The sequence below is a fragment of the Pleurodeles waltl genome, chromosome 9 (genome assembly GCF_031143425.1).
Source record: "Pleurodeles waltl isolate 20211129_DDA chromosome 9, aPleWal1.hap1.20221129, whole genome shotgun sequence".
NCBI lineage: Eukaryota > Metazoa > Chordata > Amphibia > Caudata > Salamandridae > Pleurodeles > Pleurodeles waltl.
Window position 1 is genome coordinate 36,616,520 of NC_090448.1, and position 71,786 is coordinate 36,688,305.

Below are 71,786 nucleotides of genomic sequence, written 5' to 3' on the forward strand. Positions count from 1 at the left end.
TCCCCTTAGGGTGATTCATGTCAACCGCCTAAAACCCTACTATGACAGGGCTGATCTCACCCTGCTCATGGCAACAGATGAGGGACAGGAAGAAGAGAGTGACCCTCTCCCTGATCTCTTCTCCACCACTGAAGCAGATGCCTTAGTGGAGGGAGTAGTGTTAGCAGATTGTCTGACTGCAGAACAGAAAGACAACTGCATCAATCTCCTAAACCAATTCTCAGACATCTTTTCACTTGTACCAGGTACAACATCCTGGTGTGAACACACAATTGACACTGGAGATAGCCTGCCTGTCAAAAGTAAAATTTATAGGCAGCCTGACCATGTCAGAGACTGCATCAAACAAGAGGTGCAGAAAATGTTGGATATAGGGGTGATTGAACCTTCTGAAAGCCCCTGGGCTAGCCCAGTTGTGCTTGTACCAAAACCTCACACCAAAGATGGAAAGAGGGAGATGAGGTTCTATGTAGATTACAGAGGGCTCAATCAGGTAACCAAAACTGATGCTCACCCTATATCCAGGGCAGATGAGCTCATTGATACACTGGCTTCTGCCACGAATCTTAGCACTTTTGATCTAACTGCAGGGTATTGGCAGAATATATTGGCAGAAGATGCTAAACCCAAGATTGCATTTTCTACCATAGGAGAGCACTACCAATTCACAGTAATGCCCTTTGGTTTGAAAAATGCACCTGCCACTTTTCAGAGGTTGGTGAAAACAGTCCTGCAAGGGTTGGAGGCTTTCAGTGCAGCATTGATGTCTTTAGCTCAACCTGGGATAATCACCTGGTCCACCTGTGGAAAGCATTGGAGGCCCTGCAAAAGGCAGACCTCACTATCAAGGCCTCAAAGTGCCAGATAGGGCAGGGGAAAGTGGTTTATCTGGGCCACCTGGTTGGTGGAGAACAGATGGCACCACTACAGGGGAAAATCCAGACTATCGTGGATTGGGTTCCCCCTACAACTCAGACCCAGGTGAGAGCCTTTTTAGGCCTCACAGGGTACTACAGGAGATTCATAAAAAATTATGGCTCCTTAGCAGCCCCTCTCAATGATCTCACTAGCAAGAAAATGCCTAAGAAGGTATTATGGACAGCTAGCTGTCAGAAAGCTTTTGAGGAGCTCAAACAGGCCATGTGCTCTGCACCTGTCCTAAAAAGCCCATGTTACTCCAAGAAATTCATTGTTCAAACTGATGCATCTGAATTAGGGGTATGGGCAGTACTATCACAACTGAATTCTGAGGGCCAGGATCAACCAGTTGCTTTTATCAGCAGAAGGTTGACCCCTAGAGAAAAGGCTTGGTCTGCCATAGAGAGGGAGGCCTTTGCTGTGGTCTGGGTACTGAAAAAGTTGAGACCATACCTGTTTGGTACTCACTTTATTGTTCAGACAGACCACAAACCTCTACTTTGGCTAAAGCAAATGAAAGGTGAAAACCCTAAATTGTTGAGGTGGTCCATATCTCTACAGGGAATGGACTATACAATGGAACATAGACCTGGGAGTACCCCCTCCAATGCAGATGGACTCTTCAGATATTTTCTTTTACACAATAGACTCATCTGGACAAGGCTAGTCTTATTGTCCTTCGTTTGGGGGGGGAGGGGGTTGTGTAGGAAAGTACCATCTTGCCTGGCACGTTACTCCAATTTTTCACTGTATTTATGTTGTTTTAGCCCTTGTGTCACTGGGAGCCTCATAGTATGTGCCCTGTATGTGTTCCCTGTGTGGTGCCTAACTGTATCACTGAGGCTCTGTTAACCAGAACCTCAGTGTTTATGATCTCTCTGCTTTCGAAATTTGTCACTGCAGGCTAGTGACTAAATTTACCAATTCTCATTGGCACACTGGTACACCCATATAATTCCCTTGTATATGCTACTTAGGTACCCAGGGTATTGGGGTTCCAGGAGATCCCTATGGGCTGCAGCATTTCTTTTGCCACGCATAGGGAGCTCAGGCAATTCTTACACAGGCCTGCCACTGCAGCCTGAGTGCAATAACGTCCACGTTATTTCACAGCCATTTTTCACTGCACATAAGAAACTTATAAGTCACCTATATGTCTAACCTTCACTTGGTGAAGGTTGGGTGCCAGGTTACTTAGTGTGTGGGCACCCTGGCACTAGCCAAGGTGCCCCCACATCGTTCAGGGCAAATTCCCCAAACTTTGTGAGTGCGGGGACACCACTACACGCGTGCACTATACATAGGTCACTACCTATGTATAGCGTCACAATGGTAACTCCGAACATGGCCATGTAACATGTCTAAGATCATGGAATTGTCACCCAATACCATGATACCCCGGGTCTCTAGCACAGAACCCGGGTACTGCCAAACTGCCTTTCGGGGGTTTCCACTGCAGCTGCTGCTGCTGCCAACCCCTCAGACAGGATTCTGCCCTCCTGGGGTCTGGGCAGCCCCAGCCCAGGAAGGCAGAACAAAGGATTTCCTCTAGGAGAGGGTGTTACACCCTCTCCCTTTGGAAATAGGGGTGAAGGGCAGGGAAGGAGTAGCCTCCCCCAGACTCTGGAAATGATTTGATGGGCACAGATGGTGCCCATCTCTCCATAAGCCAGTCTACACTGGTTCAGGGATCCCCCAGCCTTGCTCTGGTGTGAAACTGGACAAAGGAAAAAGGGGAGTGACCACTCCCCTGACCAGTACCTCCCAGGGAAGGTGCCCAGAGCTCCTCCAGTGTGTCCCAGACCTCTGCCATCTTGGAAACAGAGGTGTTGGGGGCACACTGGACTGCTCTGAGTGGCCAGTGCCAGCTGGTGATGTCAGAGACCCCCTCTGATAGGCTCTTATGTTTCTTGGTAGCCAATCCTCCTTTCTTGGTAGCCAAACCTCCTTTTCTGCTATTTAGGGTCTCTTCTCCGGGGTATTCGGCAGATAACGAATGCAAGAGCTCACCAGAGTTCCTTTGCACTTCCCTCTTTGATTTCTGCCAAGGATTGACCGCTGACTGCTCCAGGACGCCTGCAAAACCGCAACAAAGTAGCAAGACGACTACGAGCAACATTGTAGCATCTCATCCTGCCAGCTTTCTCGACTGTTTCCTGGTGGTGCATGCTCTGAGGGCTGTCTGCCTTCACCCTGCACTGGAAGCCAAGAAGAAATCTCCTGTGGGTCGACTGAATCTTCCCCCTGCTAACGCAGGCACCAAAAGACTGCATCACCGGTCCTCTGGGTCCCCTCTCATCCTGACGAGCCTGGTCCCTGGAACACAGGAGCTGGATCCAAGTGACCCCCACAGTCCAGTGATCCTTCAGTCCAAGTTTGGTGGAGGTAAGTCCTCGCCTCCCCACACCAGACAGCAAACCTGTGTACTGCGTGATTTGCAGCTGCTCCGGCTTCTGTGCACTTCTCCAAGGATTCCTTTGTGCACAGCCTAGCCTGGGTCCCCAGCACTCCGTCTTGCAGTGCTCAACCCTCTGAGTTGGACTCCGACATTGTGGGACCCTCCTTTTGTGACTCCGGTTTCACAAATCTTCTAAGGGCCTGCTCCGGTACTTCTGGTGGTGCTGCCTGCTTCTGCGGGGGCTCTCTGAGTTGCTGAGCGCCCCCTCTGTCTTCTCCTCCAAGTGGCGACATCCTAGTCTTTCCTGGTCCTCAGCAGCACCCAAAAACCTCTACTGCGACCCTTGCAGCTAGCAAGGCTTGTTTGCGGTATTTCTGTGTAGAAACACGTCTGCAACATCCAGCACGCAGTGGGACATCTTCCATCCAAAGGAGAAGTTCCTAGCCCTTTTCGTTGTTGCAGAATCTTCGGCTTCTTCCACCCGGAGGCAGCCCTTTTGCACCTTCATCCGGGGTTTCCTGGGCTCCTGCCCCCCTGGAAACTATTGCGACTCTTGGACTTGGTCCCCTTGCCTTGCAGTTCCTCACGTTCAGGAGTCCATCTTCAGTGTGTTGCTGGTGCTTGTGGTTCTTGCAGAATCCCCCTATCACGACTCTTGTGTCTTTCTGGGGTAATAGGGTAACTTTACTCCTACTTTTCAGGGTCTTGGGTATCTTGGACACCCTGACTGTTTTCTTACATCCCAGCGACCCTCTACAAGCTCCCATAGGTCTGGGGTCCATTCATGATTCGCATTCTACTTTTGGAGTATGTGGTTTGTGTTGCCCCTACACCTATGTTCACCTATTGCATTCTATTGTGATTCTACATTGTTTGCACTTGTACTTTTCTTACTGTTACTTACCCGTTTTGGGTTTGTGCACATATAACTTGTGTATATTACATACCTTCTTACTGAGGGTACTCACTGAGATACTTGTGGCATATTGTCATAAAAATAAAGTACCTTTATTTTAGTAACTGAGTATTGCGTTTTCTTATGATATTGTGCTATATGATACAAGTGGTATAGTAGGAGCTTTGCATGTCTCCTAGCTCAGCCTAAGCTGCTTTGCCATAGCTACCTTCTATCAGCCTAAGCTGCTAGAAACACCTCTATTCTACTAATAAAGGATACCTGGACCTGGCACAGGGAGTAAGTACCACAAGGTACCCACTATAAGCCAGGCCAGCCTCCTACACCTATGCCACAGGCAGTGTGAGGTTGGCATGGCACTCTGAGGGGAGTGCCATGTTGACTTAGTCTTTTTCTCCCCACCAGCGCACACAAGCTGTGAGGCAGTGTGCACGTGCTGAGTGAGGGGTCCCCAGGGTGGCATAAGACATGCTGCAGCCCTTAGAGACGTTACCTGGCATCAGGGCCCTTTGTACCAGGTGTACCAGGTACAAGGGACTTATCTGAGTGCCAGAGCTGTGCCAGTTGTGGAAGCAAAGGTACAGTTTAGGGAAAGAACACTGGTGCTGGGGCCTGGTTAGTAGGGTCTCAATACACTTTCAATCAAAACTTAGCATCAGCAAAGGTAAAAAGGTAGGAGGTAACCATGCCAAGGAGGTATTTCCTTACATCAACCCTCCAGTATTTCAACAATTGAATCTTCAGTGGGACCTTTGTTCGACGGATCTATTTGCCTCGAGACTCAATGCCCAACTGAATCGCTTCTGCAGTTGGAGGCCGGATCCTCTGGCATTGGGAACGGATGCATTTCTGCAGTCATGGGAGAAGGAGATTCTTTATGCGTTTCCTCCTTTTTCCATGATTCAGAGAGCACTATCTCAGGCGAAGAGACAGAAGTCAGACTTAATTTTGGTGACGCCAATTTGGAAAGCCCATCCATGGTTTCCAGTTGCAATTTCAATGTCCTGTGCACAACCTATAGCGATCCCCAAGGACCCGAGTCTGTTGCTGGACACAGTGGGATCTCAGCACCCTCTGATGATACTGAGGCACCTTGGGGACAAATATTGGTGTGATTGTTAATTTTCTTTCTGACCTAGCCTCACAAGGTCTAGCCTACAGGACTATTAACAATTTTAGTTTCGCTATTTCAGCGGGTCATCCTCATTTGGAAGGGAAACCTATAGGCGAACATCCATTAGTATGTAAATTGATGCGTGGTATTAGAATGGTGAAGCCTCCTCAGCCCAAATATTCGTCTCTATGGGATGTAGATGTGGTGTTACGATTCTCGAGAGCTTGGCCATGTAATGAAGATCTTTCGCTGAAACAGCTGCCAGCAAAATTAACTACCTTACTCTGCCTTCTGTCATGTCGACGAGTATCAGATATTCGTGCTTTGGATTTAGCAGGTAGAGTATTTACTCCTTCGGGAGTTTCGTTCACTATCTCCATCCGTACGAAGACAGCTTCTAGATGTGTATCTTATCCAACTTTTCCTCACCATCAGAATTTATGTATTGTCAAATGTTTGAAGGCTTATGAAGAGTGTACTCGTGCACTTCGTAGGGATATACATGAGCAATTGCTCATTTCTTTACAAAATCCCTTTGGTCCAGTCTCTGTGGCAGCTCTGGCTAGGTGGGTTCGATGGACTACAGGGGAGGCTGGAATAGATGTTTCTATGTTTGAAGCACATTCAGTTCGTGGAGCTTATGCCTCTAAGGCATTTTCTGTTGGTTCTCGCTTAGAGGACATCATGAGAGCGGCCGATTGGTCTTCAGATTCCACATTTAATTTTTTTTTTCACAGACCTATCGTTGATGTTGTTTACGCAGTGGTGGATCTGCATTGAACTAGCATACTCCGAAGCCTCCGGTCCTGACATAGAATAAAACAATTTCTAGCTTACACGCCATGAATTTTCAATTCTATTAAGGACACGGAGGCGAGGATTATCCCACCCTGCAGATAATGGTGTTCTTTATCTTGTTGAATTGTTTGACGATGCTCTGCATTCTATGTGATTTATTGTATGCCCACCCATTATATTATATTATATTATAAAGAGAGATTGGATGTTATTTGCGTGTCTCTTTTATTCTTCTTCAGGTGTGGAAAACAAAAATACCTGATCATTCATATAGTGACAGAGGAGGAAGAAAGTTTGGTTTTCTTCAGACAGAAGGACAGTCGGCGGTGACGGCGGCAGAGTTCCAGTTTTTCAGAGAGATTCCAGTTCCTAGGAGTCAAGTATTTGTTTGAATTTGATTGCAAAGAAAGAGGAAGGACTGTGTTGGCAGAGATAAATATACAGGGAGCAGACTTGTGATTGGTGGACATTATGGACTACGGGGGTTCATGGGAAATGTCGTTTTTTGTGGTTAAGGGTTTTAATGTCTGCTGTTTAATTGCAGTAAAGAGAGAGAGAAGCATAATCCTCGCCTCTGTGTCCTTAATAGAATTGAAAATTCTTGACGTGTAAGCTAGAATTTTTTTAATCTTTATCTAAACTGAACGGTGTTTATGCAAAATCTCATCAGGCTGCAAGCAGCATTTGAACCTGCGGGGGGAAACCCCAGTGGATTTTGAGTCCAACACCTTAACCACTTGACCATCGTAGCTCTGTGAATGTTAGGTCACTGCTATTGTATACAAGCACAGAGACACGCGGGTAGGACACACTGAATTTGTCCGTTCTCGCTGGACAATACACATGGGGACCCCAGCAGCTCAGGTGTACATGTACTGTACTATACTGTACACTATAAGGCGAATAGTCCTTAAATATACACTATGCACAACAGCCCTAGATGTTAACATATACAAACTGCACACAGTTGTAACCAGCAGCCCACTTGTGCACACTGAAACCAGTAACTCTGTTAATTCATCTGTACATAAACTGCACACCACACAACATTCTGTAACCATAACAGCTCCTACGTATATATCGAACTCGGTAACTCTGGCACTGCCTGTCCATGCATGCACACTGTAACCCTAACAGACTTTACACATCCTGTGCAGCGTATCCTCAGCAGCCCACATGTACAGAATTACTCACTGTAGCCCTCACAGCGCCTAGACATGCACTCAACGCAATAACGCAACGCTCGCGTGACTTGGCAACCACTGCAATTTTAAAAGCCACCACATACACTTAACAACCACCAGTACATACGTTGCACACCGTAAGCGATCAGCAATTATGTATGCACTATGCACAGCAACTCGAAAGTTTCCGTATGCACAATGTAGCGCCAAGAGCTCCTGTGTATAGACACTTCAAATATAACAGGAGCTGCTGCCACCATGCACATTGGAACAAGTATTTATGTGGCATGGCAACCCCAGCAGCTTCTACATACAGTGTACAGGGTACCCGCACCCCGACAGCTCCTGTGTGCTTCCGAATGAGATTTTTTAATGTGTGCGCTTCTTGCACAACATAGATGTCATTTTAAACTAATTAAAAACAGTCCATGATACGTCCGCAATCCCTACCCAACAAAAACAAGACAACAAAGCAAAGCGGGCTTGAACAACAACGTCACTCGACCAGTGCTTAATTTGTAAATAAAAAGGTGCCGGTGCCCATAGCTCTCCTCTGAAACATGCGGCTGCTGCAATTAAATGTGCGAATACGGAATACTGAGGCAGCGCAATCCTGAAGCCATCTAGGGCCTCTTCAATCCATTTACAGCCACTCCCTGCCCCTTCAGCTCACTCTTGCAGCTTTCTGCTTTCTCTCATTGTGACGCTTTCTCGTTTTTCTCTTCCTCCGTCTTTCCCATATGTGTCTTTTGCTCGCAGCAAATGCTTGAGACAGAAGAATAAGCCTCGGCCCTCAAAAATAAGTGCTGGTGCTCTGCACCGGAAACAACAAGCACAAATTAAGCACTGCACTCGACTCTTCTTGTGAGTATTTTCTACTGCTGCAGTGAAGACGGGAGGAAAGAGCGTTTTGTCTTGTTGGGGAGTGGGAGGAGGGGGGATTGTCGATTCAGTGCTTGTGTCTAAATAAAAAAAGTACCTTCACAGTGGAGTAACCAGTGCAGGGAGACTGGCCACTAGCGAATGGCAATGACTGGAAGGAGTACTTGGTCCATAATCCACTTGACGGCAGGACGACAAAGCAGCAGGGAGCAGGAAGTGAAAGCAGATGACCTGCTGGACAATCAAAAACATGTCAATTAGAGCGATGTTGGACTAACCCACTGGTAAGTTCAGGAAAGAAAGCGTAGTTTCTATGCCCCTTTTAAGACTTTTTTTTTATTATCCACAAAAGATTTTGCAAGTGCGCATGTGCAGGCAAATCCTAAAAAGGAGGAGAAATGTAAACATTTCTCCTTGTTACGCCTGCTTTCGGGAGGCGTACGTTTTTGGCACTACCCCAGATTTATGCTATGTTGTAAATATGGGGCAGTGTCAAAATCCATGGGTGTTGAATGGGAACACCCACAGAAACACACATGGCACGCCACCCCGAGGCAGTGTGAAGCAGTGTAAAGCCACGCATGGTAGATATGGGTCTGCACTGTGTGCCACTGGAGCGTCAAACAAAGTGTTGCTACGGAGGCGCAGGGGGCTTGTAAATAAGCCCTTAGGAACATTAGACGTTTACATTTCATCCCCACTTAATTGCACATTATCCCTCTTTCTTCCACCATGCCACACTTCCTGTCCCTTTGTCTCACGCTTTCATACATTCCAACATTTTGGAAGATGTGAGAGATTTAAAAAAAATAATCGAGAGAATGTATTTCCTCATTGACTTCTACTGAAGTAGAGACAATTTCAGGCAGGAGTAGGCTTGCCACCTGACCTGTTTTCTACCACCACCACTGGTAATTAATGTCTGGGCTGGTACAAAAGTAAGACAAGCATTGGCAAAGTCAAAAGGTCTCCTCTGTACAAGAGCTATTGGCTTGGCAATGTGTTTTTGCCATGGTGTACACCAAAGTGTCTGCTGTTCAGCATGGCTAAACGTTAGTGTTGTGCATCGTCGTGGAGTGGGGGAGTAGTGTTGTAGAGTGGATTTGTTGGAGTACAGTGTTGTGAAGCAGGGGAGGTAGAGTGTAGTAAAGTTGAGTAGAGGGGAGTAGAGTTTAGTGGCAGAGAGTGTTGTAGAGTGCAGTGTTGTACAGTAGAGGGGTATAAAGTGATGTGAGTTGGAATAGAGTGGACTGGGTTGGAGTAGATTGGGTTAGTGGGCTGCATTGGATTGGGGCAGAGTGGGGTGGATTGGATTGGAGTAAGGTGAGGTGGATTGAGTGATGAGTGAACTGGGGTGAATTGGAGTGGGGTGAATTAGATTAGATTGGGGTGGTGGATTGAATTGGAGTGATAGGACTTGGGTGGGGTGGACTGGATTGGGTGGGGCGAGGTGGATTGGAGTGAGGTGTGGTGGAGTGGGGTGCATTGGACTGGAGTGGGGTGAAGTGGAATAGATTGGAGTGGATTGGGTTGCATTGGGATGGATTGGTTTTGGGTAGATTGGATTTGGGCAGGGTGGATTGGAGTGGGGTGGATTGGAGTGAGGTGGAATGGATTGGAGTGGCGTGATGTGGATTGAGTGGTGTGGGTTACATGGGGTGGATTGGATTGAAGTGGGGTGGACTGGAGTGGGTGAATTAGAGTGGGGAAGGGTTGGATCGGAGTGTGGTGAGCCAGAGTGTGGTAGACTGGACTGGAGGGGGTGGACTGGATTTGAGTGGGATGAATTGTGATGAATTGGACGGGAGTGGAGTGGGGTGGATTACAATGGGGTGAATTGGATTGGAGTGGGATGGACGTTTTGGAGTGGGGTGGATTGGATTGCTGTGCAGTGGATTGGACTGGAATGGGTTGGATTAAGGTAGTTTGGCATGGGGTGGATAGGATTGGAGTGGTGGAGATTAAGGTGGACTGGATTGAACTGGTGTGGGGTGGAATAAGGTAAATTGAATTGAAGTGGGATCAATTGGAGTGGGTGGATTGGGTTGCAGTGGATTGCATTTGAGTGGGGTGGATTGGGGTGGGGTAGATTGGACTGGAGTGGAGTGGATTGGGGTGGATTTGATTGGATTGGATTGAGGTGGGTTGGATTGGATTTGGATATATTGAATTGGAGTTGGGTGGGGTGGACTGGATTGAATTGGGATGGATTGGATGAGAGTAGATTGGATTGGTGCAGGGTGGATTGAACTGGAGTGGGGTAGTTTGTTTTGAAAAATGTGGATTAGATGGGGTGGATTAGCGTGGGATGGACTGGAGCGGGTGGACTGTAGTGGGGTGGGGTGGGGTGGATCAGAGTGTGGTGGACTAGAGTGCGGTGGATTGGACTGGAGTAGAGTGGACTGGATTTGAGTTGGGCGGATTGTGGTGGATTGGACTGGAGTGGGGTGGATTCTAGTGGGGTGAATTTGGTTGGTGTGGGGTGGATTGGAGTGGGTTGGACTTTTTGAAGTGAGGTGGATTGGAGTGGGGTGAATTGGATTGGTGTGTGGAGGACTGCAGTCGGTTGGATTAAGGCAATTTGGCATGTGGTGGATTGGAGTGGGGTGGATTAAGGTGGACTGGATTGGACTGGAGTAGGGTGGAGTAAGGTCAATTGGATTGGAGTGGGATGGATTGGAGTGCGTGGAATGGGTTGTAGTGGATTGGATTTGAGTGGGGAGAAATAGGATAGGGTGGGGTGGACTGAAGTGGGGTGGATTGGATTGGGGTTGGTTGGATTGGGATGGATTGGATTCAGGTAGATAGGATTGGGGTGGGGAGGATTGGAGTGGGGTGGTTTGGATTGAGTGATGTGGATTAGATGGGGTGGATTGGATTGGAGTAGGGTGGACTAAAGTGGGTGGATTGGGGTTGGGTGAATTGGAGTGGGATGGATTGGAGTGGAGTGGAGTGGGTTGGTTTGGACTGAGTGATGTGGATTAGATGGGTGGATTGTATTGGAGTAGGGTGGACTGTAGTGGGGTGGATCGGAGTGTGGTGGACTGGAGTGTGTGGATTGGACTGGACTGCAGTGGACTGGATTTGAGGGGGTGGATTGTTGTGGATTGGACTGGAGTGGAGAGGGGTTGATTACAGCGGATGAATTTGAAAGATGTGGGATGGATTGGAGTGGGGTGGACTTTTTGGAGTGAGGTGGATTGGAGTGGGGTGGATTAAGGTGGACTGGATTGGACTGGAGTCGGGTGGAGTAAGGTGGACTGGAGTGGGATGGATTGGAGTGGGTGAATTGGGTTGCGGTGGATCGGATTTGAGTGGAGTGGACTTTGGTAAGGTGATGTGAACTGAAGTGGGGTGGATTGGTTTGGAGTGGGGTGGGGTGGATTGAATTGGGATGGGTTGGATTGAATTTGGTTAGAATGGATTGGGCGGGTGGATTGGAGTGGCGTGGATTGGAATGGAGTGCGGTGGTTTGGATTCAGTAGAGTAGATTAGATTGGGTGGATAAGATTGGAGTAGGATGGAATGTAGTGGGTGGATTAGAGTGGGTGGATCGGAGTGTGGTGGACTGGAGTAGGGTGAATTGGACTGGGGTGGGGTGGACTGGATGTGAGTGGGGGACTGTGGTGGATTGGACTGGAGTGGGGTGGATTAAAGTGGGGTGAATTTGATTGGTGTGGGTGGATTGGAGTGGGGTGGACTTTTTGGAGAGGGTGGATTGGAGTGGGGTGAATTGGATTGGTGTGGGGTGGATTGGACTGGAGTGGGTTGTATTAAAGTAGTTTGGCATGGGGGTCGATTGAATTAGAGTGGGAGGACTAAGGTAGACTGGATTTGACTAGAGTGGGGTGGATTGGAGTGGGTGGATTGTGTTGTGGTGGATTGGATTTGAGTGGGGTGGATTGGAGTGGTGTGGGGTGGACTTAAGTGGGGTGGATTGATTGAAGTGGGATGGGTGGATTGGATGGGGGTTTGGGATGGATTGGATTTGGTAGATTGGATTGGGGCGGGGTGGATTGGAGTGGGGTGGTTTGGATTGAGTGCTGTGGATTAGATAGGGTAGATTGAGTGGGGCGGACTGGAGTGGGTGGATTGGAGTGGGGTGGGGTGGATCAGAGTGTGATGGACTGGAGTATGGCGGTTTTGACTGGACTGGAGTGTGGTGGATTGCAGTGGGGTGATTGGAGCAGGTATATTGGGTGGTGGATTGGATTGGAGTGAGGTGGATCAGATTGGATTGGAATAGGATGGAATGGATTTGAGTCGGTGAGTTGCACTGGACTTGGGTGGGTGGATTGGATTGTGTGGGGTGTGTTGGACTGGAGTGGGGTGAATTGGATTGGAGTGGGGTGGATTGTGGTGGATTGGATTGGGGTGGGGTGAGTGTATTGAACTGTTGTGAGGTGAATTGGAGGAGGGTAAATTGGATTGGGCTGGTCTGTTGTGGATTGGATTGGTGTGGGGTGTACTGGATCGGAGTAGGGTGGATTGTGATTGATTGGAGGGGGTAAATTGGGATATACGGAGGTGGATTAGATTTGGGTGAGGTGGATTGGATTGGAGTGGGGCATATTGATATGGATTTGAGTGGGGCAGATTAGAGTGGGTTTGATTGTTTTAGATTGGAGTGGAGATGGCTGTTTTGGATTGGTGTGGGACAGATTGGAGTGTGGCAAATTGTTTTGGATTGGAGTGTGGCAGATTGTCTTGGATTGGCATGAGGCATATTGGAGTGGGACAGATTGTTTTGGATTGGAGTGGGGCAGATTGTGTTGGATTGGAGTGGGGCCGATTGATCTGGTTTCGAGTGGGGCAGATTGGAGTGAGGCAGATTGTGGTGGATGGGAGTGGGACAGATTGTTATGGATTGGAGTGGGGCAGATTATTTTGGATTGGAGGGGGGCAGATTTTGTTGGTTTGGAGTGGGGAAGATTGTTTTAGATTGGAATGGGGGATTGTTTGAGATTGGAGTGGGGCAGATTGTTTTAGATTGACATAGAGCAGATTGTTTTGGATTGGAGTGAAACAGATTGTTTTGGGTTAGAGGGGTGCAGATTTTTTTAATGGAGTGGGGCAGATTATTTTGGATTGGAGTGGGGCCGATGTTTTTGGATTGGAGTGTGACAGATTGTTTTGGATTGGAGTGGTGCAGATTGTTTTTATTGGAGTGGGGCAGATTGTTTTGAATTGGCGTGGGGCCGATTGTTTTTGATTGGAGTGAGACAGATTGTTTTGGATTAGAGTGGTGCAGATTTTGTATTGGAGTGGGGCAGGTTATTCTTGATTGGAGTGAAGCAGGCTGTTTTGAATTGGAGTGGGACAGATTGTTTTGGATTGGCAAGAGGCAAATTGGAGTGTGGCATATTGTTTTGGTTTGGAGTAGGGTAGATTGGAGTGCGGCAGATTGTGTTGGATTGGAGTGAGGCAGATTGATTTGGACTGGAGTGGGGCAGATTGAGTTGGGGCAGATTGACGGGGTAGACTGTGTTAGAATGGAGTGGGGCAGATTGTTTTAGATTAGAGCGGGCAGATTTATTTGGATTGGCATGGGGCAGATTGGTGTGGGGTAGATTGTCTTGTATTGAGTGAGGCAGGTTGTTTTTGATTGGAGTGGTGCAGATTTTTTTTATTGGACTAGGGCAGATTATTTTGGATTGGAGTGAGGCAGATTGTTTTTGACTGGAGTATGACAGAATGTTTTGGATTACAATGGGGCAGATTGGAGTGGGGCAGATTGAAGTGTGTCAGGTTATTTTGGATTTGAGTGGGGCAGATTGGAGTGAAGCAGATTGTTTTGGATTGGAGTGGGGCAGGATGTTTGGATTGGAGTGGGGCAGATTGTTTTTATCGGAGTGGGGCAGATTGTGTTGGATTGGCGTGGGGCCGATTGTTTTTGATTGGAGTGAGACAGATTGTTTTGTATTAGAGTGGTGCAGATATTTTCTTGGAGTGGGGCAGGTTGTTTTTGATTGGAGTAGGGCAGGTTGTTTTGAGTTGGAGTGGGGCAGATTGTTTTGGATTGGCGAGAGGCAAATTAGAGTGTGGTATATTGTTTTGCTTTGGAGTAGGGCAGATTGGAGTGCGGCAGATTGTGTTGGATTGGAGTGAGGCAGATTGATTTGGATTGGAGTGGGGCAGATTGAGTTGGGGCAGATTGATGGGGTAGGCTGTGTTAGAATGGAGTGGGGCAGATTGTTTTAGATTAGAGTGTGGCAGATTTATTTGGATTGGCATGGGGCAGATTGGTGTGGGGTAGATTGTCTTGTATTGAGTGAGGCAGGTTGTTTTTGATTGGAGTGGTGCAGATTTATTTTATTGGACTAGGGCAGATTATTTTGGATTGGAGTGAGGCAGATTGTTTTTGACTGGAGTATGACAGAATGTTTTGGATTACAATGGGGCAGATTGGAGTGGGGCAGATTGAAGTGTGTCAGGTTATTTTGGATTTGAGTGGGGCAGATTGGAATGAAGCAGATTGTTTTGGATTGGAGTGGGGCAGGATGTTTGGATTGGAGTGGGGCAGATTGTTTTTATCGGAGTGGGGCAGATTGTTTTGGATTGGCGTGGGGCCGATTGTTTTTGATTGGAGTGAGACAGATTGTTTTGTATTAGAGTGGTGCAGATATTTTATTGGAGTGGGGCAGGTTGTTTTTGATTGGAGTGGGGCAGGTTGTTTTGAGTTGGAGTGGGGCAGATTGTTTTGGATTGGCGAGAGGCAAATTAGAGTGTGGTATATTGTTTTGCTTTGGAGTAGGGCAGATTGGAGTGGGGCAGATTGTGTTGGATTGGAGTGGGGCAGGTTGATTTGGATTGGAGTGGGGCAGATTGAAGTGGAGCAGATTGACGGGGTAGTCTGTTTTAGAATGGAGAGGGGCAAATTGTTTTAGATTAGAGTGGGGCAGATTGTTTTGGATTACAATGGGGAAGAATGGAGTGGGGCAGATTGTTTTAGATTGGAGTGGGGCAGATTGAAGTGGGGCAGTTTATTTTGGATTGGAGTGGGGCAGATTGAAGTGAAGCAGATTGTTTTGGATTGGAGTGGGGCAGGATGTTTGGATTGGAGTGAGCCAGATTGTTTTGGATTGGCGAGAGGCCGATTGTTTTTGATTGGAGTGAGACAGATTGTTTTGGATTAGAGTGGTGCAGATTTTTATTGGAGTGGGGCAGGTTGTTTTTGATTGGAGTGGGGCAGGTTGTTTTGAATTGGAGTGAGGCAGATTGTTTTGGATTGGCGAGAGGCAAATTGGAGTGGGGCAGATTGATTTGGATTGGAGTGGGGCAGATTAAAGTGGAGCAGATTGACGGGGTAGACTGTTTTAGAATGGAGTGGGGCAGATTGTTTTAGATTAGAGTGGGCAGATTGTTTTAGATTGGCGTGGGGCAGATTGGCGTGGGTTAGATTGTCATGGATTGAGTGAGGCAGGTTGTTTTTGATTGGAGTGTTGCAGATTTATTTTATTGGACTAGGGCAGATTGTTTTGGATTGGAGTGTGGCAGATTGTTTTCTGGAGCATGGCAGAATGTTTTGGATTACAATGGGGCAGATTGGAGTGGGACAGATTGTGTTAGATTGGAGTGGGGCAGATTGAAGTGGGGCAGGTTATTTTGTTTTAGAGTGGGGCATATTGATTTGGATTGGCATGGGGCAGATTGGTGTGGGGTAGATTGTCATGGATTGAGTGAGGCAGGTTGTTTTTGATTGGAGTGGTGCAGAACTTTTTATTGGACTAGGGCAGATTGTTTTGGATTGGTGTGGGGCAGATTGTTTTCTGGAGCATGGCAGAATGTTTTGGATTACAATGGGGCAGATTGGAGTGGGGCAGATTGTGTTATATTGGAGTGGGGCAGATTGAAGTGGGGCAGGATGTTTGGATTTGAGTGGGGCAGATGGGGCAGAATTGAGAGGGATGGGTTGGGCGGATTGGAGTGTGATGGATTGGGGTGAGTGGTTTGGATTGGAGTGGCGTGGATTGACTTAGTCTAGAGTGGATTGGATTTAGTGGGGTGGATTGGTGTGGGTGAGGTGGGGTGGATTGGAGGAGTGTGGATTGGGGTATACTGCATGATTATGTGTTAAAGGATAATTTCGGAAATTACACATAAGAAAGAAAAAATGTTGCTTTGCAAAATTTAGAACACAGTAGGCGTCATCTTTTGAGGACAGTGGCTACATGCAAAACAAAACATGAGTGCAAAGTGAGAAAAGAAGACTTGGCAAAATAAAAGAAAAGCGTTAACTATAGAAAATAAAACTTAGCAATTTTGTTTGTCCTTCTGGGCATGTGTTTTGCCAGTGACACGCCTTCTGTTTGCATGGCCATAGAAGTTAAAAAGAAGTACCACAAATACGTCTAGAGCAGTGGACGGGCACTGATTAAGTTGAATCAATCAGTGCTTGGTCCCTGCTCCAGAGAGAGTAACTAATTTGATGACCTGCCTGCAGTGGCCAATTACGAGGCTGTAAAGACTAGTGCCCCACAAGTCAACGAAGGGTAAGCAATGGGCGGGCTCTAAGCCCACTCTAAGATTACAATAGTCTTGAAGAGACAACACATGCACTGTCTAGCCGAGACCTAAAAAAACACCCAAAGCCCTTATCTGTACATACTTCAAGCAGCAGAAATAAATAGCAAGCACTTTTAAATGTATTCTGGAGCTGCATTAATGACCCCTGGCTCATAATTTAAGTAAAGTAAGGCAGAAAAGTCACTTTACAAATTAATAATTCGATTTTGTTTCAAGCCCTATTTAATATTATGACCAGGCCTCTGCAGACTCCTAAGACAAATGGCTGGTATTTTTCTCTTGGAAAAGTGGCAACCCTAGGTGAGAGGCAGCCAAAATAAAGCCATTTTGGCTTAAAAAATCATAAGACTACTATCTGAATGTAGTTTTTTGGCATGTATGCTCTTTCAGGTTTGTTTTCACCCCTGATTTGTTGCAGTTTTCTTATCTCTTTATCTGATTCGTACTCGTTCCTTTTTAGGTTGACCCTAAGCGTACATACGGCCTCTTGTATACTTTAGTATACTAATACTTGAGCTTAAACCGATTTTATTTGATTGTTTCAGTGTCATTTAGAAATTCTTCCTTGATAGTGGTCAATCATGCCTGTTAGTCCCTCATTTTTCTCTTTGGGAGCAGGGACCAACTACTGTACAATTATGCTTTGTCTCGTTTATCTGGTCTTTAGGGACTATTTTATTCTTTGTTTCCTGCGTGTGTTCAGGGAAGCTGTGAGTCAAACCCAGGTCCTCGGTTCCAAAGTCAGCAGTTCTAGTCATTGCACCACACCTCCCTGTTGTACCAGAGTTTTGGGGAGTGCATAAGGCATCCCAGTTCCTCTAATTATTGCAAGGTGGTACAATGAGTTATATGTTTACATATGGCAGCTGCGCCTTTCTTTTGTTCGGCACGGCTTGCCACCTCCATTTTTTATTTATTTAATTACTTGTTTCTATTTCGTGGTGTGTTCTATCGGCTGCTGGTGTCCTTTCACAAGCTCTTGCATGAGAGATGAAAGGCCATCCCTGTGGCCTCACTCCAGTCTGCTCCACCTCGTCTGAAGAGGCAAGCAAGCACACACATCCACCCTACCCCCCTCACATGGCTTTGTTTGCAAACAGTACAGAGCAGCTTCTGCCCACCAACGATGTGCACAACGACGGCGCTAACCGACAATCTCTCGGCCGATGAACCGCCCCCCTCCCAGCTTAGGCGATGCCCTTAAAATTATTGAACGAATAGTCGCCCCGTGCTGTACTGCGGATGTTCCGTACATTCTACATCCCTTTCCTCCAGACAATGGGACACCGGAATGTACATCCTACGGGTGAGGCAGCCAGTGGGGTGTTCTTTATGGCAGGCTGGAAGCGAAAAGGATGTAGTAGGAGCACTGGGTCTTTGGGATTTCTTAGTCTGTGAATTAGAAGCGTGAGTGTTGGTGGTACGAGTCGCTATCGTAGCCAGCATCCATACACTCCTGCTCCGGTTCAGCTAGTCATTTGGCATTGTGAATCCTCCTGAATGCCTTGCTCTGCTCGCAGTTTGCTGTAGTTACAAAAAATTGGCATTTTTGTCTACCCATCGGTTGGTGAGTGGAAGACGGTATTGTTACTGTGCATCCGCTTGCAGCAGTAGATGCGATGGAAGAGAAGAACAAGAGAAGAAAACTGCACTGATAGAAAAGAGGAGTTTGTTACATAGTGTCTATGTTTTGAAGAAATTTGGGCCTGATTTAAGGAAAATGGCACTGCACCCAGTGCAGCACCACTTTCCTTGCCCCCCTTAGCGCCCCCCTAAGGCTACAATGTGTGAGCCCCATCTAAGACACGGTCCACCATGGCGATAGTTAGGGAATTAGAATCACATTTTTTTACACTAGTTCTAAGCTTTGCAGGATTAGCAACAAAAATGTTGACGCTAATCCTGCAAAGCCCATTGAGACCCATTGCAAACAATGGTGTTCCTCCTTTTAGCGCCTGCTTTGAGCAGCGGTTAAAAGTGCCGAAAAATGACACAAAGAAATCTCCTAGATTTCTCAGTGTCATTTTTTTGGTCCCTCTAATGGGGAGCGCCCCCTTTGCACACATTATGCCTGGCGCAAAGGGTTACAAAGTGGCGCAATTAATGTATTGTTCCACTTTGTAAATTTGGCGTTGTGATTTTACCCTTGTTGGGCCACATGAGCGTAAAAAAAATATGATGCTCATGTGATGAAAGGAGGCACTAGGGGCTCGTAAATCTTCCCTTAAATGTTCTCCACAGTCTTTCCTTGCCTTGTGTTTCATACTCATGTTTGTTTTGGTCTGTTTTCTTTCGTGTTACGGTGGATCTGTTCATCTCATTATAAACTTGCATGGCTTATCCCTGATGGCATCACCTAGGGGTCCATTTATGATCCGGCATCTTCATATCTGCCACTAGAAGCCTTGTCATTTATGGGATCTTCATCCAGCCCTGCATTGTTAGCACATAGCAAACAGTGCTCTGTAAATATCAGCTTCAATTTTAAGGTTGAAACCGTACAAAGTGTTGTTGGAATAAGCGCCAGAACTAGTTGTAGGTGTCATGCATTGCATAAAGCCACTCGGCATACATGTGAGTATTTTTAGGGGGATATTTTTTCTAAAATTATTGCATTCGGCTGACGAGACAGCTAAAGCTGCCAGTAGGGTAAGTTTCTTTTAATGCAAAGATATGTTCATAGCATGGCTTAGCGTGAGCCCTCCTATCCTTTGGTATTTTCGGCTGCCTCCCACCAGATACAGCGTGGGACAGTAGGTCACCCTCTTCAGGCATTGGCCCTCTTTTACTGTTAGTGGCGGCATTTTCATGACCACATGATCACACCCGTCTAAAAAGAGGTGCCAGCGGTTGTGCAATACGACATCCATGCACACATCTACCTACTTCACGTTTCCATAGGACTCGTCCTCTGCTGACATCATCTGTCACTTTCAGAACCCTCTGCTTAGGATGACCAGATGCTCAATGTCACAGGGACACAGCTTTTCCAGTTCATGTTTTGATTTAAAGTAGTGCATTCTGGGAGTTGTAGTCATGGTTAGACAAATTGGAACAAGATACCTGATAACTGATATGTACTGGCAAAGTCCAGAAAGGGTGCCTCTGTGACTGGTCACTTTACCTCTGACGACACCTGACACGAGATGTCCTGCACCAAAACCTTTCACAACTGTCCCAGTGGCCTAATGGATAGGGCAACAGCCTCCAGAGCTGGGGATTGTGGGTTCAATTCCCACCTGGGTCACGTGAGGAGCTGTATTTTATATCCCTTGAAAATAGGACCAGATGCAAGCTTGTGATATTTATAGAAAATTACGTTCATCAAATTATCTTCAGAGGGTCCGTCTTTGTTATACGAACGCCACCATTTTATGAGTTCTATGTAAGGAGCTGCCTTCCGGCACCTACCACCAGCTGGATGGATTCAAATTTGTCTGATGCCCGTTGACCTACCTAAAGGGGCTTTACCAGAAGGCAAGTTGTCCCAGCAGCAGCCCAAGCCACCATAGGGGACATGGTTCTTAGCACCACGAGTTGCGAGCACGACTGCTGTGCCCGCAGAACCCCCTGCACAGACCCTGTAGTGCTAATGTTACAGTTAATCACCCCCCACCTGCCTGTGGGCGCCACCCACTCTTTTCTAGATCTTTACGTTTGTGCATCTGAAATATGAAAGGTTTTCTTATCTCTTTATCTGATTCGTGCTCGTTCATTTTTACGTTGAGCGTAAGTGTACGGCCTCTTGTATACTTTAGTATACTTATATGTGGGCTTAAAGAGATTTCATTTTCTGGTTTCAGTGTCATTTAAACATAGCTCCTTTGATAGTGGTCAATCATGCCTATTAGTCCCTCCTTTTTCTCTTTGGGTGCAGGCATCAACTACTGTATAATTATGCTTTGTCCTGTGTATCTTGTCTTTAGGGGACTGCTTTTTTATGTTGTTTCCTGTTTGTGTTCAGGGAAGCTTCTCAAAGCATTCTTGATCTTAGTTTAGCTGTAAACAAGGCTATAAATCAGGCTGTTATCTTGGTCACCTTTGGTTTTGTGGGCTCTCTGCGCCCTCTCTAAGCTGCCTAGTTAATTTTCTCTAGTCTATTGAGTGTGGCTGCTGAGCAAGAACAGAGGTTCACTTGTTGATTTTAGTTAAGTACTTGTTTTAACTCTGGGAAGGTATTGGAGACCTTTAATGAGTAATAGCTACATCACAGAAGGGCATTTTCATTTTTTGGTGGCACAGGGAGATTAAGTGATGTTGAGCTGACGCTGTGGCTCAAAACCCGGTCCTTGATTCTAAAGTCGGCAGTTCTCGACTTTGCACCACACCTTCTCCCTGTTGTACCAGGTTTTTGGAGAGTGCGTAAGGCATTCCAGTTCCTTTAATTATTGCAAGGTGGCAGATGGGTTTTATGTTTACATATGGCAGCCGCGCCTTTCTTACGTTCGGCACGGCTCGGCCACCTCCATTTATTATTTATTTAACTACTTGTTTTTATTTCGCAAGGGTGTTCTATGGGCCACTGGTGTCCTTTCACATGCTCCTGCTTGAGAGATGAAAGGCCATGCCTGTGGCCTCACTCCAGTCTGCTCCACCTCGTCTGAAGAGGCAAGCAAGCACACACATCCACCCTACCCCCCTCACATGGCTTTGTTTGCAAACAGTACAGAGCAGCTTCTGCCCACCATCGATGTGCACAACTACGGCACTAACCGACAATCTCTCGGCCGATGAACCGCCCTCTTGCCAGCTTAGGCGATGCCCTTAAAATTATTGAACGAATAGTCGCCCCGTGCTGTACTGCGAATGTTCCGTCCATTCTACATCCCTTTCCTCCAGACAATGGGACACCGAAATGTACATCCTACGGGTGAGGCAGCCAGTGGGGTGTTCTTTATGGCGGGCTGGAAGCGAAAAGGATGTAGTAGGAGCACTGGGTCTTTGGGATTTCTTAGTCTGTGAATTAGAAGCGTGAGTGTTGGTGGTACGAGTAGCTATCGTAGCCAGCATCCATACACTCCTGCTCCGGTTCAGCTAGTCATTTGGCATTGTGAATTCTCCTGAATGCCTTGCTCTGCTCGCAGTTTGCTGTAGTTACAAAACATTTGTCATTTTTGGCTACCCATCGGTTGGTGAGTGGAAGACGGTATTGTTACTGTGCATCCGCTTGCAGCAGTAGATGCGATGGAAGAGAAGAACAAGAGAAGAAAACTGCACTGATAGAAAAGAGGAGTTTGTTACATAGTGTCTATGTTTTGAAGAACTTTGGGCCTGATTTAAGGAAAATGGCACTGCACCCAGTGCAGCACCATTTTCCTTGCCCCCCTTAGCGCCCCCCTAACGCTACAATGTATGAGCCCCATCTAAGACACGGTCCACCATGGCGATAGTTAAGGAATTAGAATCACATTTTTTTACACTAGTTCTAAGCTTTGCAGGATTAGCAACAAAAATGTTGACGCTAATCCTGCAAAGCCCATTGAGACCCATTGCAAACAATGGTGTTCCTCCTTCTAGCGCCTGCTTTGAGCAGGGGTTAAAAGTGCCGAAAAATGACGCAAAGAAATCTCCTAGATTTCTTGGTGTGATTTTTTTGGTCCCTCTAATGGGGAGCGCCCCCTTTGCACACATTATGCCTGGCGCAAAGGGTTACAAAGTGGCGCAATGCATGTATTGTTCCACTTTGTAAATTTGGCGCTGTGATTTTGTCCTTGTTGGGCCACATGAGTGTAATAAAAAATATGATGCTCATGTGGTGAAAGGAGGCACTAGGGGCTCGTAAATCTTCCCTTAAATGTTCTCCACAGTCTTTCCTTGCCTTGTGTTTCATACTCATGTTTGTTTTGGTCAGTTTTCTTTCTGGTTATGGTGGATCTGTTCATCTCATTATAAACTTGCATGGCTTATCCCTGATGGCAACACCTAGGGGTCCATTTATGAACCGGCATCTTCATATCTGCACTAGAAGCCTTGTCATTTATGGGATCTTCATCCAGCCCTGCATTGTTAGCACATAGCAAACAGTGCTCTGTAAATATCAGCTTCAATTTTAAGGTTGAAACCGTACAAGGTGTTGTTGGAATAAGCGCCAGAACTAGTTGTAGGTGTCATGCATGGCATAAAGCCACTCGGCATACATGTGAGTATTTTTAGGGGGATTTTTTTTTCTACAATTATTGCATTCGGCTGACGAGACAGCTAAAGCTGCCAGTAGGGTGGGTTTCTTTTAATGCAAAGATATGTTCATAGCATGGCTGTGCGTGAGCCCTCCTATCCTTTGGTATTTTCGGCTGCCACCCACCAGATACAGCATGGGACAGTAGGTCACCCTCTTCAGGCACTGGCCCTCTTTTACTGTTGGTGGGGGCATTTTCATGACCACATGACCAAACCGTCTAAAAAGAGGTGCCAGCGGTTGTGCAATACGACATCCATGCACACATCTACCTACTTCAGGTTTCCATAGGACTCGTCCTCTGCTGACATCATCTGTCACTTTCAGAAGCCTCTGCTTAGGATGACCAGATGCTCAATGTCACAGGGACACGGCTTTTCCAGTTCATGATTTGATTTAAAGTAGTGCATTCTGGGAGTTGTAGTCATGGTTAGACAAATTGGAACAAGATACCTGATAAATTATATGTACTGACAAAGTCCAGAAAGGGTGCCTCTGTGATTGGTCACTTTATCTCTGACGACCCCTGACACGAGATGTCCTGCACCAAATCCTTTCACAACTGGCTCAGTGGCCTAATGGATAAGGCATCAGCCTCTGGAGCTGGGGATTGTGGGTTCAAGTCCCACCTGGGTCACGTGAGGAGCTGTATTTTATATCCCTTGAAAATAGGACCAGATGCAAGCTTGTGATATTTATAGAAAATTACGTTCATCAAATTATCTTCAGATGGTCCGTCTTTGTTATATGAACGCCAGCATTTTATGAGTTCTATGTAAGGAGCTGCCTTCCGGCACCTACCACCAGCTTGATGGATGAAAGTTTGTCTGATGCCCGTTGACCTACCTAAAGGGGCTTTACCAGCAGGCAAGTTGTCCCAGCAGCAGCCCAAGCACCATAGGGGACATGGTTCTTAGCACCACGAGCTGCGAGCACGACTGCTGTGCCCACAGAACCCCCTGCACAGACCCTGTATTGCCAATGTTACAGTTAATCACCCCCCACCTGCCTGTGGGCGCCACCCACTCTTTTCTAGATCTTTACGTTTGTGCATCTGAAATATAAAAGGTTTTCTTATCTCTTTATCTGATTCGTGCTAGTTCATTTTTAGGTTGAGCATAAGTGTACGGCCTCTTGTATACTTTAGTATACTTATATGTGGGCTTAAAGAGATTTCATTTTCTGGTTTCAGTGTCATTTAAAAATAGTTCCTTTGATAGTGGTCAATCATGCCTATTAGTCCCTCCTTTTTCTCTTTGGAAGCAGGCACCAACTTCTGTATAATTATGCTTTGTCCTGAGTATCTTGTCTTTAGGGGACTGCTTTTTTATGTTGTTTCCTGTTTGTGTTCAGGGAAGCTTCTCAAAGCATTCTTGATCTTAGTTTAGCTGTAAACAAGGCTATAAATCAGGCTGTTATCTTGGTCACCTTTGGTTTTGTGGGCTCTCTGCGTCCTCTCTAAGCTGCCTAGTTAATTTTCTCTAGTCTATTGAGTGTGGCTGCTGAGCAAGAACAGAGGTTCACTTGTTGATTTTAGTTAAGTACTTGTTTTTACTCTGGGAAGGTATTGGAGACCTTTAATGAGTAACAGCTACATTACAGAAGGGCATATTCATTTTTTGGTGGCACGGGGAGATTAAGTGATGTTGAGCTGACGCTGTGACTCAAACCCCGGTCCTTGATTCTAAAGTCGGCAGTTCTAGACTTTGCACCACACCTTCTCCCTGTTGTACCAGGTTTTTGGAGAGTGTGTTAAGCATTCCTGTTCCTTTAATTATTGCAAGGTGGCAGATGGGTTTTATGTTTACATTTTGCAGCCGCCCCTTTCTTACGTTCGGCACGGCTCGGCCACCTCCATTTATTATTTATTTAACTACTTGTTTTTATTTCGCAAGGGTGTTCTATGGGCCACTGGTGTCCTTTCACATGCTCCTGCTTGAGAGATGAAAGGCCATCCCTGTGGCCTCACTCCAGTCTGCTCCACCTCGTCTGAAGAGGCAAGCAAGCACACACATCCACACTACCCCCCTCACATGGCTTTGTTTGCAAACAGTACAGAGCAGCTTTTGCCCACCAACGATGTGCACAACCACGGCGCTAACCGACAATCTCTCGGCCGATGAACCGCCCCCCTCCCAGCTTAGGCGATGCCTTAAAAATTATTGAACAAATAGTCGCCCCGTGCTGTACTGCGGATGTTCCGTCTATTCTACATCCCTTTCCTCCAGACAATGGGACACCGGAATGTACATCCTACGGGTGAGGCAGCCAGTGGGGTGTTCTTTATGGCAGGCTGGAAGCAAAAAGGATGTAGTAGGAGCACTGGGTGTTTGGGATTTCTTAGTCTGTGAATTAGAAGTGTGAGTGTTGGTGGTACGAGTCGCTATCGTAGCCAGCATCCAAACACTCCTGCTCCGGTTCAGCTAGTCATTTGGCATTGTGAATCCTCCTGAATGCCTTGCTCTGCTGACAGTTTGCTGTAGTTACAGAAAATAGTCATTTTTGGCTACCCATCGGTTGGTGAGTGGAAGACGGTATTATTACTCTGCATCCGCTTGCAGCAGTAAATGTGATGAAATAGAAGAACAAGAGAAGAAAACTGCACTGATAGAAAAGAGGAGTTTGTTACATAGTGTCTATGTTTTGAAGAAATTTGGGCCTGATTTAAGGAAAATGGCACTGCACCCAGTGCAGCACCACTTTCCTTGCCCCCCTTAGCGCCCCCCTAACGCTACAATGTGTGAGCCCCATCTAAGACACGGTCCACCATGGCGATAGTTAGGGAATTAGAATCACATTTTTTTACACTCGTTCTAAGCTTTGCAGGATTAGCAACAAATATGTTGACGCTAATCCTGCAAAGCCCATTGAGACCCATTGCAAACAATGGTGTTCCTCCTTTTAGCGCCTGCTTTGAGCAGCGGTTAAAAGTGCCGAAAAATGACGCAAATTTATCTCCTAGATTTCTTGGTGTCATTTCTTTGGTCCCTCTAATGGGGAGCTCCCCCTTTGCACACATTATGCCTGGCGCAAAGGGTTGCAAAGTGGCGCAATGCATGTAATTGTTCCACTTTGTAAATTTGGCGCTGTGATTTTGTCCTTGTTGGGCCACATGAGCGTTAAAAAAAATATGACGCTCATGTGGTGAAAGGAGGCACTAGGGGCTCGTAAATCTTCCCTTAAATGTTCTCCACAGTCTTTCCTTGCCTTGTGTTTCATACTCATGTTTGTTTTGGTCTGTTTTCTTTCTGGTTACGGTGGATCTGTTCATCTCATTATAAACTTGCATGGCTTATCCCTGATGGCATCATCTAGGGGTCCATTTATGATCCGGCATCTTCATATCTGCCACTAGAAGCCTTGTCATTTATGGGATCTTCATCCAGCCCTGCATTGTTAGCACATAGCAAACAGTGCTCTGTAAATATCAGCATCAATTTTAAGGTTGAAACCGTACAAAGTGTTGTTGGAATAAGCGCCAGAACTAGTTGTAGGTGTCATGCATTGCATAAAGCCACTCGGCATACATGTGAGCATTTTTAGGGGGATTTTTTTTTCTAAAATTATTGCATTCGGCTGACGAGACAGCTAAAGTTGCCAGTAGGGCAGGTTTCTTTTAATGCAAAGATATGTTCATAGCATGGCTGTGCGTGAGCCCTCCTATCCTTTGGTATTTTCCGCTGCCTCCCCCAGATGCAGCATGGGACAGTAGGTCACCCTCTTCAGGCATTGGCCCTCTTTTACTGTTAGTGGGGGCATTTTCATGACCACATGATCACACCCGTCTAAAAAGAGGTGCCAGCGGTTGTGCAATACGACATCCATGCTCACATCTACCTACTTCAGGTTTCCATAGGACTCGTCCTCTGCTGACATCATCTGTCGCTTTCAGAAGCCTCTGCTTAGGATGACCAGATGCTCAATGTCACAGGGAGACAGCTTTCCCAGTTCATGTTTTGATTTAAAGTAGTGCATTCTGGGAGTTGTAGTCATGGTTAGACAAATTGGAACACGATACCTGATAACTCATATGTACTGACAAAGTCCAGAAAGGGTGCCTCTGTGACTGGTCACTTTACCTCTGACGACCCCTGACACGAGATGTCCTGCACCAAAATCTTTTACAACTGGCCCAGTGGCCTAATGGATAAGGCATCAGCCACCGCAGATGGGGATTGTGGGTTCAATTCCCACCTGTGTCGCGTGAGGAGCTGTATTTAATATCCCTGGAAAATAGGACCAGATGCAAGCTTGTGATATTTATAGAAAATTACGTTCATTAAATTATCTTCAGAGGGTCCGTCTTTGTTATACGAACGCCACTATTTTATGAGTTCTATGTAAGGAGGTGCCTTCCGGCACCTACCACCAGCTGGATGGATGCAAGTTTGTCTGATGCCCGTTGACCTACCTAAAGGGGCTTTACCAGCAGGCAAGTTGTCCCAGCAGCAGCCCAAGCCACGATAGGGGACATGGTTGTTAGCACCACGAGCTGCGAGCACGACTGCTGTGCCCACAGAACCCCCTGCACAGACCCTGTAGTGCCAATGTTACAGCTAATCACTCCCCACCTGCCTGTGGGCGCCACCCACTCTTTTCTAGATCTTTACGTTTGTGCATCTGAAATATGAAAGTTTTTCTCATCTCTTTATCTGATTCGTGCTCGTTCATTTTTAGGTTTAGCGTAAGTGTACGGCCTCTTGTATACTTTAGTATACTTATATGTGGGCTTAAAGAGATTTCATTTTCTGGTTTCAGTGTCATTTAAAAATAGTTCCTTTGATAGTGGTCAATCATGCCTATTAGTCCCTCCTTTTTCTCTTTGGGAGCAGGCACCAGCTACTGTATAATTATGCTTTGTCCTCTGTATCTTGTCTTTAGTGGACTGCTTTTTTATGTTGTTTCCTGTTTGTGTTCAGGGAAGCTTCTCAAAGCATTCTTGATCTTAGTTTAGCTGTAAACAAGGCTATAAATCAGGCTGTTATCTTGGTCACCTTTTGTTTTGTGGGCTCTCTGTACCCTCTCTAAGCTGCCTAGTTAATTTTCTATAGTCTATTGAGTGTGGCTGCTGAGCAAGAACAGAGGTTCACTTGTTGATTTTAGTTAAGGACTTGTTTTAACTCTGGGAAGGTATTGGAGACCTTTAATGAGCAACAGCTACATTCCAGAAGGGCATATTCATTTTTTGGTGGCACGGGGAGATTAAGTGATGTTGAGCTGACGCTGTGACTCAAACCCCGGTCCTTGATTCTAAAGTCGGCAGTTCGAGACTTTGCACCACACCTTCTCCCTGTTGTACCAGGTTTTTGGAGAGTGCATAAGGCATTCCAGTTCATTTAATTATTGCAAGGTGGCAGATGGGTTTTATGTTTACATATGGCAGCCGCGCCTTTCTTACGTTCGGCACGGCTCGGCCATCTCCATTTATTATTTATTTAACTACTTATTTTTATTTTGCAAGGGTGTTCTATGGGCCACTGGTGTCCTTTCACATGCTCCTGCTTGAGAGATGAAAGGCCAGGCCTGTGGCCTCACTCCAGTCTGCTCCACCTCGTCTGAAGAGGCAAGCAAGCACACACATCCACCCTACCCCCCTCACATGGCTTTGTTTGCAAACAGTACAGAGCAGCCTCTGCCCACCAACGATGTGCACAACTACGGCGCTAACCGACAGTCTCTCGGCCAATGAACCGCCCCCCTCCCAGCTTAGGCGATGCCTTAAAAATTATTGAACGAATAGTCGCCCCGTGCTGTACTGCGGATGTTCCGTCTATTCTACATCCCTTTCCTCCAGACAATGGGACACCGGAATGTACATCCTACGGGTGAGGCAGCCAGTGGGGTGTTCTTTATGGCAGGCTGGAAGCGAAAAGGATGTAGTAGGAGCACTGGGTGTTTGGGATTTCTTAGTCTGTGAATTAGAAGTGTGAGTGTTGGTGGTACTAGTCGCTATCGTAGCCAGCATCCAAACACTCCTGCTCCGGTTCAGCTAGTCATTTGGCATTGTGAATCCGCCTGAATGCCTTGCTCTGCTGACAGTTTGCTGTAGTTACAGAAAATAGTCATTTTTGGCTACCCATCGGTTGGTGAGTGGAAGACGGTATTATTACTCTGCATCCGCTTGCAGCAGTAGATGTGATGAAATAGAAGAACAAGAGAAGAAAACTGCACTGATAGAAAAGAGGAGTTTGTTACATAGTGTCTATGTTTTGAAGAAATTTGGGCCTGATTTAAGGAAAATGGCCCTGCACCCAGTGCAGCACCACTTTCCTTGCCCCCCTCAGCGCCCCCCTAACGCTACAATGTGTGAGCCCCATCTAAGACACGGTCCACCATGGCGATAGTTAGGGAATTAGAATCACATTTTTTTACACTAGTTCTAAGCTTTGCAGGATTAGCAACAAATATGTTGACGCTAATCCTGCAAAGTCCATTGAGACCCATTGCAAACAATGGTGTTCCTCCTTTTAGCGCCTGCTTTGAGCAGGGGTTAAAAGTGCCGAAAAATTACGCAAAGATATCTCCTAGATTTCTTGGTGTCATTTCTTTGGTCCCTCTAATGGGGAGCACCCCCTTTGCACACATTATGCCTGGCGCAAAGGGTTGCAAAGTGGCGCAATGCATGTAATTGTTCCACTTTGTAAATTTGGCGCTGTGATTTTGTCCTTGTTGGGCCACATGAGCGTAAAAAAAAATATGATGCTCATGTAGTGAAAGGAGGCACTAGGGGCTCGTAAATCTTCCCTTAAATGTTCTCCACAGTCTTTCCTTGCCTTGTGTTTCATACTCATGTTTGTTTTGGTCTGTTTTCTTTCTGGTTACGGTGGATCTGTTCATCTCATTATAAACTTGCATGGCTTATCCCTGATGGCATCATCTAGGGGTCCATTTATGATCCGGCATCTTCATATCTGCCACTAGAAGCCTTGTCATATATGGGATCTTCATCCAGCCCTGCATTGTTAGCACATAGCAAACAGTGCTCTGTAAATATCAGCTTCAATTTTAAGGTTGAAACCGTACAAAGTGTTCTTGGAATAAGCGCCAGAACTAGTTGTAGGTGTCATGCATTGCATAAAGCCACTCGGCATACATGTGAGCATTTTTAGGGGGATTTTTTTTTCTAAAATTATTGCATTCGGCTGACGAGACAGCTAAAGTTGCCAGTAGGGCAGGTTTCTTTTAATGCAAAGATATGTTCATAGCATGGCTGTGCGTGAGCCCTCCTATCCTTTGGTATTTTCCGCTGCCTCCCCCAGATGCAGCATGGGACAGTAGGTCACCCTCTTCAGGCATTGGCCCTCTTTTACTGTTAGTGGGGGCATTTTCATGACCACATGATCACACCCGTCTAAAAAGAGGTGCCAGCGGTTGTGCAATACGACATCCATGCTCACATCTACCTACTTCAGGTTTCCATAGGACTCGTCCTCTGCTGACATCATCTGTCACTTTCAGAAGCCTCTGCTTAGGATGACCAGATGCTCAATGTCACAGGGAGACAGCTTTCCCAGTTCATGTTTTGATTTAAAGTAGTGCATTCTGGGAGTTGTAGTCATGGTTAGACAAATTGGAACACGATACCTGATAACTCATATGTACTGACAAAGTCCAGAAAGGGTGCCTCTGTGACTGGTCACTTTACCTCTGACGACCCCTGACACGAGATGTCCTGCACCAAAATCTTTTACAACTGGCCCAGTGGCCTAATGGATAAGGCATCAGCCACCGCAGATGGGGATTGTGGGTTCAATTCCCACCTGTGTCGCGTGAGGAGCTGTATTTAATATCCCTGGAAAATAGGACCAGATGCAAGCTTGTGATATTTATAGAAAATTACGTTCATTAAATTATCTTCAGAGGGTCCGTCTTTGTTATACGAACGCCACTATTTTATGAGTTCTATGTAAGGAGGTGCCTTCCGGCACCTACCACCAGCTGGATGGATGCAAGTTTGTCTGATGCCCGTTGACCTACCTAAAGGGGCTTTACCAGCAGGCAAGTTGTCCCAGCAGCAGCCCAAGCCACCATAGGGGACATGGTTCTTAGCACCACGAGCTGCGAGCACGACTGCTGTGCCCACAGAACCCCCTGCACAGACCCTGTAGTGCCAATGTTACAGCTAATCACTCCCCACCTGCCTGTGGGCGCCACCCACTCTTTTCTAGATCTTTACGTTTGTGCATCTGAAATATGAAAGTTTTTCTCATCTCTTTATCTGATTCGTGCTCGTTCATTTTTAGGTTTAGCGTAAGTGTACGGCCTCTTGTATACTTTAGTATACTTATATGTGGGCTTAAAGAGATTTCATTTTCTGGTTTCAGTGTCATTTAAAAATAGTTCCTTTGATAGTGGTCAATCATGCCTATTAGTCCCTCCTTTTTCTCTTTGGGAGCAGGCACCAGCTACTGTATAATTATGCTTTGTCCTGTGTATCTTGTCTTTAGTGGACTGCTTTTTTATGTTGTTTCCTGTTTGTGTTCAGGGAAGCTTCTCAAAGCATTCTTGATCTTAGTTTAGCTGTAAACAAGGCTATAAATCAGGCTGTTATCTTGGTCACCTTTGGTTTTATGGGCTCTCTGTACCCTCTCTAAGCTGCCTAGTTAATTTTCTATAGTCTATTGAGTGTGGCTGCTGAGCAAGAACAGAGGTTCACTTGTTGATTTTAGTTAAGGGCTTGTTTTAACTCTGGGAAGGTATTGGAGACCTTTAATGAGCAACAGCTACATTCCAGAAGGGCATATTCATTTTTTGGTGGCACGGGGAGATTAAGTGATGTTGAGCTGACGCTGTGACTCAAACCCCGGTCCTTGATTCTAAAGTCGGCAGTTCGAGACTTTGCACCACACCTTCTCCCTGTTGTACCAGGTTTTTGGAGAGTGCATAAGGCATTCCAGTTCATTTAATTATTGCAAGGTGGCAGATGGGTTTTATGTTTACATATGGCAGCCGCGCCTTTCTTACGTTCGGCACGGCTCGGCCATCTCCATTTATTATTTATTTAACTACTTATTTTTATTTTGCAAGGGTGTTCTATGGGCCACTGGTGTCCTTTCACATGCTCCTGCTTGAGAGATGAAAGGCCAGGCCTGTGGCCTCACTCCAGTCTGCTCCACCTCGTCTGAAGAGGCAAGCAAGCACACACATCCACCCTACCCCCCTCACATGGCTTTGTTTGCAAACAGTACAGAGCAGCCTCTGCCCACCAACGATGTGCACAACTACTGCGCTAACCGACAGTCTCTCGGCCAATGAACCGCCCCCCTCCCAGCTTAGGCGATGCCTTAAAAATTATTGAACGAATAGTCGCCCCGTGCTGTACTGCGGATGTTCCGTCTATTCTACATCCCTTTCCTCCAGACAATGGGACACCGGAATGTACATCCTACGGGTGAGGCAGCCAGTGGGGTGTTCTTTATGGCAGGCTGGAAGCGAAAAGGATGTAGTAGGAGCACTGGGTGTTTGGGATTTCTTAGTCTGTGAATTAGAAGTGTGAGTGTTGGTGGTACGAGTCGCTATCGTAGCCAGCATCCAAACACTCCTGCTCCGGTTCAGCTAGTCATTTGGCATTGTGAATCCTCCTGAATGCCTTGCTCTGCTGACAGTTTGCTGTAGTTACAGAAAATAGTCATTTTTGGCTACCCATCGGTTGGTGAGTGGAAGACGGTATTATTACTCTGCATCCGCTTGCAGCAGTAGATGTGATGAAATAGAAGAACAAGAGAAGAAAACTGCACTGATAGAAAAGAGGAGTTTGTTACATAGTGTCTATGTTTTGAAGAAATTTGGGCCTGATTTAAGGAAAATGGCCCTGCACCCAGTGCAGCACCACTTTCCTTGCCCCCCTCAGCGCCCCCGTAACGCTACAATGTGTGAGCCCCATCTAAGACACGGTCCACCATGGCGATAGTTAGGGAATTAGAATCACATTTTTTTACACTAGTTCTAAGCTTTGCAGGATTAGCAACAAATATGTTGACGCTAATCCTGCAAAGTCCATTGAGACCCATTGCAAACAATGGTGTTCCTCCTTTTAGCGCCTGCTTTGAGCAGGGGTTAAAAGTGCCGAAAAATTACGCAAAGATATCTCCTAGATTTCTTGGTGTCATTTCTTTGGTCCCTCTAATGGGGAGCACCCCCTTTGCACACATTATGCCTGGCGCAAAGGGTTGCAAAGTGGCGCAATGCATGTAATTGTTCCACTTTGTAAATTTGGCGCTGTGATTTTGTCCTTGTTGGGCCACATGAGGGTAAAAAAAAATATGATGCTCATGTAGTGAAAGGAGGCACTAGGGGCTCGTAAATCTTCCCTTAAATGTTCTCCACAGTCTTTCCTTGCCTTGTGTTTCATACTCATGTTTGTTTTGGTCTGTTTTCTTTCTGGTTACGGTGGATCTGTTCATCTCATTATAAACTTGCATGGCTTATCCCTGATGGCATCATCTAGGGGTCCATTTATGATCCGGCATCTTCATATCTGCCACTAGAAGCCTTGTCATTTATGGGATCTTCATCCAGCCCTGCATTGTTAGCACATAGCAAACAGTGCTCTGTAAATATCAGCTTCAATTTTAAGGTTGAAACCGTACAAAGTGTTCTTGGAATAAGCGCCAGAACTAGTTGTAGGTGTCATGCATTGCATAAAGAAACTCGGCATACATGTGAGTATTTTTAGGGGGATTTTTTTTTCTAAAATTATTGCATTCGGCTGACGAGACAGCTAAAGCTGCCAGTAAGGCAGGTTTCTTTTAATGCAAAGATATGTTCATAGCATGGCTGTGCGTGAGCCCTCCTATCCTTTGGTATTTTCCGCTGCCTCCCCCAGATGCAGCATGGGACAGTAGGTCACCCTCTTCAGGCATTGGCCCTCTTTTACTGTTAGTGGGGGCATTTTCATGACCACATGATCACACCCGTCTAAAAAGAGGTGCCAGCGGTTGTGCAATACGACATCCATGCTCACATCTACCTACTTCAGGTTTCCATAGGACTCGTCCTCTGCTGACATCATCTGTCACTTTCAGAAGCCTCTGCTTAGGATGACCAGATGCTCAATGTCACAGGGAGACAGCTTTCCCAGTTCATGTTTTGATTTAAAGTAGTGCATTCTGGGAGTTGTAGTCATGGTTAGACAAATTGGAACACGATACCTGATAACTCATATGTACTGACAAAGTCCAGAAAGGGTGCCTCTGTGACTGGTCACTTTACCTCTGACGACACCTGACACGAGATGTCCTGCACCAAAACCTTTCACAACTGGCCCAGTGGCCTAATGGAAAAGGCATCAGCCTCCGGAGCTGGGGATTGTGAGTTCAAGTCCCACCTGGGTTGCGTGAGGAGCTGTGTTTTATATCACTGGAAAATAGGACCAGATGCAAGCTTGTGATATTTATAGAAAATTACGTTCATCAAATTATCTTCAGAGGGTCCGTCTTTGTTATACGAACGCCACCATTTTATGAGTTCTATGTAAGGAGCTGCCTTCTGGCACCTACCACCAGCTGGATGGATACAAATTTGTCTGATGCCCGTTGACCTACCTAAAGGGGCTTTACCAGCAGGCAAGTTGTCCCAGCAGCAGCCCAAGCCACCATAGGGGACATGGTTCCTAGCACCACGAGCTACGAGCACGACTGCTGTGCCCACAGAACCCCCTGCACAGACTCTGTAGTGCCAATGTTACAGTTAATCACCCACCACCTGCCTGTGGGCGCCACCCACTCTTTTCTAGATCTTTACGTTTGTGCATCTGAAATATGAAAGGTTTTCTTATCTCTTTATCTGATTCGTGCTCGTTCATTTTTAGGTTGAGCGTAAGTGGACGGCCTCTTGTATACTTTAGTATACTTATATGTGGGCTTAAAGAGATTTCATTTTCTGGTTTCAGTGTCATTTAAAAATAGTTCCTTTGATAGTGGTCAATCATGCCTATTAGTCCCTCATTTTTCTCTTTGGGAGCAGGCACCAACTACTGTATAATTATGCTTTGTCCTGTGTATCTTGTCTTTAGGGCACTGCTTTTTTATGTTGTTTCCTGTTTGTGTTCAGGGAAGCTTCTCAAAGCATTCTTGATCTTAGTTTAGCTGTAAACAAGGCTATAAATCAGGCTGTTATCTTGGTCACCTTTGGTTTTGTGGGCTCTCTGCGCTCTCTCTAAGCTGCCTAGTTAATTTTCTCTAGTCTATTGAGTGTGGCTGCTGAGCAAGAACAGAGGTTCACTTGTTGATTTTAGTTAAGGACTTGTTTTAACTCTGGGAAGGTATTGGAGACATTTAAGGAGTAACAGCTACATTACAGAAGGGCATATTAATTGTTTGGTGGCACAGGGAGATTAAGTGATGTTGAGCTGATGCTGTGACTCAAACCCCGGTCCTTGACTCTAAAGTCGGCAGTTCGAGACTTTGCACCACACCTTCTCCCTGTTGTACCAGGCTTTTGGAGAGTGCGTAAGGCATTCCAGTTCCTTTAATTATTGCAAGGTGGCAGATGGGTTTTATGTTTACATATGGCAGCCGCGCCTTTCTTACGTTCGGCACGGCTCGGCCACCTCCATTTATTATTTATTTAACTACTTGTTTTTATTTCGCAAGGGTGTTCTATGGGCCACTGGTGTCCTTTCACATGCTCCTGCTTGAGAGATGAAAGGCCATGCCTGTTGCCTCACTCCAGTCTGCTCCACCTCGTCTGAAGAGGCAAGCACGCACACACATCCATCCTATCCCCCTCACATGGCTTTGTTTGCAAACAGTACAGAGCAGCTTCTGCCCACCAACGATGTGCACAACTACGCCGCTAACCGACAATCTCTCGGCCGATGAACCGCCCCCTTACCAGCTTAGGCGATGCCCTAAAAATTATTGAACGAATAGTCGCCCTGTGCTGTACTGCGGATGTTCTGTCCATTCTACATCCCTTTCCTCCAGACAATGGGACACCGAAATGTACATCCTACGGGTGAGGCAGCCAGTGGGGTGTTCTTTATGGCAGGCTGGAAACGAAAAGGATGTAGTAGGAGCACTGGGTCTTTGGGATTTCTTAGTCTGTGAATTAGAAGCGTGAGTGTTGGTGGTACAAGTCGATATCGTAGCCAGCATCCATACACTCCTGCTCCGGTTCAGCTAGTCATTTGGCATTGTGAATCCTCCTGAATGCCTTGCTCTGCTCGCAGTTTGCTGTAGTTACAGAAAATAGTCATTTTTGGCTACCCATCGGTTGGTGAGTGGAAGACGGTATTGTTACTGTGCATCCGCTTGCAGCAGTAGATGCGATGGAAGAGAAGAACAAGAGAAGAAAACTGCTCTGATAGAAAAGAGGAGTTTGTTATATAGTGTCTATGTTTTGAAGAAATTTGGACCTGATTTAAGGAAAATGGCACTGCACCCAGTGCAGCACCACTTTCCTTGCCCCCCTTAGCGCCCCCCTAGCGCTACAATGTGTGAGCCCCATCTAAGACACGGTCCACCATGGCGATAGTTAGGGAATTAGAATCACATTTTTTTACACTAGTTCTAAGCTTTGCAGGATTAGCAACAAATATGTTGATGCTAATCCTGCAAAGCCCATTGAGACCCATTGCAACCAATGGTGTTCCTCCTTTTAGCGCCTGCTTTGAGCAGGGGTTAAAAGTGCCGAAAAATGACGCAAAGATATCTCCTAGATTTCTTGGTCCCTCTAATGGGGAGCGCCCCCTTTGCACACATTATGCCTGGCGCAAAGGGTTACAAAGTGGCGCAATGCATGTAATTGTTCCACTTTGTAAATATGGCGCTGTGATTTTGTCCTTGTTGGGCCACATGAGCGTAAAAAAAAATATGATGCTCATGTGGTGAAAGGAGGCACTAGGGGCTCGTAAATCTTCCCTTAAATGTTCTCCACAGTCTTTCCTTGCCTTGTGTTTCATACTCATGTTTGTTTTGGTCTGTTTTCTTTCTGGTTACGGTGGATCTGTTCATCTCATTATAAACTTGCATGGCTTATCCCTGATGGCATCACCTAGGGGTCCATTTATGATCCGGCATCTTCATATCTGCCACTAGAAGCCTTGTCATTTATGGGATCTTCATCCAGCCCTGCATTGTTAGCACATAGCAAACAGTGCTCTGTAAATATCAGCTTCAATTTTAAGGTTGAAACCGTACAAAGTGTTATTGGAATAAGCGCCAGAACTAGTTGTAGGTGTCATGCATTGCATAAAGCCACTCGGCATACATGTGAGTATTTTTAGGGGGATTTTTTTTTCTAAAATTATTGCATTCGGCTGACGAGACAGCTAAAGCTGCCAGTAGGGCAGGTTTCTTTTAATGCAAAGATATGTTCATAGCATGGCTGTGCGTGAGCCCTCCTATCCTTTGGTATTTTCCGCTGCCTACCCCAGATGCAGCATGGGACAGTAGGTCACCCTCTTCAGGCATTGGCCCTCTTTTACTGTTAGTGGGGGCATTTTCATGACCACATGATCACACCCGTCTAAAAAGAGGTGCCAGCGGTTGTGCAATACGACATCCATGCTCACATCTACCTACTTCAGGTTTCCATAGGACTCGTCCTCTGCTGACATCATCTGTCACTTTCAGAAGCCTCTGCTTAGGATGACCAGATGCTCAATGTCACAGGGACACAGCTTTTCCAGTTCATGTTTTGATTTAAAGTAGTGCATTCTGGGAGTTGTAGTCATGGTTAGACAAATTGGAACAAGATACCTGATAACTGATATGTACTGACAAAGTCCAGAAAGGGTGCCTCTGTGACTGGTCACTTTACCTCTGACGACCCCTGACACGAGATGTCCTGCACCAAAACCTTTCACTAGTGGCCTAATGGATAAGGCATCAACCTCCGGAGCTGGGGATTGTGGGTTCAAGTTCCACCTGGGTTGTGTGAGGAGCTGTATTTTATATCCCTGGAAAATAGGACCAGATGCAAGCTTGTGATATTTATAGAAAATTACGTTCATCAAATTATCTTCAGAGGGTCCGTCTTTGTTATACGAACGCCACCATTTTATGAGTTCTGTGTAAGGAGCTGCCTTCCGGCACCTACCACCAGCTGGATGGATACAAATTTGTCTGATGCCCGTTGACCTACCTAAAGGGGCTTTACCAGCAGGCAAGTTGTCCCAGCAGCAGCCCAAGCCATGACATGGTTCTTAGCACCACGAGCTGCGAGCACGACTGCTGTGCACACAGAACCCCCTGCACAGACCCTGTAGTGCCAATGTTACAGTTAATCACCCACCACCTGCCTGTGGGCGCCACCCACTCTTTTCTAGATCTTTACGTTTGTGCATCTGAAATATGAAAGGTTTTCTTATCTCTTTATCTGATTCGTGCTCGTTCATTTTTAGGTTGAGCGTAAGTGTACGGCCTCTTGTATACTTTAGTATACTTATATGTGGGCTTAAAGAGATTTCATTTTCTGGTTTCAGTGTCATTTAAAAATAGTTCCTTTGATAGTGGTCAATCATGCCTATTAGTCCCTCCTTTTTCTCTTTGGGAGCAGACACCAACTACTGTATAATTATGCTTTGTCCTGTGTATCTTGTCTTTAGGGGACTGCTTTTTTATGTTGTTTCCTGTTTGTGTTTAGGGAAGCTTCTCAAAGCATTCTTGATCTTAGTTTAGCTGTAAACAAGGCTATAAATCAGGCTGTTATCTTGGTCACCTTTGGTTTTGTGGGCTCTCTGCGCCCTCTCTAAGCTGCCTAGTTAATTTTCTCTAGTCTATTGAGTGTGGCTGCTGAGCAAGAACAGAGGTTCACTTGTTGATTTTAGTTAAGTACTTGTTTTAACTCTGGGAAGGTATTGGAGACATTTAAGGAGTAACAGCTACATTACAGAAGGGCATATTCATTTTTTGGTGGCACAGGGAGATTAAGTGATGTTGAGCTGACGCTGTGACTCAAACCCCGGTACTTGACTCTAAAGTCGGCAGTTCGAGACTTTGCACCACACCTTCTCCCTGTTGTACCAGGCTTTTGGAGAGTGCGTAAGGCATTCCAGTTCCTTTAATTATTACATGGTGGCAGATGGGTTTTATGTTTAGATATGGCAGCCGCGCCTTTCTTACTCTCGACACGGCTCGGCCACCTCCATTTATTATTTATTTAACTACTTGTTTTTATTTTGCAAGGGTGTTCTATGGGCCACTGGTGTCCTTTCACATGCTCCTGCTTGAGAGATGAAAGGCCATGCCTGTGGCCTCACTCCAGTCTGCTCCACCTCGTCTGAAGAGGCAAGCAAGCACACACATCCATCCTATCCCCCTCCAATGGCTTTGTGTGCAAACAGTACAGAGCAGCTCCTGCCCACCAACGATGTGCACAACTACGGCGCTAACCGACAATCTCTCGGCCGATGAACCGCCCCCTTACCAGCTTAGGCGATGCCCTAAAAATTATTGAACGAATAGTCGCCCTGTGCTGTACTGCGGATGTTCTGTCCATTCTACATCCCTTTCCTCCAGACAATGGGACACCGGAATGTATATCCTACGGGTGAGGCAGCCAGTGGGGTGTTCTTTATGGCAGGCTGGAAACGAAAAGGATGTAGTAGGAGCACTGGGTCTTTGGGATTTCTTAGTCTGTGAATTAGAAGCGTGAGTGTTGGTGGTACAAGTCGATATCGTAGCCAGCATCCATACACTCCTGCTCCGGTTCAGCTAGTCCTTTGGCATTGTGAATCCTCCTGAATGCCTTGCTCTGCTCGCAGTTTGCTGTAGTTACAGAAAATAGTCATTTTTGGCTACCCATCGGTTGGTGAGTGGAAGACGGTATTGTTACTGTGCATCCGCTTGCAGCAGTAGATGCGATGGAAGAGAAGAACAAGAGAAGAAAACTGCTCTGATAGAAAAGAGGAGTTTGTTACATAGTGTCTATGTTTTGAAGAAATTTGGGCCTGATTTAAGGAAAATGGCACTGCACCCAGTGCAGCACCACTTTCCTTGCCCCCCTTAGCGCCCCCCTAGCGCTACAATGTGTGAGCCCCATCTAAGACACGGTCCAGCATGGCGATAGTTAGGGAATTAGAATCACATTTTTTTACACTAGTTCTAAGCTTTGCAGGATTAGCAACAAATATGTTGATGCTAATCCTGCAAAGCCCATTGAGACCCATTGCAAACAATGGTGTTCCTCCTTTTAGCGCCTGCTTTGAGCAGGGGTTAAAAGTGCCGAAAAATGACGCAAAGATATCTCCTAGATTTCTTGGTGTCATTTTTTTGGTCCCTCTAATGGGGAGCGCCCCCTTTGCACACATTATGCCTGGCGCAAAGGGTTACAAAGTGGCGCAATGCATGTAATTGTTCCACTTTGTAAATTTGGCGCTGTGATTTTGTCCTTGTTGGGCCACATGAGCGTAAAAAAAAATATGATGCTCATGTGGGGAAAGGAGGCACTAGGGGCTCGTAAATCTTCCCTTAAATGTTCTCCACAGTCTTTCCTTGCGTTTCATACTCATGTTTGTTTTGGTCTGTTTTCTTTCTGGTTACGGTGGATCTGTTCATCTCATTATAAACTTGCATAGCTTATCCCTGATGGCATCATCTAGGGGCCCATTTATGATCCGGCATCTTCATATCTGCCACTAGAAGCCTTGTCATTTATGGGATCTTCATCCAGCCCTGCATTGTTAGCACATAGCAAACAGTGCCCTGTAAATATCAGCTTCAATTTTAAGGTTGAAACCGTACAAAGTGTTGTTGGAATAAGCGCCAGAACTAGTTGCAGGTGTCATGAATGGCATAAAGCCACTCGGCATACATGTGAGTATTTTTAGGGGGATTTTGTTTTTCTAAAATTATTGCATTCGGCTGACGAGACAGCTAAAGTTGCCAGTAGGGTAGGTTTCTTTTAATGCAAAGATATGTTCATAGCATGGCTGTGCGTGAGCCCTCCTATCCTTTGGTGTTTTCCGCTGCCTCCCCCCAGATACAGCATGGGACAGTAGGTCACCCTCTTCAGGCATTGGCCCTCTTTTACTGTTAGTGGGGGCATTTTCATGACCACATGATCACACCCGTCTAAAAAGAGGTGCCAGCGGTTGTGCAATACGACATCCATGCCCACATCTACCTACTTCAGGTTTCCATAGGACTCGTCCTCTGCTGACATCATCTGTCACTTTCAGAAGCCTCTACTTAGGATGACCAGATGCTCAATGTCACAGGGACACAGCTTTTCCAGTTCATGTTTTGATTTAAAGTTGTGCATTCTGGGAGTTGTAGTCATGGTTAGACAAATTCGAACAAGATACATGATAACTAATATGTACTGACAAAGTCCAGAAAGGGTGCCTCTGTGACTGGTCACTTTACCTCTGACGACCCCTGACACGAGATGTCCTGCACCAAAACTTTTCACAACTGTCCCAGTCCCCTAATGGATAAGTCATCAGCCTCCGGAGCTGGGGATTGTGGGTTCAAGTCCCACCTGGGTCGTGTGAGGAGCTGTATTTTATATCCCTGGAAAATAGGACCAGATGCAAGCTTGTGATATTTATAGAATATTACGTTCATCAAATTATCTTCAGAGGGTCCGTCTTTGTTATACGAACACCACCATTTTATGAGTTCTATGTAAGGAGCTGACTTCCGGCACCTACCACCAGCTGGATGGATGCAAGTTTGTCTGATGCCCGTTGACCTACCTAAAGGGGCTTTACCAGCAGGCAAGTTGTCCCAGCAGCAGCCCAAGTCACCATAGGGGACATGGTTCTTAGCACTGCGAGCTGCGAGCACGACTGCTGTGCCCACAGAACCCCCTGCACAGACCCTGTAGTGCCAATGTTACAGTTAATCACCCCCCACCTGCCTGTGGGCGCCACCCACTCTTTTCTAGATCTTTACGTTTGTGCATCTGAAATATGAAAGGTTTTCTTATCTCTTTATCTGATTCGTGCTCGTTCATTTTTAGGTTGAGCATAAGTGTACGGCCTCTTTTATACTTTAGTATACTTATATGTGGGCTTAAAGAGATTTCATTTTCTGGTTTCAGTGTCATTTAAAAATAGCTCCTTTGATAGTGGTTAATCATGCCTATTAGTCCCTCCTTTTTCTCTTTGGGAGCAGGCACCAACTACTGTATAATTATGCTTTGTCCTGTGTATCTTGTCTTTAGGGGACTGCTTTTTTATGTTGTTTCCTGTTTGTGTTCAGGGAAGCTTCTCAAAGCATTCTTGATCTTCGTTTAGCTGTAAACAAGGATAGAAATCAGGCTGTTATCTTGGTTACATTTGGTTTTGTGGGCTCTCTGCGCCCTCTCTAAGCTGCCTAGTTAATTTTCTCTAGTCTATTGAGTGTGGCTGCTGAGCAAGAACAGAGGTTCACTTGTTGATTTTAGTTAAGTACTTGTTTTAACTCTGGGAAGGTATTGGAGACCTTTTATGAGTAACAGCTACATTACAGAAGGGCATATTAATTTTTTGGTGGCACGGGGAGATTAAGTGATGTTGAGCTGACGCTGTGACTCAAACCCCGGTCCTTGATTCTAAAGTCGGCAGTTGTAGACTTTGCACCACTCCTTCTCCCTGTTGTACCAGCTTTTTGGAGAGTGCGTAAGGCATTCCAGTTCCTTTAATTATTGCAAGGTGGCAGATGGGTTTTATGTTTACATATGGCAGCCGCGCCTTTCTTACGTTCGGCACGGCTCGGCCACCTCCATTTATTATTTATTTAACTACTTGTTTTTATTTCGCAAGGGTGTTCTATGGGCCACTGGTGTTCTTTCACATGCTCCTGCTTGAGAGATGAAAGGCCATCCCTGTGGCCTCACTCCAGTCTGCTCCACCTCGTCTGAAGAGGTAAGCAAGCACACACATCCACCCTGCCCCCCTCACATGGCTTTGTTTGCAAACAGTACAGAGAAGCTTTTGCCCACCAACGATGTGCACAACTACAGTGCTAACCGACAATCTCTCGACGATTAACCGCCCCCTTGCCAGCTGAGGCGATGCCCTAAAAATTATTGAACGAATAGTCGCCCCGTGCTGTACCGCGGATGTTCCGTCCATTATACGTCCCTTTCCTCCAGACAATGGGACACCGGAATGTACATCCTACGGGTGAGGCAGCCAGTGGGGTGTTCTTTATGGCAGGCTGGAAGCGAAAACGATGTAGTAGGAGCACTGGGTCTTTGGGATTTCTATGCTGTGAATTAGAAGCGTGAGTGTTGGTGGTACGAGTCGCTATCGTAGCCAGCATCCATACACTCCTGCTCCGGTTAAGCTAGTCATTTGGCATTGTGAATCCTCCTGAATGCCTTGCTCTGCTCGCAGTTTGCTGTAGTTACAAAAAGTAGTCATTTTTGGCTACCCATCGGTTGGTGAGTGGAAGACGGTATTGTTACTGTGCATCCGCTTGCAGCAGTAGATGCGATGGAAGAGAAGAACAAGAGAAGAAAACTGCACTGATAGAAAAGAGGAGTTTGTTACATAGTGTCTATGTTTTGAAGAAATTTGGGCCTGATTTAAGGAAAATGGCACTGCACCCAGTGCAGCAGCACTTTCCTTGCCCCCCTTAGCGCCCTCCTAACGCTACAATGTGTGAGCCCCATCTAAGACACGGTCCACCATGGCGATAGTTAGGGAATTAGAATCACATTTTTTTACACTAGTTCTAAGCTTTGCAAGATTAGCAACAAAAATGTTGACGCTAATCCTGCAAAGCCCATTGAGACCCATTGCAAACAATGTAGTTCCTCCTTTTAGCGCCTGCTTTGAGCAGGGGTTAAAAGTGCCGAAAAATGACGGAAAGAAATCTCCTAGATTTCTTGGTGTCATTTTTTGGGTCCCTCTAATGGGGGGCGCCCCCTTTGCACACATTATGCCTGGCGGAAAGGGTTACAAAGTGGCGCAATGCATGTATTGTTCCACTTTGTAAATTTGGCGCTGTGATTTTGTCCTTGTTGGGCCACATGAGCGTAAAAAAAAAATGATGCTCATGTGGTGAAAGGAGGCACTAGGGGCTCGTAAATCTTCCCTTAAATGTTCTCCACAGTCTTTCCTACCCTTGTGTTTCATACTCATGTTTGTTTTGGTCTGTTTTCTTTCTGGTTACGGTGAATCTGTTCATCTCATTATAAACTTGCATGGCTTATCCCTGATGGCTTCACCTAGGGGTCCATTTATGATCCGGCATCTTCATATCTGCCTCTAGAAGCCTTGTCATCTATGGGATCTTCATCCTGCCCTGCATTGTTAGCACATAGCAAACAGTGCTCTGTTAATATCAGCTTAAATTTTAAGGTTGAAACCGTACAAAGTGTTGTTGGAATAAGCGACAGAACTAGTTGTAGGTGTCATGCATTGCATAAAGCCACTCGGCATACATGTGAGTATTTTTAGGGGGATTTTATTTTCTACAATTATTGCATTCGGCTGACGAGACAGCTAAAGCTGCCAGTAGGGTAGGTTTCTTTTAATGCAAAGATATGTTCATAGCATGGCTGCGAGTGAGCCCTCCTATTCTTTGGTATTGTCGGCTGCCTCCCCCCAGATACAGCGTGGGACAGTAGGTCACCCTCTTCAGGCATTGGCCCTCTTTTACTGTTAGTGGGGGCATTTTCATGACCACATGATCACATCCGTCTAAAAAGAGGTGCCAGCAGTTGTGCAATACGACATCCATGGACACATCTACCTACTTCAGGTTTCCATAGGACTCGTCCTCTGCTGACATCATCTGTCACTCTCAGAAGCCTCTGCTTAGGATGACCAGATGCTCAATGTCACAGGGACACAGCTTTTCCAGTTCATGTTTTGATTTAAAGTAGTGCATTCTGGGAGTTGTAGTCATGGTTAGACATATTGGAACAAGATACCTGATAACTGATATGTACTGACAAAGTCCAGAAAGGGTGCCTCTGTGACTGGTCACTTTACCTCTCACGACCCCTGACACGAGATGTCCTGCACCAAAACCTTTCACAAGTGGCCTAATGGATAAGGCATCAGCCTCTGGAGCTGGGGATTGTGGGTTCAATTCCCACCTGGGTCACGTGAGGAGCTGTAATTTATATCCCTGGAAAATAGGACCAGATGCAAGCTTGTGATATTTATAGAAAATTACGTTCATCAAATTATCTTCAGAGGGTCCGTCTTTGTTATACGAACGCCACCATTTTATGAGTTCTATGTAAGGAGCTGCCTTCCGGCACCTACCACCAGCTGGATGGATGCAAGTTTGTCTGATGCCCGTTGACCTACCTAAAGGGGCTTTACCAGCAGGCAAGTTGTCCTAGCAGCAGCCTAAGCCACCATGGGAGACATGGTTCTTAGCACCACGAGCTGCGAGCACGATTGCTGTGCCCACAGAACCCCCTGCACAGACCCTGTAGTGCCAATGTTACAGTTAATCACCCCCCCACCTGCCTGTGGGCGCCACCCACTCTTTTCTAGATCTTTACGTTTGTGCATCTGAAATATAAAAGGTTTTCTTATCTCTTTATCTGATTCGTGCTAGTTCATTTTTAGGTTGAGCATAAGTGTACGGCCTCTTGTATACTTTAGTATACTTATATGTGGGCTTAAAGAGATTTCATTTTCTGGTTTCAGTGTCATTTAAAAATAGTTCCTTTGATAGTGGTCAATCATGCCTATTAGTCCCTCCTTTTTCTCTTTGGGAGCAGGCACCAACTACTGTATAATTATGCTTTGTCCTGTGTATCTTGTCTTTAGGGGACTGCTTTTTATGTTGTTTCCTGTTTGTGTTCAGGGAAACTTCTCAAAGCATTCTTGATCTTAGTTTAGCTGTAAACAAGGCTGTTATCTTGGTCACCTTTGTTTTTGTGGGCTCTCTGCACCCTCTCTAAGCTGCCTAGTTAATTGTCTCTAGTCTATTGAGTGTGGCTGCTGAGCAAGATCAGAGGTTCACTTGTTGATTTTAGTTAAGTACTTGTTTTAACTCTGGGAAGGTATTGGAGACCTTTAATGAGTAACAGCTACATTACAGAAGGGCATATTCATTTTTTGGTGGCACGGGGAGATTAAGTGATGTTGAGCTGACGCTGTGACTCAAACCCCGGTCCTTGATTCTAAAGTCGGCAGTTGTAGACTTTGCACCACACCTTCTCCCTGTTGTACCAGCTTTTTGGAGAGTGCGTAAGGCATTCCAGTTCCTTTCATTATTGCAAGGTGGCAGATGGGTTTTATGTTTACATATGGCAGCCGCGCCTTTCTTACGTTCGGCACGGCTCGGCCACCTCCATTTATTATTTATTTAACTACTTGTTTTTATTTCGCAAGGGTGTTCTATGGGCCACTGGTGTTCTTTCACATGCTCCTGCTTGAGAGATGAAAGGCCATCCCTGTGGCCTCACTCCAGTCTGCTCCACCTCGTCTGAAGAGGTAAGCAAGCACACACATCCACCCTACCCCCCTCACATGGCTTTGTTTGCAAACAGTACAGAGAAGCTTTTGCCCACCAACGATGTGCACAACTACAGTGCTAACCGACAATCTCTCGACGATGAACCGCCCCCTTGCCAGCTGAGGCGATGCCCTAAAAATTATTGAACGAATAGTCGCCCCGTGCTGTACCGCGGATGTTCCGTCCATTATACGTCCCTTTCCTCCAGACAATGGGACACCGGAATGTACATCCTACGGGTGAGGCAGCCAGTGTGGTGTTCTTTATGGCAGGCTGGAAGCGAAAACGATGTAGTAGGAGCACTGGGTCTTTGGGATTTCTATGCTGTGAATTAGAAGCGTGAGTGTTGGTGGTACGAGTCGCTATCGTAGCCAGCATCCATACACTCCTGCTCCGGTTCAGCTAGTCATTTGGCATTGTGAATCCTCCTGAATGCCTTGCTCTGCTCGCAGTTTGCTGTAGTTACAAAAAATAGTCATTTTTGGCTACCCATCGGTTGGTGAGTGGAAGACGGTATTGTTACTGAGCATCCGCTTGCAGCAGTAGATGCGATGGAAGAGAAGAAAAAGAGAAGAAAACTGCACTGATAGAAAAGAGGAGTTTGTTACATAGTGTCTATGTTTTGAAGAAATTTGGGCCTGATTTAAGAAAAATGGCACTGCACCCAGTGCAGCACCACTTTCCTTGCCCCCCTTAGCGCCCCCCTAACGCTACAATGTGTGAGCCCTAAGACACGGTCCACCATGGCGATAGTTAGGGAATTAGAATCACATTTTTTTACACTAGTTCTAAGCTTTGCAGGATTAGCAACAAAAATGTTGATGCTAATCCTGCAAAGCCCATTGACAGCCATTGCAAACAATGGTGTTCCTCCTTTTAGCGCCTGCTTTGAGCAGGGGTTAAAAGTGCCGAAAAATGAGGCAAAGAAATCTCCTAGATTTCTTGGTGTCATTTTTTTGGTCCCTCTAATGGGGAGCGCCCCCTTTGCACACATTATGCCTGGCGCAAAGGGTTACAAAGTGGCGCAATGCATGTATTGTTCCACTTTGTAAATTTGGCGCTGTGATTTTGTCCTTGTTGGGCCACATGAGCGTAAAAAAAAATATGATGCTCATGTGGTGAAAGGAGGCACTAGAGGCTCGTAAATCTTCCCTTAAATGTTCTCCACAGTCTTTCCTTGCCTTGTGTTTCATACTCATGTTTGTTTTGGTCTGTTTTCTTTCTAGTTACGGTGGATCTGTTCATCTCATTATAAACCTGCATGGCTTATCCCTGATGGCATCACCTAGGGGTCCATTTATGATCCGGCATCTTCATATCTGCCACTAGAAGCCTAGTCATTTATGGGATCTTCATCCAGCCTTGCATTGTTGGCACATAGCAAACAGTGCTCTGTAAATATCAGCTTCAATTTTAAGGTTGAAACCGTACAAGGTGTTGTTGGAATAATCGCCAGAACTAGTTGTAGGTATCATGCATTGCATAAAGCCACTCGGCATACATGTGAGTATTTTTAGGGGGATTTTTTTTTCTAAAATTATTGCATTCGGCTGACGAGACAGCTAAAGCTGCCAGTAGGGTAGGTTTCTTTTAATGCAAAGATATGTTCATAGCATGGCTACGCGTGAGCCCTCCTATCCTTTGGTATTTTTGTCTGCCTCCCCCCGCATACAGCATGGGACAGTAGGTCACCCTCTTCAAACATTGGCCCTCTTTTACTGTTAGTGGGGGCATTTTCATGACCACATGATTACACCCGTCTAAAAAGAGGTGCCAGCGGTTGTGCAATATGACATCCTGCACACATCTACCTACTTCAGGTTTCCATAGGACTCGTCCTCTGCTGACATCATCTGTCACTTTCAGAAGCCTCTGCTTAGGATGACCAGATGCTCAATGTCACAGGGACACAGCTTTTCCAGTTCATGTTTTGATTTAAAGTAGTGCATTCTGGGAGTTGTAGTCATGGTTCGACAAATTGGAACAAGATACCTGATAACTGATATGTACTGACAAAGTCCAGAAAGGGTGCCTCTGTGACTGGTCACTTTACCTTTGACGACCCCTGACACGAGATGTCCTGCACCAAAACCTTTCACAACTGGCCCAGTGGCCTAATGGATAAGGCATCAGCCTCCGGAGCTGGGGATTGTGGGTTCAAGTCCCACCAGGGTCATGTGATGAGCTGTATTTTATATCCCTGGAAAATAGGACCAGATGCAAGCTTGTGATATTTATAGAGAATTACGTTCATCAAATTATCTTCAGAGGGTCCGTCTTTGTTATACGAACGCCACCATTTTATGAGTTCTATGTAAGGAGCTGCCTTCCGGCACCTACCAATAGCTGGATGGATGCATGTTTGTCTGATGCCCGTTGACCTACCTAAAGGGGCTTTACCAGCAGGCAAGTTGTCCCAGCAGCAGCCCAAGCCACCTTAGGGGACATGGTTCTTAGCACCACGAGCTGCGAGCACGACTGCTGTGCCCACAGAACCCCCTGCACAGACCCTGTAGTGCCAATGTTACAGTTAATCACCCCCCACCTGCCTGTGGGCGCCACCCACTCTTTTCTAGATCTTTACGTTTGTGCATCTGAAATATAAAAGGTTTTCTTATCTCTTTATCTGATTCGTGCTCGTTAATTTTTAGGTTGAGCATAAGTGTACGGCCTCTTGTATTCTTTAGTATACTTATATGTGGGCTTAAAGAGATTTCATTTTCTGGTTTCAGTGTCATTTAAAAATAGTTCCTTTGATAGTGGTCAATCATGCCCATTAGTCCCTCCTTTTTCTCTTTGGAGCAGGCACCAACTACTGTATAATTATGCTTTGTCCTGTGTATCTTGTCTTTAGGGGAATGCTTTTTTATGTTGTTTCCTGTTTGTGTTCAGGGAAGCTTCTCAAAGCATTCTTGATCTTCGTTTAGCTGTAAACAAGGCTATAAATCAGGCTGTTATCTTGGTCACATTTGGTTTTGTGGGCTCTCTGCGCCCTCTCTAAGCTGCCTAGTTAATTTTCTCTAGTCTATTGAGTGTGGCTGCTGAGCAAGAACAGAGGTTCACTTGTTGATTTTAGTTAAGTACTTGTTTTAACTCTGGGAAGGTATTGGAGACCTTTAATGAGTAACAGCTACATTACAGAAGGGCATATTCATTTTTTGGTGGCACGGGGAGATTAAGTGATGTTGAGCTGACGCTGTGACTCAAACCCCGGTCCTTGATTCTAAAGTCAGCAGTTGTAGACTTTGCACCACACCTTCTCCCTGTTGTACCAGCTTTTTGGAGAGTGCGTAAGGCATTCCAGTTCCTTTAATTATTGCAAGGTGGCAGATGGGTTTTATGTTTACATATGGCAGCCGCGCCTTTCTTACGTTCGGCACGGCTCGGCCACCTCCATTTATCATTTATTTAACTACTTGTTTTTATTTCGCAAGGGTGTTCTATGGGCATTGGTGTTCTTTCACATGCTCCTGCTTGAGAGATGAAAGGCCATCCCTGTGGCCTCACTCCAGTCTGCTCCACCTCGTCTGAAGAGGTAAGCAAGCACACACATCCACCCTACCCCCCTCACATGGCTTTGTTTGCAAACAGTACAGAGAAGCTTTTGCCCACCAACGATGTGCACAACTACAGTGCTAACCGACAATCTCTCGACGATGAACCGCCCCCTTGCCAGCTGAGGCGATGCCCTAAAAATTATTGAACGAATAGTCGCCCCGTGCTGTACCGCGGATGTTCCGTCCATTATACGTCCCTTTCCTCCAGACAATGGGACACCGGAATGTACATCCTACGGGTGAGGCAGCCAGTGGGGTGTTCTTTATGGCAGGCTGGAAGCGAAAACGATGTAGTAGGAGCACTGGGTCTTTGGGATTTCTATGCTGTGAATTAGAAGCGTGAGTGTTGGTGGTACGAGTCGCTATCGTAGCCAGCATCCATACACTCCTGCTCCGGTTCAGCTAGTCATTTGGCATTGTGAATCCTCCTGAATGCCTTGCTCTGCTCGCAGTTTGCTGTAGTTACAAAAAATAGTCATTTTTGGCTACCCATCGGTTGGTGAGTGGAAGACGGTATTGTTACTGTGCATCCGCTTGCAGCAGTAGATGCGATGGAAGAGAAGAACAAGAGAAGAAAACTGCACTGATAGAAAAGAGGAGTTTGTTACATAGTATCTATGTTTTGATGAAATTTGGGCCTGATTTAAGGAAAATGGCACTGCACCCAGTGCAGCACCACTTTCCTTGCCTCCCTTAGCGCCCCCCTAACGCTACAATGTATGAGCCCCATCTAAGACACGGTCCACCATGGCGATAGTTAGGGAATTAGAATCAAATTTTTTTACACTAGTTCTAAGCTTTGCAGGATTAGCAACAAAAATGTTGATGCTAATCCTGCAAAGCCCATTGACAGCCATTGCAAACAATGGTGTTCCTCCTTTTAGCGCCTGCTTTGAGCAGGGGTTAAAAGTGCCGAAAAATGACGCAAAGAAATCTCCTAGATTTCTTGGTGTCATTTTTTTGGTCCCTCTAATGGGGAGCGCCCCCTTTGCACACTTTATGCCTGGCGCAAAGGGTTACAAAGTGGCGCAATGCATGTATTGTTCCACTTTGTAAATTTGGCGCTGTGATTTTGTCCTTGTTGGGCCACACGAGCGTAATAAAAAATATGATGCTCATGTGGTGAAAGGAGGCACTGGGGGCTCGTAAATCTTCCCTTAAATCTTCTCCACAGTCTTTCCTTGCCTTGTGTTTCATACTCATGTTTGTTTTGGTCAGTTTTCTTTCTGGTTACGGTGGATCTGTTCATCTCATTATAAACTTGCATGGCTTATCCCTGATGGCATCACCTAGGGGTCCATTTATGATCCGGCAACTTCATATCTGCCACTAGAAGTCTTGTCATTTATGGGATGTTCATCCAGCCCTGCATTGTTAGCACATAGCAAACAGTGCTTAGTAAATATCAGCTTCAATTTTAAGGTTGAAACCGTACAAGGTGTTGTTGGAATAAGCGCCAGAACTAATTGGAGGTGTCATGCATTGCATAAAGCCACTCGGCATACATGTGAGTATTTTTAGGGGGATTTTATTTTCTACAATTATTGCATTCGGCTGACGAGACAGCTAAAGCTGCCAGTAGGGTAGGTTTCTTTTAATGCAAAGGTATGTTCATAGCATGGCTGTGTGTGAGCCCTCCTATCCTTTGGTATTTTCGGCTGCCTCCCACCAGATACAGCATGGGACAGTAGGTGACCCTCTTCAGGCATTGGCCCTCTTTTACTGTTAGTGGGGGCATTTTCATGACCATATGATCACACCCGTCTAAAAAGAGGTGCCAGCGGTTGTGCAATACGACATCCATGCACACATCTACCTACTTCAGGTTTCCATAGGACTCGTCCTCTGCTGACATCATCTGTCACTTTCAGAAGCCTCTGCTTAGGATGACCAGATGCTCAATGTCACAGGGACACGGCTTTTCCAGTTCATGTTTTGATTTAAAGTAGTGCATTCTGGGAGTTGTAGTCATGGTTAGACAAATTGGAACAAGATACCTGATAACTGATATGTACTGACAAAGTCCAGAAAGGGTGCCTCTGTGACTGGTCACTTTACCTCTGACGACCCCTGACACGAGATGTCCTGCACCAAAACGTTTCATAACTGGCCCAGTGGCCTAATGGATAAGGCATCAGTCTCCGGAGTTGGGGATTGTGGGTTCAAGTCTCACATGAGGAGCTGTTTTTTTATATCCCTGGAAAATAGGACCAGATGCAAGCTTGTGATATTTATAGAAAATGACGTTCATCAAATTATCTTCAGAGGGTCCGTCTTTGTTATATGAACGCCACCATTTTATGAGTTCTATGTAAGTAGCTGCCTTCCGGCACCTACCACCAGCTGGATGGATGCAAGTTTGTCTGATGCCCGTTGACCTACCTAAAAGGGCTTTACCAGCAGGCAAGTTGTCCCAGCAGCAGCCCAAGCACCATAGGGGACATGGTTCTTTGCACCACGAGCTGCGAGCACGACTGCTGTGCCCACAGAACCCCCTGCACAGACCCTGTAGTGCCAATGTTACAGTTAATCACCCCCCACCTGCCTGTGGGCGCCACCCACTCTTTTCTAGATCTTTACGTTTGTGCATCTGAAATATAAAAGGTTTTCTTATCTCTTTATCTGATTCGTGCTCGTTCATTTTTAGGTTGAGCATAAGTGTACGGCCTCTTGTATACTTTAGTATACTTATATGTGGGCTTAAAGAGATTTCATTTTCTGGTTTCAGTGTCATTTAAAAATAGTTCCTTTGATAGTGGTCAATCATGCCTATTAGTCCCTCCTTTTTCTCTTTGGGAGCAGGCACCAACTACTGTATAATTATGCTTTGTCCTGTGTATCTTGTCTTTAGGGGACTGCTTTTTATGTTGTTTCCTGTTTGTGTTCAGGGAAGCTTCTCAAAGCATTCTTGATCTTAGTTTAGCTGTAAACAAGGCTATAAATCAGGCTGTTATCTTGGTCACCTTTGTTTTTGTGGGCTCTCTGCGCCCTCTCTAAGCTGCCTAGTTAATTTTCTCTAGTCTATTGAGTGTGGCTGCTGAGCAAGAACAGAGGTTCACTTGTTGATTTTAGTTAAGTACTTGTTTTAACTCTGGGAAGGTATTGGAGACCTTTAATGAGTAACAGCTACATTACAGAAGGGCATATTCATTTTTTGGTGGCACGGGGAGATTAAGTGATGTTGAGCTGACGCTGTGACTCAAATCCCGGTCCTTGATTCTAAAGTCGGCAGTTGTAGACTTTGCACCACACCTTCTCCCTGTTGTACCAGCTTTTTGGAGAGTGTGTAAGGCATTCCAGTTCCTTTAATTATTGCAAGGTGGCAGATGGGTTTTATGTTTACATATGGCAGCCGCGCCTTTCTTACGTTCGGCACGGCTCGGCCACCTCCATTTATTATTTATTTAACTACTTGTTTTTATTTCGCAAGGGTGTTCTATGGGCCACTGGTGTTCTTTCACATGCTCCTGCTTGAGAGATGAAAGGCCATCCCTGTGGCCTCACTCCAGTCTGCTCCACCTCGTCTGAAGAGGTAAGCAAGCACACACATCCACCCTACCCCCCTCACATGGCTTTGTTTGCAAACAGTACAGAGCAGCTTTTGCCCACCAACGATGTGCACAACTATGGCGCTAACCGACAATCTCTCGGCCGATGAACCGCCCCCTTGCCAGCTTAGGCGATGCCCTTAAAATTATTCAACGAATAGTCGCCCTGTGCTGTACTGCGGATGTTCCGTCCATTCTACATCCCTTTCCTCCAGACAATGGGACACCGGAATGTACATCCTACGGGTGAGGCAGCCAGTGGGGTGTTCTTTATGGCAGGCTGGAAGCGAAAAGGATGTAGTAGGAGCACTGGGTCTTTGGGATTTCTTAGTCTGTGAATTAGAAGCGTGAGTGTTGGTGGTACAAGTCGCTATCGTAGCCAGCATCCATACACTCCTGCTCCGGTTCAGCTAGTCATTTGGCATTGTGAATCCTCCTGAATGCCTTGCTCTGCTCGCAGTTTGCTGTAGTTACAAAAAATAGTAATTTTTGGCTACCCATCGGTTGGTGAGTGGAAGACGGTATTGTTACTGAGCATCCGCTTGCAGCAGTAGATGCGATGGAAGAGAAGAAAAAGAGAAGAAAACTGCACTGATAGAAAAGAGGAGTTTGTTACATAGTGTCTATGTTTTGAAGAAATTTGGGCCTGATTTAAGAAAAATGGCACTGCACCCAGTGCAGCACCACTTTCCTTGCCCCCCTTAGCGCCCCCCTAACGCTACAATGTGTGAGCCCTAAGACACGGTCCACCATGGCGATAGTTAGGGAATTATAATCACATTTTTTTACACTAGTTCTAAGCTTTGCAGGATTAGCAACAAAAATGTTGACGCTAATCCTGCAAAGCCCATTGAGACCCATTGCAAACAATGGTGTTCCTCCTTTTAGCGCCTGCTTTGAGCAGGGGTTAAAAGTGCCGAAAAATGAGGCAAAGAAATCTCCTAGATTTCTTGGTGTCATTTTTTTGGTCCCTCTAATGGGGAGGGCCCCCTTTGCACACATTATGCCTGGCGCAAAGGGTTACAAAGTGGCGCAATGCATGTATTGTTCCACTTTGTAAATTTGGCGCTGTGATTTTGTCCTTGTTGGGCCACATGAGCGTAAAAAAAAATATGATGCTCATGTGGTGAAAGGAGGCACTAGAGGCTCGTAAATCTTCCCTTAAATGTTCTCCACAGTCTTTCCTTGCCTTGTGTTTCATACTCATGTTTGTTTTGGTCTGTTTTCTTTCTGGTTACGGTGGATCTGTTCATCTCATTATAAACCTGCATGGCTTATCCCTGATGGCATCACCTAGGGGTCCATTTATGATCCGGCATCTTCATATCTGCCACTAGAAGCCTAGTCATTTATGGGATCTTCATCCAGCCTTGCATTGTTGGCACATAGCAAACAGTGCTCTGTAAATATCAGCTTCAATTTTAAGGTTGAAACCGTACAAGGTGTTGTTGGAATAATCGCCAGAACTAGTTGTTGGTATCATGCATTGCATAAAGCCACTCGGCATACATGTGAGTATTTTTAGGGGGATTTTTTTTTCTAAAATTATTGCATTCGGCTGACGAGACAGCTAAAGCTGCCAGTAGGGTAGGTTTCTTTTAATGCAAAGATATGTTCATAGCATGGCTGCGCGTGAGCCCTCCTATCCTTTGGTATTTTTGTCTGCCTCCCCCCGCATACAGCATGGGACAGTAGGTCACCCTCTTCAAACATTGGCCCTCTTTTACTGTTAGTGGGGGCATTTTCATGACCACATGATTACACCCGTCTAAAAAGAGGTGCCAGCGGTTGTGCAATATGACATCCTGCACACATCTACCTACTTCAGGTTTCCATAGGACTCGTCCTCTGCTGACATCATCTGTCACTTTCAGAAGCCTCTGCTTAGGATGACCAGATGCTCAATGTCACAGGGACACAGCTTTTCCAGTTCATGTTTTGATTTAAAGTAGTGCATTCTGGGAGTTGTAGTCATGGTTAGACAAATTGGAACAAGATACCTGATAACTGATATGTACTGACAAAGTCCAGAAAGGGTGCCTCTGTGACTGGTCACTTTACCTTTGACGACCCCTGACACGAGATGTCCTGCACCAAAACCTTTCACAGCTGGCCCAGTGGCCTAATGGATAAGGCATCAGCCTCTGGAGCTGGGGATTGTGGGTTCAAGTCCCACCTGCGTCATGTGAGGAGCTGTATTTTATATCCCTGGAAAATAGGACCAGATGCAAGCTTGTGATATTTATAGAGAATTACGTTCATCAAATTATCTTCAGAGGGTCCGTCTTTGTTATACGAACGCCACCATTTTATGAGTTCTATGTAAGGAGCTGCCTTCCGGCACCTACCACCAGCTGGATGGATGCATGTTTGTCTGATGCCCGTTGACCTACCTAAAGGGGCTTTACCAGCAGGCAAGTTGTCCCAGCAGCAGCCCAAGCCACCTTAGGGGACATGGTTCTTAGCACCACGAGCTGCGAGCACGACTGCTGTGCCCACAGAACCCCCTGCACAGACCCTGTAGTGCCAATGTTACAGTTAATCACCCCCCACCTGCCTGTGGGCGCCACCCACTCTTTTCTCGATCTTTACGTTTGTGCATCTGAAATATAAAAGGTTTTCTTATCTCTTTATCTGATTCGTGCTCGTTAATTTTTAGGTTGAGCATAAGTGTACGGCCTCTTGTATACTTTAGTATACTTATATGTGGGCTTAAAGAGATTTCATTTTCTGGTTTCAGTGTCATTTAAAAATAGTTCCTTTGATAGTGGTCAATCATGCCCATTAGTCCCTCCTTTTTCTCTTTGGAGCAGGCACCAACTACTGTATAATTATGCTTTGTCCTGTGTATCTTGTCTTTAGGGGACTGCTTTTTTATGTTGTTTCCTGTTTGTGTTCAGGGAAGCTTCTCAAAGCATTCTTGATCTTAGTTTAGCTGTAAACAAGGCTATAAATCATGCTGTTATCTTGGTCACCTTTGTTTTTGTGGGCTCTCTGCGCCCTCTCTAAGCTGCCTAGTTAATTTTCTCTAGTCTATTGAGTATGGCTGCTGAGCAAGAACAGAGGTTCACTTGTTGAGTTTAGTTAAGTACTTGTTTTAACTCTGGGAAGGTATTGGAGACCTTTAACGAGTAACAGCTACATTACAGAAGGGCATATTCATTTTTTGGTGGACCGGGGAGATTAACTGATGTTGAGCTGACGCTGTGACTCAAACCCCGGTCCTTGATTCTAAAGTCGGCAGTTCTCGACTTTGCACCACACCTTCTCCCTGTTGTATCAGGTTTTTGGAGAGTGCGTAAGGCATTCCAGTTCCTTTAATTATTGCAAGGTGGCAGATGGGTTTTATGTTTACATATGGCAGCCGCGCCTTTCTTACGTTCGGCGCGGCTCGGCCACCTCCATTTATTATTTATTTACCTACTTGTTTTTATTTCGCAAGGGTGTTCTATGGGCCACTGGTGTCCTTTCAGATGCTCCTGCTTGAGAGATGAAAGGACATCCCTGTGGCCTCACTCCAGTCTGCTCCACCTCGTCTGAAGAGGCAAGCAAGCACACACATCCACCCTATCCCCCTCACATGGCTTTGTTTGCAAACAGTACAGAGAAGCTTTTGCCCACCAACGATGTGCACAACTACAGTGCTAACCGACAATCTCTCGACGATGAACCGCCCCCTTGCCAGCTGAGGCGATGCCCTAAAAATTGTTGAACGAATAGTCACCCCGTGCTGTACCGCGGATGTTCCGTCCATTATACGTCCCTTTCCTCCAGACAATGGGACACCGGAATGTACATCCTACGGGTGAGGCAGCCAGTGGGGTGTTCTTTATGGCAGGCTGGAAGCGAAAACGATGTAGTAGGAGCACTGGGTCTTTGGGATTTCTATGCTGTGAATTAGAAGCGTGAGTGTTGGTGGTACGAGTCGCTATCGTAGCCAGCATCCATACACTCCTGCTCCGGTTCAGCTAGTCATTTGGCATTGTGAATCCTCCTGAATGCCTTGCTCTGCTCGCAGTTTGCTGTAGTTACAAAAAATAGTCATTTTTGGCTACCCATCGGTTGGTGAGTGGAAGACTATATTGTTACTGAGCATCCGCTTGCAGCAGTAGATGCGATGGAAGAGAAGAAAAAGAGAAGAAAACTGCACTGATAGAAAAGAGGAGTTTGTTACATAGTGTCTATGTTTTGAAGAAATTTGGGCCTGATTTAAGAAAAATGGCACTGCACCCAGTGCAGCACCACTTTCCTTGCCCCCCTTAGCGCCCCCCCTAACGCTACAATGTGTGAGCCCTAAGACACGGTCCACCATGGCGATAGTTAGGGAATTAGAATCACATTTTTTTACACTAGTTCTAAGCTTTGCAGGATTAGCAACAAAAATGTTGATGCTAATCCTGCAAAGCCCACTGAGACCCATTGCAAACAATGGTGTTCCTCCTTTTAGCGCCTGCTTTGAGCAGGGGTTAAAAGTGCCGAAAAATGAGGCAAAGAAATCTCCTAGATTTCTTGGTGTCATTTTTTTGGTCCCTCTAATGGGGAGGGCCCCCTTTGCACACATTATGCCTGGCGCAAAGGGTTACAAAGTGGCGCAATGCATGTATTGTTCCACTTTGTAAATTTGGCGCTGTGATTTTGTCCTTGTTGGGCCACATGAGCGTAAAAAAAAATATGATGCTCATGTGGTGAAAGGAGGCACTAGAGGATCGTAAATCTTCCCTTAAATGTTCTCCACAGTCTTTCCTTGCCTTGTGTTTCATACTCATGTTTGTTTTGGTCTGTTTTCTTTCTGGTTACGGTGGATCTGTTCATCTCATTATAAACCTGCATGGCTTATCCCTGATGGCATCACCTAGGGGTCCATTTATGATCCGGCATCTTCATATCTGCCACTAGAAGCCTAGTCATTTATGGGATCTTCATCCAGCCTTGCATTGTTGGCACATAGCAAACAGTGCTCTGTAAATATCAGCTTCAATTTTAAGGTTGAAACCGTACAAGGTGTTGTTGGAATAATCGGCAGAACTAGTTGTAGGTATCATGCATTGCATAAAGCCACTCGGCATACATGTGAGTATTTTTAGGGGGATTTTTTTTTCTAAAATTATTGCATTCGGCTGACGAGACAGCTAAACCTGCCAGTAGGGTAGGTTTCTTTTAATGCAAAGATATGTTCATAGCATGGCTGCGCGTGAGCCCTCCTATCCTTTGGTATTTTTGTCTGCCTCCCCCCGCATACAGCATGGGACAGTAGGTCACCCTCTTCAAACATTGGCCCTCTTTTACTGTTAGTGGGGGCATTTTCATGACCACATGATTACACCCGTCTAAAAAGAGGTGCCAGCGGTTGTGCAATATGACATCCTGCACACATCTACCTACTTCAGGTTTCCATAGGACTCGTCCTCTGCTGACATCATCTGTCACTTTCAGAAGCCTCTGCTTAGGATGACCAGATGCTCAATGTCACAGGGACACAGCTTTTCCAGTTCATGTTTTGATTTAAAGTAGTGCATTCTGGGAGTTGTAGTCATGGTTAGACAAATTGGAACAAGATACCTGATAACTGATATGTACTGACAAAGTCCAGAAAGGGTGCCTCTGTGACTGGTCACTTTACCTTTGACGACCCCTGACACGAGATGTCCTGCACCAAAACCTTTCCCAGCTTGACCAGTGGCCTAATGGGTAAGGCATCACCCTCCGCAACTGGGGATTGTGGGTTCAAGTCCCACCTGGGTCACGTGAGGAGCTGTATTTTATATCCCTGGAAAATAGGACCAGATGCAAGCTTGTGATATTTATAGAGAATTACGTTCATCAAATTATCTTCAGAGGGTCCGTCTTTGTTATACGAACGCCACCATTTTATGAGTTCTATGTAAGGAGCTGCCTTCCGGCACCTACCACCAGCTGGATGGATGCATGTTTGTCTGATGCCCGTTGACCTACCTAAAGGGGCTTTACCAGCAGGCAAGTTGTCCCAGCAGCAGCCCAAGCCACCTTAGGGGACATGGTTCTTAGCACCACGAGCTGCGAGCACGACTGCTGTGACCACAGAACCCCCTGCACAGACCCTGTAGTGCCAATGTTACAGTTAATCACCCCCCACCTGCCTGTGGGCGCCACCCACTCTTTTCTAGATCTTTACGTTTGTGCATCTGAAATATAAAAGGTTTTCTTATCTCTTTATCTGATTCGTGCTCGTTAATTTTTAGGTTGAGCATAAGTGTACGGCCTCTTGTATACTTTAGTATACTTATATGTGGGCTTAAAGAGATTTCATTTTCTGGTTTCAGTGTCATTTGAAAATAGTTCCTTTGATAGTGGTCAATCATGCTCATTAGTCCCTCCTTTTTCTCTTTGGAGCAGGCACCAACTACTGTATAATTATGCTTTGTCCTGTGTATCTTGTCTTTAGGGGACTGCTTTTTTATGTTGTTTCCTGTTTGTGTTCAGGGAAGCTTCTCAATGCATTCTTGATCTTCGTTTAGCTGTAAACAAGGCTATAAATCAGGCTGTTATCTTGGTCACATTTGGTTTCATGTCTCTCTGCGTCCTCTCTAAGCTGCCTAGTTAATTTTCTCTAGTCTATTGAGTGTGGCTGCTGAGCAAGAACAGAGGTTCACTTGTTGATTTTAGTTAAGTACTTGTTTTAACTCTGGGAAGGTATTGGAGACCTTTAATGAGTAACAGCTACATTACAGAAGGGCATATTCATTTTTTGGTGGACCGGGGAGATTAAGTGATGTTGAGCTGACGCTGTGACTCAAACCCCGGTCCTTGATTCTAAAGTCGGCAGTTGTAGACTTTGCACCACACCTTCTCCCTGTTGTACCAGCTTTTTGGAGAGTGCGTAAGGCATTCCAGTTCCTTTAATTATTGCAAGGTGGCAGATGGGTTTTATGTTTACATATGGCAGCCGCGCCTTTCTTACGTTCGGCACGGCTCAGCCACCTCCATTTATTATTTATTTAACTACTTATTTTTATTTCGCAAGGGTGTTCTATGGGCCACTGGTGTCCTTTCACATGCTCCTGCTTGAGAGATGAAAGGCCATCCCTGTGGCCTCACTCCAGTCTGCTCCACCTCGTCTGAAGAGGTAAGCAAGCACACACATCCACCCTACCCCCCTCACATGGCTTTGTTTGCAAACAGTACAGAGAAGCTTTTGCCCACCAACGATGTGCACAACTAGAGTGCTAACCGACAATCTCTCGACGATGAACCGCCCCCTTGCCAGCTGAGACGATGCCCTAATAATTATTGAACGAATAGTCGCCCCGTGCTGTACCGCGGATGTTCCGTCCATTATACGTCCCTTTCCTCCAGACAATGGGACACCGGAATGTACATCCTACGGGTGAGGCAGCCAGTGGGGTGTTCTTTATGGCAGGCTGGAAGCAAAAACGATGTAGTAGGAGCACTGGGTCTTTGGGATTTCTATGCTGTGAATTAGAAGCGTGAGTGTTGGTGGTACGAGTCGCTATCGTAGCCAGCATCCATACACTCCTGCTCCGGTTCAGCTAGTCATTTGGCATTGTGAATCCTCCTGAATGCCTTGCTCTGCTCGCAGTTTGCTGTCGTTACAAAATTTTTTCATTTTTGGCTACCCATCGGTTGGTGAGTGGAAGACGGTATTGTGACTGTGCATCCGCTTGCAGCAGTAGATGCGATGGGAGAGAAGAACAAGAGAAGAAAACTGCACTGATAGAAAAGAGGAGTTTGTTCCATAGTGTCTATGTTTTGAAGAAATTTGGGCCTGATTAAAGGAAAATGGCACTGCACCCAGTGCAGCACCACTTTCCTTGCCCCCCTTAGCGCCCTCCTAACGCTACAATGTGTGAGCCCCATCTAAGACACGGTCCACCATGGCGATAGTTAGGGAATTAGAATCACATTTTTTTACACTAGTTCTAAGCTTTGCAGGATTAGCAACAAAAATGTTGACGCTAATCGTGCAAAGCCCATTGAGACCCATTGCAAACAATGGTGTTCCTCCTTTTAGCGCCTGCTTTGATCAGGGATTAAAAGTGCTGAAAAATGACGCAAAGAAATCTCCTAGATTTCTTGGTGTCATTTTCTTGGTCCCTCTAATAGGGAGCGCCCCCTTTGCACACATTATGCCTGGCGCAAAGGGTTACAAAGTGGCACAATGCATGTATTGTTCCACTTTGTAAATTTGGCGCTGTGATTTTGTCCTTGTTGGGCCACATGAGCGTAAAAAATAAATATGATGCTCATGTGGTGAAAGGAGGCACTAGGGGCTCGTAAATCTTCCCTTAAATCTTCTCCACAGTCTTTCCTTGCCTTGTGCTTCATACTCATGTTTGTTTTTGTCTGTTTTCTTTCTGGTTACGGTGGATCTGTTCATCTCTCATTATAAACTTGCATGGCTTATCCCTGATGGCATCACCTAGGGGTCCATTTATGATCCGGCATCTTCATATCTGCCACTAGAAGCCTTGTCATTTATGGGATCTTTCATCCAGCTCTGCATTGTTAGCACATAGCAAACAGTGCTCTGTAAATATCAGCTTCAATTTTAAGGTTGAAACCGTACAAAGTGTTGTTGGAATAAGCGGCAGAACTAGTTGTAGGTGTCATGCATTGCATAAAGCCACTCAGCATACATGTGAGTATTTTTATGGGGATTTTGTTTTCTAAAATTATTGCATTCGGCTGACGAGACAGCTAAAGCTGCCAGTAGGGTAGGTTTCTTTTAATGCAAAGATATGTTCATAGCATGGCTGTGCGTGAGCCCTCCTATCCTTTGGTATTTTCGGCTGCCTCCCCCCAGATACAGCATGGGACAGTAGGTCACCCTCTTCAGGCATTGGCCCTCTTTTACTGTTAGTGGGGGCATTTTCATGACCACATGATTACACCCGTCTAAAAACAGGTGCCAGCGGTTGTGCAATACGACATCCATGCACACATCTACCTACTTCAGGTTTCCATAGGACTCGTCCTCTGCTGACATCATCTGTCACTTTCAGAAGCCTCTGCTTAGGATGACCAGATGCTCAATGTCACAGGGACACAGCTTTTCCAGTTCATGTTTTGATTTAAAGTAGTGCATTCTGGGAGTTGTAGTCATGGTTAGACAAATTGGAACAAGATACCTGATAAATGATATGTACTGACAAAGTCCAGAAAGGGTGCCTCTGTGACTGGTCACTTTACCTCTGACGACCCCTGAGACGAGATGCCCTGCACCAAAACCTTTCACAGCTGGCCCAGTGGCCTAATGGATAGTGCATCAGCCTCCGGAGCTGGAGATTGTGAGTTCAAGTCCCACCTGTGTCGCGTGAGGAGCTGTATTTTATATCCCTGGAAAATAGGAACAGATGCAAGCTTGTGATATTTATAGAAAATTACGTTCATCAAATTATCTTCAGAGGAGCCGTCTTTGTTATACGAACGCCACCATTTTATGAGTTCTATGTAAGGAGCTGCCTTCCGGCACTTACCACCAGCTGGATGGATGCAAGTTTGTCTGATGCCCGTTGACCTACCTAAAGGGGCTTTACCAGCAGGCAAGTTGTGCCATCAGCAGCCCAAGCCACCATAGGGGACATGGTTCTTAGCACCACGAGCTGCGAGCATGACTGCTGTGCACACAGAACCCCCTGCACAGACCCTGTAGTGCCAATGTTGCAGTTAATCACCCCCCACCTGCCGGTGGGCACCACCCACTCTGTTCTAGATCTTTACGTTTGTGCATCTGAAATATGAAAGGTTTTCTTATCTCTTTATCTGATTCGTGCTCGTTCATTTTTAGGTTGAGCATAAGTGTACGCCTCTTGTATACTTTAGTATACTTATATGTGGGCTTAAAGAGATTTCATTTTCTGGTTTCAGTATCATTTAAAAATAGTTCCTTTGATAGTGGTCAATCATGCCTATTAGTCCCTCCTTTTTCTTTTTGGGAGCAGGCACCAACTACTGTATAATTATGCTTTGTCCTGAGTATCTTGTCTTTAGGGGAGTGCTTTTTTTTGTTGTTTCCTGTTTGTGTTCAGGGAAGCTTCTCAAAGCATTCTTGATCTTAGTTTAGCTGTACACAAGGCTATAAATCAGGCTGTTATCTTGGTCACCTTTGGTTTTGTGGGCTCTCTGCGCCCTCTCTAAGCTGCCTAGTTAATTTTCTCTAGTCTATTGAGTGTGGCTGCTGAGCAAGAACAGAGGTTCACTTGTTGATTTTAGTTAAGTACTTGTTTTAACTCTGGGAAGGTATTGGAGACCTTTAATGAGTAACAGCTACATTGCAGAAGGGCATATTCATTTTTTGGGGGCACAGGGAGATTAAGTGATGTCGAGCTGACGCTGTGACTCAAACCCCGGTCCTTGATTCTAAAGTCTGCAGTTCTAGACTTTGCACCACACCTTCTCCCTGTTGTACCAGGTTTTTGGAGAGTGCGTAAGGCATTCCAGTTCCTTTAATTATTGCAAGGTGGCAGATGGGTTTTATGTTTACATATGGCAGCCGCGCCTTTCTTACGTTCGGCACGGTTCAGCCACCTCCATTTATTATTTATTTAACTACTTATTTTTGTTTCGCAAGGGTGTTCTATGGGCCACTGGTGTCCTTTCACATGCTCCTGCTTGAGAGATGAAAGGCCATCCCTGTGGCCTCACTCCAGTCTGCTCCACCTCGTCGGAATAGGCAAGCAAGCACACACATCCACCCTACCCGCCTCACATGGCTTTGTTTGCAAACAGTACAGAGCAGCTTCTGCCCACCAACGATGTGCACAAGTACGGCGCTAACCGACAATCTCTCGGCCGATGAACCGCCCCCTTGCCAGCTTAGGCGATGCCCTTAAAATTATTGAACGAATAGTCGCCCCGTGCTGTACTGCGGATGTTCCGTCCATTCTACATCCCTTTCCTCCAGACAATGGGACACCGGAATGTACATCCTACGGGTGAGGCAGCCAGTGGGGTGTTCTTTATGGCAGGCTGGAAGCGAAAAGGATGTAGTAGGAGCACTGGGTCTTTGGGATTTCTTAGTCTGTGAATTAGAAGCGTGAGTGTTGGGGGTACGAGTCGCTATCGTAGCCAGCATCCATACACTCCTGCTCCGGTTCAGCTAGTCATTTGGCATTGTGAATCCTACTGAATGCCTTGCTCTGTTCGCAGTTTGCTGTAGTTACAAAAAATAGTCATTTTTGGCTACCCACCGGTTGGTGAGTGGAAGACGGTATTGTTACTGTGCATCCGCTTGCAGCAGTAGATGCGATGGAAGAGAAGAACAAGAGAAGAAAACTGCACTGATAGAAAAGAGGAGTTTGTTACATAGTGTCTATGTTTTGAAGAAATTTGGGCCTGATTTAAGGAAAATGGCACTGCACCCAGTGCAGCACCACTTTCCTTGCCCCCCTTAGCGCCCCCCTAACGCTACAATGTATGAGCCCCATCTAAGACACGGTCCACCATGGCGATAGTTAGGGAATTAGAATACATTTTTTTTACACCAGTTCTAAGCTTTGCAGGATTAGCAACAAAAATGTTGACGCTAATCCTGCAAAGCCCATTGACACCCATTGCAAACAATGGTGTTCCTCCTTTTAGCGCCTGCTTTGAGCAGGGGTTAAAAGTGCCGAAAAATGACGCAAAGAAATCTCCTAGATTTCTTGGTGTCATTTTTTTGGTCCGTCTAATGGGGAGCGCCCCCTTTGCCCACTTTATGCATGGCGCAAAGGGTTACAAAGTGGCGCAATGCATGTATTGTTCCACTTTGTAAATTTGGCGCTGTGATTTTGTCCTTGTTGGGCCACACAAGCGTAATAAAAAATATGATGCTCATGTGGTGAAAGGAGGCACTAGGGGCTCGTAAATCTTCCCTTAAAACTTCTCCACAGTCTTTCCTTGCCTTGTGTTTCATACTCATGTTTGTTTTGGTCAGTTTTCTTTCTGGTTACGGTGGATCTGTTCATCTCATTATAAACTTGCATGGCTTATCCCTGATGGCATCACCTAGGGGTCCATTTATGATCCGGCATCTTCATATCTGCCACTAGAAGCCTTGTCATTTATGGGATCTTCATCCAGCCCTGCATTGTTAGCACATAGCAAACAGTGCTCTGTAAATATCAGCTTCAATTTTAAGGTTAAAACCGTACAAGGTGTTGTTGGAATAAGCGACAGAACTAGTTGTAGGTGTCATGCATTGCATAAAGCCACTCGGCATACATGTGAGTATTTTTAGGGGGATTTTATTTTCTACAATTATTGCATTCGGCTGACGAGACAGCTAAAGCTGCCAGTAGGGTAGGTTTCTTTTAATGCAAAGATATGTTCATAGCATGGCTGTGCGTGAGCTCTCCTATCCTTTGGTATTTTCGGGTGCCTCCCACCAGATACAGCATGGGACAGTAGGTCACCCTCTTCAGGCATTGGCCCTCTTTTACTGTTAGTGGGGGCATTTTCATGACCACATGATCACACCCGTCTAAAAAGAGGTGCCAGCGGTTGTGCAATACGACATCCATGCACACATCTACCTACTTCAGGTTTCCATAGGACTCGTCCTCTGCTGACATCATCTGTCACTTTCAGAAGCCTCTGCTTAGGATGACCAGATGCTCAATGTCACAGGGACACGGCTTTTCCAGTTCATGTTTTGATTTAAAGTAGTGCATTCTGGGAGTTGTAGTCATGGTTAGACAAATTGGAACAAGATACCTGATAACTGATATGTACTGACAAAGTCCAGAAATGGTGCTTCTGTGACTGGTCACTTTATCTCTGACGACCCCTGACGCGAGATGTCCTGCACCAAAACCTTTCACAACTGGCTCAGTGGCCTAATGGATAAGGCATCAGCCTCTGGAGCTGGCGATTGTGGGTTCAAGTCCCACCTGGGTCGCGTGAAGAGTTTTTTTTATATCCCTGGAAAATAGGACCAGATGCAAGCTTGTGATATTTATAGAAAATTACGTTCATCAAATTATCTTCAGAGGGTCCGTCTTTGTTATATGAACGCCACCATTTTATGAGTTCTATTTAAGGAGCTGCCTTCCGGCACCTACCACCAGCTGGATGGATGCAAGTTTGTCTGATGCCTGTTGACCTACCTAAAGGGGCTTTACCAGCAGGCAAGTTGTCCCAGCAGCAGCCCAAGCACCATAGGGGACATGGTTCTTAGTACCACGAGCTGCGAGCACGACTGCTGTGCCCACAGAACCCCCTGCACAGACCCTATAGTGCCAATGTTACAGTTAATCACCCGCCACCTGCCTGTGGGCGCCACCCACTCTTTTCTAGATCTTTACGTTTGTGCATCTGAAATATGAAAGGTTTTCTTATCTCTTTATCTGATTCGTGCTCGTTCATTTTTAGGTTGAGCATAAGTGTACGGCCTCTTGTATACTTTAGTATACTTATATGTGGATTTAAAGAGATTTCCTTTTCTGGTTTCAGTGTCATTTAAAAATAGTTCCTTTGATAGTGGTCAATTATGCCTATTAGTCCCTCCTTTTTCTTTTTGGAAGCAGGCACCAACTACTGTATAATTATGCTTTGTCCTGAGTATCTTGTCTTTAGGGGAGTGCTTTTTTTTGTTGTTTCCTGTTTGTGTTCAGGGAAGCTTCTCAAAGCATTCTTGATCTTAGTTTAGCTGTACACAAGGCTATAAATCAGGCTGTTATCTTGGTCACCTTTGGTTTTGTGGGCTCTCTGCGCCCTCTCTAAGCTGCCTAGTTAATTTTCTCTAGTCTATTGAGTGTGGCTGCTGAGCAAGAACAGAGGTTCACTTGTTGATTTTAGTTAAGTACTTGTTTTAACTCTGGGAAGGTATTGGAGACCTTTAATGAGTAACAGCTACATTGCAGAAGGGCATATTCATTTTTTGGGGGCACGGGGAGATTAAGTGATGTTGAGCTGACGCTGTGACTCAAACCCCGGTCCTTGATTCTAAAGTCTGCAGTTCTAGACTTTGCACCACACCTTCTCCCTGTTGTACCAGGTTTTTGGAGAGTGCGTAAGGCATTCCAGTTCCTTTAATTATTGCAAGGTGGCAGATGGGTTTTATGTTTACATATGGCAGCCGCGCCTTTCTTACGTTCGGCACGGCTCAGCCACCTCCATTTATTATTTATTTAACTACTTATTTTTATTTCGCAAGGGTGTTCTATGGGCCACTGGTGTCCTTTCACATGCTCCTGCTTGAGAGATGAAAGGCCATCCCTGTGGCCTCACTCCAGTCTGCTCCACCTCGTCGGAAGAGGCAAGCAAGCAGACACATCCACCCTACCCCCCTCACATGGCTTTGTTTGCAAACAGTACAGAGCAGCTTCTGCCCACCAACGATGTGCACAACTACGGCGCTAACCGACAATCTCTCGGCCGATGAACCGCCCCCTTGCCAGCTTAGGCGATGCCCTTAAAATTATTGAATGAATAGTCGCCCCGTGCTGTACTGCGGATGTTCCGTCCATTCTACATCCCTTTCCTCCAGACAATGGGACACCGGAATGTACATCCTACGGGTGAGGCAGCCAGTGGGGTGTTCTTTATGGCAGGCTGGAAGCGAAAAGGATGTAGTAGGAGCACTGGGTCTTTGGGATTTCTTAGTCTGTGAATTAGAAGCGTGAGTGTTGGGGGTACGAGTCGCTATCGTAGCCAGCATCCATACACTCCTGCTCCAGTTCAGCTAGTCATTTGGCATTGTGAATCCTCCTGAATGCCTTGCTCTGCTCGCAGTTTGCTGTAGTTACAAAAAATAGTCATTTTTGGCTACCCATCGGTTGGTGAGTGGAAGACGGTATTGTTACTGTGCATCCGCTTGCAGCAGAAGATGCGATGGAAGAGAAGAACAAGAGAAGAAAACTGCACTGATAGAAAAGAGGAGTTTGTTACATAGTGTCTATGTTTTGAAGATATTTGGGCCTGATTTAAGGAAAATGGCACTGCACCCAGTGCAGCACCACTTTCCTTGCCCCCCTTAGCGCCCCCCTAACGCTACAATGTATGAGCCCCATCTAAGACACGGTCCACCATGGCGATAGTTAGGGAATTAGAATCAATTTTTTTTACACCAGTTCTAAGCTTTGCAGGATTAGCAACAAAAATGTTGACGCTAATCCTGCAAAGCCCATTGACACCCATTGCAAACAATGGTGTTCCTCCTTTTAGCGCCTGCTTTGAGCAGGGGTTAAAAGTGCCGAAAAATGAGGCAAAGAAATCTCCTAGATTTCTTGGTGTCATTTTTTTGGTCCGTTTAATGGGGAGCGCCCCCTTTGCACACTTTATGCATGGCGCAAAGGGTTACAAAGTGGCGCAATGCATGTATTGTTCCACTTTGTAAATTTGGCGCTGTGATTTTGTCCTTGTTGGGCCACACGAGCGTAATAAAAAATATGATGCTCATGTGGTGAAAGGAGGCACTAGGGGCTCGTAAATCTTCCCTTAAATCTTCTCCATAGTCTTTCCTTGCCTTGTGTTTCATACTCATGTTTGTTTTGGTCAGTTTTCTTTCTGGTTACGGTGGATCTGTTCATCTCATTATAAACTTGCATGGCTTATCCCTGATGGCATCACCTAGGGGTCCATTTATGATCCGGCATCTTCATATCTGCCACTAGAAGTCTTGTCATTTATGGGATGTTCTTCCAGCCCTGCATTGTTAGCACATAGCAAACAGTGCTCTGTAAATATCAGCTTCAATTTTAAGGTTGAAACCGTACAAGGTGTTGTTGGAATAAGCGCCAGAACTAGTTGTAGGTGTCATGCATTGCATAAAGCCACTCGGCATACATGTGAGTATTTTTAGGGGGATTTTATTTTCTACAATTATTGCATTCGGCTGACGAGACAGCTAAAGCTGCCAGTAGGGTAGGTTTCTTTTAATGCAAAGATATGTTCATAGCATGGCTGTGCGTGAGCCCTCCTATCCTTTGGTATTTTCGGCTGCCTCCCACCAGATACAGCATGGGACAGTAGGTCACCCTCTTCAGGCATTGGCCCTCTTTTACTGTTAGTGGGGGCATTTTCATGACCACATGATCACACCCGTCTAAAAAGAGGTGCCAGCGGTTGTGCAATACGACATCCATGCACACATCTACCTACTTCAGGTTTCCATAGGACTCGTCCTCTGCTGACATCATCTGTCACTTTCAGAAGCCTCTGCTTAGGATGACCAGATGCTCAATGTCACAGGGACACGGCTTTTCCAGTTCATGTTTTGATTTAAAGTAGTGCATTCTGGGAGTTGTAGTCATGGTTAGACAAATTGGAACAAGATACCTGATAACTGATATGTACTGACAAAGTCCAGAAAGGGTGCCTCTGTGACTGGTCACTTTATCTCTGACGACCCCTGACGCGAGATGTCCTGCACCAAAACCTTTCACAACTGGCTCAGTGGCCTAATGGATAAGGCATCAGCCTCTGGAGCTGGCGATTGTGGGTTCAAGTCCCACCTGGGTCGCGTGAAGAGTTGTTTTTTATATCCCTGGAAAATAGGACCAGATGCAAGCTTGTGATATTTATAGAAAATTACGTTCATCAAATTATCTTCAGAGGGTCCGTCTTTGTTATATGAACGCCACCATTTTATGAGTTCTATTTAAGGAGCTGCCTTCCGGCACCTACCACCAGCTGGATGGGTGCAAGTTTGTCTGATGCCTGTTGACCTACCTAAAGGGGCTTTACCAGCAGGCAAGTTGTCCCAGCAGCAGCCCAAGCACCATAGGGGACATGGTTCTTAGCACCACTAGCTGCGAGCACGACTGCTGTGCCCACAGAACCCCCTGCACAGACCCTGTAGTGCCAATGTTACAGTTAATCACCCCCCCACCTGCCTGTGGGCGCCACCCACTCTTTTCTAGATCTTTACGTTTGTGCATCTGAAATATGAAAGGTTTTCTTATCTCTTTATCTGATTTGTGCTCGTTCATTTTTAGGTTGAGCATAAGTGTACGGCCTCTTGTATACTTTAGTATACTTATATGTGGGTTTAAAGAGATTTCCTTTTCTGGTTTCAGTGTCATTTAAAAATAGTTCCTTTGATAGTGGTCAATTATGCCTATTAGTCCCTCCTTTTTCTCTTTGGGAGCAGGCACCAACTACTGTATAATTATGCTTTGCCCTGAGTATCTTGTCTTTAGGGGAGTGCTTTTTTTTGTTGTTTCCTGTTTGTGTTCAGGGAAGCTTCTCAAAGCATTCTTGATCTTAGTTTAGCTGTACACAAGGCTATATATCAGGCTGTTATCTTGGTCACCTTTGGTTTTTTGGGCTCTCTGCGCCCTCTTTAAGCTGCCTAGTTAATTTTCTCTAGTCTATTGAGTGTGGCTGCTGAGCAAGAACAGAGGTTCACTTGTTGATTTTAGTTAAGTACTTGTTTTTACTCTGGGAAGGTATTTGAGACCTTTAATGAGTAACAGCTACATTACAGAAGGGCATTTTCATTTTTTGGTGGCACGGGGAGATTAAGTGATGTTGAGCTGACGTTGTGACTCAAACCCCGGTCCTTGATTCTAAAGTCGGCAGTTCTAGACTTTGTACCACACCTTCTCCCTGTTGTACCAGGTTTTTGGAGAGTGCGTAAGGCATTCCAGTTCCTTTAATTATTGCAAGGTGGCAGATGGGTTTTATGTTTACATATGGCAGCCGTGCCTTTCTTACGTTCGTCACGGCTCGGCCACCTCCATTTATTATTTATTTAACTACTTGTTTTTATTTCGCAAGGGTGTTCTATGGGCCACTGGTGTCCTTTCAGATGCTCCTGCTTGAGAGATGAAAGGACATCCCTATGGCCTCACTCCAGTCTGCTCCACCTCGTCTGAAGAGGCAAGCAAGCACACATATCCACCCTACCCCCCTCACATGGCTTTGTTTGCAAACAGTACAGAGCAGCCTCTGCCCACCAACGATGTGCACAACTACGGCGCTAACCGACAATCTCTCGGCCGATGAACCGCCCCCTTGCCAGCTTAGGCGATGCCCTTAAAATTATTGAACGAATAGTCGCCCCGTGCTGTACTGCGGATGTTCCGTCCATTCTACATCCCTTTCCTCCAGACAATGGGACACCGGAATGTACATCCTACGGGTGAGGCAGCCAGTGGGGTGTTCTTTATGGCAGGCTGGAAGCGAAAAGGATGTAGTAGGAGCACTGGGTCTTTGGGATTTCTTAGTCTGTGAATTAGAAGCGTGAGTGTTGGGGGTACGAGTCGCTATCGTAGCCAGCATCCATACACTCCTGCTCCAGTTCAGCTAGTCATTTGGCATTGTGAATCCTCCTGAATGCCTTGCTCTGCTCGCAGTTTGCTGTAGTTACAAAAAATAGTCATTTTTGGCTACCCATCGGTTGGTGAGTGGAAGACGGTATTGTTACTGTGCATCCGCTTGCAGCAGTAGATGCGATGGAAGAGAAGAACAAGAGAAGAAAACTGCACTGA

General features: G+C 45.8%; 6 non-coding genes across 6 annotated transcripts; all 6 read left to right on the forward strand.

The window, feature by feature from the left end:
• Window positions 1-23,475: 23,475 nt before the first annotated feature.
• TRNAQ-CUG (transfer RNA glutamine (anticodon CUG)) lies at window positions 23,476-23,548 on the forward strand. The gene has a single exon. It is a non-coding gene; the product is annotated as a tRNA-Gln (tRNA).
• A 10,624-nt stretch (window positions 23,549-34,172) lies between these two features.
• TRNAR-CCG (transfer RNA arginine (anticodon CCG)) lies at window positions 34,173-34,245 on the forward strand. Its single transcript has one exon. It is a non-coding gene; the product is annotated as a tRNA-Arg (tRNA).
• A 14,129-nt stretch (window positions 34,246-48,374) lies between these two features.
• On the forward strand, window positions 48,375-48,447 carry TRNAR-CCG (transfer RNA arginine (anticodon CCG)). The gene has a single exon. It is a non-coding gene; the product is annotated as a tRNA-Arg (tRNA).
• A 7,040-nt stretch (window positions 48,448-55,487) lies between these two features.
• On the forward strand, window positions 55,488-55,560 carry TRNAQ-CUG (transfer RNA glutamine (anticodon CUG)). The gene has a single exon. It is a non-coding gene; the product is annotated as a tRNA-Gln (tRNA).
• A 10,617-nt stretch (window positions 55,561-66,177) lies between these two features.
• TRNAQ-CUG (transfer RNA glutamine (anticodon CUG)) lies at window positions 66,178-66,250 on the forward strand. Its single transcript has one exon. It is a non-coding gene; the product is annotated as a tRNA-Gln (tRNA).
• A 3,491-nt stretch (window positions 66,251-69,741) lies between these two features.
• TRNAQ-CUG (transfer RNA glutamine (anticodon CUG)) lies at window positions 69,742-69,814 on the forward strand. Its single transcript has one exon. It is a non-coding gene; the product is annotated as a tRNA-Gln (tRNA).
• Window positions 69,815-71,786: the final 1,972 nt, after the last annotated feature.